The sequence below is a fragment of the Notolepis coatsorum genome (genome assembly GCF_963971535.1).
Source record: "Notolepis coatsorum genome assembly, chromosome: 8".
Taxonomy (NCBI): Eukaryota; Metazoa; Chordata; class Actinopteri; order Aulopiformes; family Paralepididae; genus Notolepis; species Notolepis coatsorum.
The window spans coordinates 85,804,908-85,876,996 of NC_140172.1; the positions used below are offsets into that span (position 1 = coordinate 85,804,908).

Genomic DNA, 72,089 nt, shown 5'->3' on the forward strand with positions numbered 1-72,089 from the left:
CAGACTACAAAGAGTGACACGTTCAGCCGAACGCACAATTGGAGGGGGGCTCCCCACCCTCCAGAACATTTACAACAAGCGGTGCAGGGGCAAGGCTAAGAGAATCATTAAAAACTCCAGTCACCCGAACAACTGCCTCTTTGAACTGCTATGGTCAGGCAAGCGATACCGGAGTCTCAAGGCGAGCACAGAAAGACTCAGAAGAAGCTTCTATCCCCAGGCCATCAGGCTGCTCAACGAACAATGAACACTACACAACAACAACCATCAAACGCACATAGCACAGACATCCACACGCACACACTCACTTTAACAAACACACTGTAGCACCCACTCCCCACACTTTATAGCACACACTCACTTTAAACAAACACACTGTAGCACCCACTCCCCGCACTTTATATTTATTGATGAAGGATTGCACTACAACTCGTACACCTTACTGTAAATTGTACCTAAATTGTACCTCATCCCATTTCTGCTTTGCACTATATAGTATTGTACATTAGTACACTGCATAGTATTGTATATTATATGGTAACTCAGTTACGTCTATTCTGCATCGAACATTGTACATATGTCTATACTGAACACTGTGACCTCATTTTCTACTTCTAATTTACATGCTATACTATGTTATTTGATACAATCTTGTCTAGCACAGTCTCTGGAGCGTAACAGTAAGAAGCATTTTGTATGAAAGTATTCTGTACTTCTGTATGACAAGTTTGTCCCTATGCCATACATGTCATGTATGTTGTGTATGTCATAAATGTCTATATGAATTGAAAATGTGGGACCCTGATGGAAACAAGACAAACGTCTTTCTCAGGTCTGCATCCCCTTAACAATTGTGTGTATTGAGCCGTACTGTATTGTACCCAGTGGTGCAGTGCTGGGCAACCGCGGTCAAACGGCGTTTGGGCTTCGATGTGCGCGCATCCTATTATTATGCAAAGTCTAGGTGATAAGTGCCTAGACTTTGCATAATAATAGGATACCGTTTGGCCTCCGCCCATATTACGACTGCACCCCTGATTGTACCCATTCTGCAATCTGTTAAATAAAGTTTTCATTCATTCATTCATAGAAACAGGCGTCGGCCAATCAGAGAGCGTCTCCGAGAAATGCGGCTAGGTTTCGAAATCACGCGACGCAGCCGCAAGTAACCTCACCAACTCTCGCGGGATCGCGGCCAAACACGTCACCGCGTCAGTTTCCCCATCCCGGAAGTAAACAACAAGTTCGTTCCCAGTTTTATCTCCGTAAGCAACCAACCAAAGCAAACCTCGCGAGTGAAAAAAAGCGTCCAAATATACAAATATAAACGTCAGATTGTTATGCTTGATGTCACCAGGAGACACACTACACTTTAAACCTTTAAAGGAAACCGCACGTTTATTGTTTGTTGTTGGAGTTTTTGACGTAAGAAAGTGGCGACAATGGAGGACACGTTTGTCAAACCAGGTACGATTTTAGTGATTAATAACCATTCAGTGATTAAATAGACGGTTTGGGTTTTAGTGGAATAGATACAAGTGATTGATTGATTGATTGATTGAAAACTTTATTAACAGATTGCAGAATGGGTACAATACAGTACAGCTCAATACACACAATTGTTAAGGGGGATGCAGACCAGAGAAAGACTTTCGTCTTGTTTACATCAGGGTCCCCCATTTTCAATTCATCAGGACATATATGACATACATGACATACAGATAGTCAGTACTGCTACATCTATACATTTATGACATACCAGATTTGCAAATACAGTACTGTTTGTGATACAGAAGGAGTCAAGAAAAGGGAGTATATACATTTGACGTAGAAACTGTACATTGGAGGAGGTTGGGTGGGGGGGGTTGGGTACGTTGGGATATTGACAACCATACTGGGTAATTTACATTGGAGGTGGTTGGGGGGGGTGGCACACTGTATAAACAAGCAAAACTGTACATTGAGGGGGGGGGGGGACACTGTACAAACAAACAAAATTGTACATTGGACTATTGACAACCATACTAGGTAAATGACTGTACATTGGAGGGGGTTGGGTTAGGATATTTACAGTGTGTCCCTAGAGACTAATACCAGAGTCTGGACTTTATTAGATTGAGTTACTATAGACGGGAAGAGAAAAAGACCATCATTGATTGATTGAAAAGTTTACTGTACACTGTACATTGGAATACTGACAAAGCATTTACTGTACAACTGGGTTAGGACATTTGTAGGGGCCAGTGGTGCGTTATTGAAATCATCTGGGGTGACATGCACCACGTGCACGCGCGCTCCCGCGAATGCGCATTTAATGTCCCCTCGCTAGGGCACAGACTAAAGACAGTGCCTAATTGCCTCTACGAATGGAATGTAACACATCTTCACAACAAGTTAGGTGTGAATGTGTCTGAGAACGTATTTAACACACCTGACGACCGGCGCTATTGATATGCAAATAGCGAGTACTTATCATGGGGTGGCACACCGTGCTACCCCGTCCCATGAACAACGCATGCCTGGTAGGGGCCAGTTTCGAATTGCAGTCTCTCGTAGGTGTTTTTTGAGAGTGTTTTTGAAAGTGGGTAGTGATTCACATTCCTTTACAGCTTTGGGTAGGGCGTTTCACATTGATGTGGCATAATTGCGAAACGTGTTTAGTCCCTTGTTTGAGCCGAATCTGGGTTTAACATGATTTGTGGAGCTCCCTCTGGTGTTGTGATCGTGGTATTCACTGACCTTTGGGAAGTATTTTGACATGTACATGGGTACCTTGGTCGCGTAGTGTATCTTGTAGACCAGGCCCATTGCAAGTTGCTGTACTCTGTCGTCTACTCGCCATCCTAGGTTGTCAAAGTGGGCAGGGGTGGGGTGGGTTCTAGGAGTCAGGTCAAGCAGTAGTCTTTTAGTGCCTTTGAGGTGCTTTGGTACCATGAGGTGCAACAAGCATAGTCGTAGTACCCTTGAATGAGTGCTCCTGCTAGAGTCTTCAGGGTATTCTTGTTTACCAGAGAGGAGATCCGGTACAAGAATCTAGTTAGTTGGTTGACTTTTTTTATTACATTGGATGCCATTTTGTCACAGGAAAGATTAGCCTCTAGGATGGAACCCAGGTAGGTAATTTCATCTTTCCTTGTGACAATATTGTCACCCACTGTAACCAAGAAGCCGTCGGTCTTGCTGAGTTTGTTATTTGAACCGAAGAGAATGGACTCTGTTTTGCCCATGTGTAATGATACTTTGTTGTCGGCGAGCCATATGCAGATTTTGCCTAGTTCCGAGCTGAGGGCTTTTTCAACCTGTAACTTGTTCTTGTCAGAGACCAGCAGGGCTGAGTCGTCCGCAAACAGGAACAAGTTGCAGTCGCAAGCTGACGACATGTCATTTGCATAAATTAGGAATAGTAGCGGTTAATAAACTTTAACAAGATAGAACGGTCCATCAATTAATAAACATTAACAAGATAGACATGTCCAAACTAACAAGGCAATAGGTCTGTCCTCCAGTAAAGACACTCTTAGTCCACTAATTGTTATGGATTCTGACTAATAGTCATGTATTTTGACTAATAGTCATGGGTAACTTTTGAATAGTATTTTCTTTTTATAATGTCGATTCACACCATTTAGGCTACTCTTGGTTTGGATAGAATGAATGTGATTGGTTCCAAGATTATCTGTCTGATTATCTGATGGTTTACGCTAGGGCTGGGCGATATAACGATAACGATAAATATCGCGATATATTTTAATAATCGATATCGAATATCGAAATACAAAAAAAAAATCGAAAAATCGTTTATTTTTAATTTTTTTTGTGACCTGCAACAGGGCAGTTTTAAAACCAGAGACAGTGGACAGACTTGTCTTTCTTGCCTGCAACTTAAAGTAATGGCTTTGCTTGTCCAAATGACAATACTGACCAAATTGAGATTTATTTTTCTCTTGTCCATTTATTTTGTTTGCTTTCTAATTTAAAATACAGTTTGAAACCGTCTGTACACAGTAGGCTATGTGTGCTAGCAGAACTAGACTCCAGTCACGGTGCACATGTGCGGTGGTTTGTCCACCAAAAAAGCGCCAAAAGATCGAAAATAAACTAGCAGAGCCAGAACTGTTCAACTCCCCTGGAGCCACAGCCAGCAGAGAAGCCGGTTTACTTTAGCTTTTAAACCAGCTGCAGCCTGAGAACTGGAGTGTGAGGGGATGTAACACTAAAGATGGCGGCAATGACAAAGAATTGCTGCAAAATAAACATACATCTGTTGTTTATATACTTATAACAATTTAGATAATTATCGATATCGAGAAATATGATAACATTATCATATCGTTATCGCGATATGATTTTTTTTCCATATCGCCCAGCCCTAGTTTACGCATATCTACCATGGTAAGTGGTTCTAGCATTGAGAGAGTCACTGAATATGAATATCTTGGTGTGTTGCTCGATGATACATTTATATTTAAATTCCATGTGGACAACCTTGCCTCCAAGTTGCAACATAAAATTGGCTTCCTATACAGAAACAGAATCAGCTTTCCTTTGATTAGTAGGAAGAGAGTTGTCAAAGCAGTTTACTTATCAGTCTTGGACTATGGTGATGTAATTTATAGGCATACTGTGGCCTCAACCCTTAAATCCTTGGACCACTCTGCCCTTCAGATTCATCACTAATGATAGATACGGTTAGTTTGTGTTCACTGCTGGAGAGGTGCAACCACTGGTATTTGTAAATTTTAAGGCCCTTTATTGGTAAGCTACCTCCTTATACTACATCATTATTGGATTGGAATTTTGGAACCTAGTGGAACCCATTCTAGTGATGTGCTGGTCCTTAACTGGCTGATGAACTAACTAACAAGTCAGAACAAGACATCTCTGCTAGCATGCCCTCTAGTGGCAGTAGATGGTATAACTGTACATTATAAAATGTATGTACAAAATTAGGCCTGCCACGATAACACATTTTGCTGGGCGATTAATTGCCCCCGAAAATATCGCGATAAGCGATATTATTGCGACCGGTTAGAGAATTTTTTTTGAGAAATTTATTTCCCAAAACCTTTATTTTGAAGCCCACCGCTCCGTCTTTTCCGGTGTTTTAGACTTTTATTTTGAAGCCCACCGACCAGACCGGAAGTATTGTTGTGATTATCCTAAGCAGAACCTATGAGCCGACAACTTGTCTCGTCCGGTTCTGTTTTTGAGCTAATGATAAAACAAATTGTTGGTGAACAACTAACTTTAGGTTAGTTTTAACGTTAGCTACTAACGTTAGATGCAGCTACTACAGGCAATCAACGATGAGGAGGAAGCGTCAAAGCAGTATATAATAGAATAGCTGTGGTGCGTAAGCACTGCAGCACGACTCGAAACTACCGGAGTGTTATAATAAATTAATTCATGTTTAACTTGTCCCCGTGTCCAGTCCTTTGACTAGCCCCACCCGTTCATTGTAAACAATGATGCATGTAATTGTATTAACGTTATTCTGTGTTGTACTTGTAGCTATGCTATACGTTGTATTTCGTTTGTTAGCTATTTAGCTAATGTTAGCATGGAATGAGAATCAAAGCTCTATCTTTCATCTTTATTTAGCAGTCCAGTTTCTCCGGGCAGTAGCGAGTAACTACTTGGGTCTAAAAATAGCTAACGTTACACTACAAATAATGCTACTTGGTTAAAAGGAGCAACACTAGGCGGTTAGGTGGCCGAGCGGAGATTGCGTTCGTCACCAGCCCCGGAGCTGTGAGCTGGATTCGCCTGTTCGAATCCAGCTCACAGCTCCGGGGTTGTCACCAGCTTGGCTGGCCGTCTGCACTAATACAATTGGCTGTATTAGAGGGTGGGAGAAGCTGGCGGGGTGGGTCCGGGTCGTTGTAAACAGCGACTCCTACAGTTCGGTCGGGGCGCCTGCTAAGCGCGGATTGGACTTGAGGGGGATAGTGTGGTCCTCCCACACGCTACGCCCTCTCAATGCGAATCCGCGCTGCCAGGTGAAAAGAAGCGGTGATTGGCTGGACCGTGTGTCGGAGGAAGCACGTGGTAGCCTCCACTCTCCCAGATGATCTGACTGTGGGGGGTAAGTGCGCAGCGACCAGGAAGGGGCTGGGAATTGGCATACGACTAACATTGGGATGGGAGAAAATCGGAGGAAAAATGGAGGGGGAAAAAGACCAATAATAAAAAAAAAAAAAAAAAAAAAAAAAAAAGGAGCAACACTATTGAGAAATGTAGTTAAGCTATGTGGCGTTGCCCCACGGAGCTCCCGTGCTGTACTCTAGTAACGTCAGCGGCCCGCCTCCCAACACGGACAGTGACTGACAAGGGGCACTGGTTCCGCCTCATTAAAACAAACGCGCAAATAGCAATTAATCGCGCCCGTCAAAATCATTGCATTAATTTTAATTATCGCAGCAATTAATCTATTTATTGCTTATCGCGGCAGGCCTATACAAAATAAAACATTTGAGTGGGTTATCTTATTCTCATATCTAACTCTAGTTCTCCACATATTGTCTAATTTGCGTGAAATTTGAAACTTTCGCATCAATTTGAAATGACTGACTGAGTGTCCAGGCACCCCACTAACACCACTGCATATGTTGGTAACCAGGAGCAAGGGTGGACTGACCCACTGTTACTGCTACTTCTACTACTATTACTACTAGCACTATAATACTACTGCTTTTGTTGCCTAGGAAACCAGGAACGAGGATGGAACGACCCGCCACAGTTCTCATATGGCCTCCAGGCGTCTCACAGCAACAAGAAAAACCTCAGCAAGAGAGTACCAGTACCTCAATATACTACAGGTAGTAATACTACTACTGTTATTACTGTACCAGTATCTCAATATACTACAGGTAGTAATACTACTATTGTTATTACTGTACCAGTACCAAAATATACTACAGGTAGTAATACTACTACTGTTATTACTGTACCAGTACCTCAATATACTACAGTTAGTAATACTACTACTGTTATTACTGTACCAGTACCTCAATATACTACAGGTAGTAATACTACTACTGTTATTACTGTACCAGTACCTCAATATACTACAGGTAGTAATATTATTACTGTTATTACTGTACCAGTACCTCAATATACTACAGGTAGTACTATTACTACTACTATCACTACTACTACTACTACTACTACTACTACTACTACTACTACTACTACTACTACTACTACTACTACTACTACTACTACTACTACTACTACTACTAGTAGTACTACTACTACTATTGTTACTGCTGTTAACATTGTTGATACTATTACTGCTAGTAATTTTTCTTTTATAAATCGACTATACTTTGACTACTGTTATTACTACTACTGCTAATACTAGTGTGAATACTGCATATGTATGTATCTTTCAAGTGATTTACTGCCATCACTGCTATTAATACTTAATGTACTTTTGCAGTACTAGTTACTACAAATCAACACAAGGTTCTGTGGGGGTGTACTTCCACTAATAATAATAATAATATAATACCAAGCCAATATATATACCGTACTGTGGGAAGTTGAAGGAAGAGGCGATACAATAATGCGCGTGACAGGTCCTTCAGTGACTTCCTACTTTATTCATTCACAGAATCAACACCGTACACACACCTCCACTCCCCTATATCTCCTCCCCTGTGACGCGTCAACTTTGGCGTGAGAGACTCCCTTAATGTGACACCACACAGGCCCCCCCCGAACACCCAGAGTAGACATACCCTGCAACCCCAACCCATACCAAAAAAAAACCCAAAGTACTCAGCCCCTCGTAGGAGGCCTGACTACCCGACCATAACGACTGCGCTTAACAGTCAGGGGGGAAGGGCACGAGCCGGTGGCCGTCCGCGCCGGCGGCGAGGCTGGACTGGGGGAGAGTCCGGGGCTGCTGCTGGGGTAGAGGCAGACACGGGCCGCGAAATTGCGGCAGGAGTGGGGTTGGGTGGACGGCCGCGCCGTCGGGGCTGAGCCAGCTCCACCGGCCCGTCCGGGGCCACGTGTGCAGGCTTCAAACGGTCCACCGATATCCGCTCCTGAAGCCCCCCTCTGTCCACCATAAAGCTCTTGGGTCCCGCTTCCAGGACCCGGAAGGGCCCATCGTACGGAGCCTGGAGTGGAGATCGGTGGGCATCGCGGCGGATGAACACGTACGGGGCTGACATCAAGTCCTTGGGGATGTAGGACAGGGGAAAACAGTGATGTGCGGGCACGGGAGCGAAAGTGCTGGCGGCGTCTCGGATGGCCAAGCGATGAGTCGCAGCTGACCAGGGGGCTGTGGCACCTGGGAGGAACTCCCCAGGGACTCTCAGCGGCTGACCCAACACGAGCTCAGCCGAAGATGACTGCAGATCCTCCTTTGGGGCCGAGCGCAGGCCTAGCATGACCCACGGCAAACGGTCAACCCAATTACTGTCCGTAAGAGCCGCCCGGAGAGCCGCCTTCATAGTGCGGTGGAAACGCTCACAGAGACCATTTGCCTGCGGGTTGTATGCCACGGTGCGGTGGAGTTTCACCCCCAAACTCTCCGCCACGGCGCTCCACAGCTCTGACGTGAACTGGGGCCCTCTGTCCGAAGTTAGATCTGCAGGGGTACCGAAACGGGCCAGCCAGGTGGAGATGAACGCCCGAGCCACGTCCGCCGATGTAGTGGACGACAGGGGCACAGCCTCCGGCCACCTGGTGGTCCTGTCCACCATGGTCAGCAGGTGAGTGAACCCCTGGGAGGGGGGCAGCGGGCCCACCAGGTCCACGTTAACGTGATCAAAACGTCTCTCCGGGATGAGAAATGGCCCCAGCGGGGCCTTAGTGTGCCGATGCACCTTGGCGCGCTGGCACGCTACACAAGAGGCAGCCCACCCCTTGACGTCCTTCCTGAGGCCCGGCCAGACGAACCTAGCCCCCACCAGCTTAACTGATGCCTTCACCCCCGGGTGCGACAAAGCATGTATAGCATCGTAAATGCGGCGGCGCCAGCCAGCGGGGACCATCGGGCGAGGTCGGCCTGTGGAGACATCGCAGAGGAGCGTGGCCTTACTGTCCTGGAACACCACATCCTCCAGTCTCAGTCCTGTCGTGGCCGTCCTGAATGCCTGGATGTCCATGTCCGTGCACTGGTCAACTGCCATGGCTGCTTAGTCCACACCCAGGTGCACAGTGTTGACCCGCACTCTGGAGAGGCAGTCAGCCACCAGGTTGTCCTTGCCCGCCACATGCTACAGGTCCGTGGTGAATTCCGAAATGGCGGACAGTTGGCGCTGCTGCCGTGCCGACCATGGTTCCGTGGTCTTAGCCATGGCAAAGGTCAGAGGCTTGTGGTCCACGAAAGCGGTGAACTCCCGGCCCTCCAACAGGAACCTAAAATGACGTGTGGCGAGGAAAAGGGCCAGCAGCTCCCTGTCAAACGTGCTGTATTTCCTCTCGTTGTCCCGCATTGTCCTGCTGAAAAAGGCCAGAGGCTGCCAGGCGCCGGCCACCCACTGATCACACACCGCCCCCACAGCATAGTCCGAGGCATCGGTCGTGAGGGCTATTGGAGCGGCCGGGTACGGGTGTGCCAGCATAGTAGCGTTAGCGAGAGCAGCCTTAGCACTATCAAACGCCTGGACCCTCTCAGGGGACCAGTCCACCTCCTGATTGTCCTTCTTGCCCCTTAGTGCCTCGTACAGGGGGTGCATCAAGAGAGCCGCTCCTGGTATGAATCGGTTATAAAAATGTACCATACCGAGGAACTCCTGTAGGGGCTTGATGGTGCGAGGATGTGGGAAGGCAGTGATCGCCTCCACCTTGGTGGGCAGAGGCACAGCTCCCTGTGAAGAGATGTGATGGCCCAGGAAGTCTATGTCTGGCCGGCCGAACTGACACTTGGCTGGGTTAACAATCAGCCCATGTTCATTCAGCCGCTGAAACAGCTGTCAGAGGTGCAAACAATGCTCCTCAGCAGATGTGCTGGCCACCAGGATGTCGTCTAAATACACAAACAAAAATGACAACCCTCGCAGCACAGAGTCCATTAACCGCTGGAAGGTCTGCGCTGCCCCCTTGAGTCCGAAAGGCATCCTTAAAAACTCAAAGTCCAAACGGGGTAATAACGGCGGTCTTGGGCACGTCTCTGGGATGGACTGGCACCTGGTGGTAGCCCCGCACCAAATCCACCTTGGAGAAAATGGTGGTCCCGGCCAGGTGAACAGAAAAGTCCTGGATGTGCGGGACAGGGTAGCGGTCATGATCCGTGGCACTATTGAGGCGCCGGAAATCTCCACACGGGCGCCACTTCCCATCAGCCTTCGGAACCATATGCAAAGGCGAGGCCCACAGGCTGTCGGAGCGCCGCACAATGCCGAGCTGCTCCATTGTGTCAAACTCCCCTTTAGCGATGGCCAGTTTAGCGGCGTCAAGGCGGCGTGCACGCGCGAAAACTGGCGGACTGGCCGTGGGCATATAATGCTCCACCCCATGTTTTGCGACCATAGCCGAAAACGTGGGCACAGTCAGAGCGGGGAAATCAGCGAGGAGCCGCCCCCCCCCCCCCCCCCCCCCCCCCCCCCCCCCAGAGTGCAGGGGTAAGTGGCAAATGACACAGCGTCAATTAAGCGACGGTTCGCCACATCCACGAAGTCTATGAGCACATAAAAAATCCGCGCCCAGTATAGGCATTGACACAGAAGCAAATACAAAATCCCAATTAAAAGCATGTCCATTGAAACAAACAGTCACTGACCTGGTGCAGAAGGTGCGAATCGGAGTTCCATTGGCGGCGTCCAGCGGGGGGCCGTGACTGCCACTCAAGCCGTCCGCAGCTGAAGCTGGCAGGATACTCCGCTGGGCTCCCGAATCCACCAGCAAGTGCCTACTGGACAACGTGTCCTCAATGAACAGCAGCCTCGTTGTGTTGCCAGCACTCACAGCTGTTAATGAGCGCCGGCTCTGGCATTTCCCTGGCCGGAAAAAGAGCAAGGCTGCTCACATCGCCTGGCTTTGGCACCATAACGCCGATGAAAAAAGTTCATTCTCCCTCCGGCGATCTGATACCGCAGCTCCTGTCATCTCCCCCGCCGGCAGCGCAGCGTTAACGTTAACACTGTAGTGGCGGGTTGCCAGCAATATTCTGTCAGCCTCTTCTGCCATCCCCCGATAATCCTTGGCTCTCACGAGCCGCGAGCTAGCCAAGGCAGTGCGTACTGGAGGTGGAAGCTGACGCAGAAATAACTGTATAAACAAAAATGATGCGTCACCTGAGCCGAGCAACGCCAACATGTTCTCCATGAGCTCGGTTGGTTTACTGTCACCTAAACCGTTCAGTGACAACAGGCGCTCCGCCCGCTCCGTATCTGACAGCTGAAACAGCCGTAACAGCTGTTGTTTGAGAGCGGCGTATTTCCCCATGGCTGGCGGCTCTTGTAAAAATCCCATGACGCGACGGGTGGTTTGTGCATCCAATGCAGCGACGACATGATAGTATTTTGTGTCGTCCACTGTGACACCTTGCAGATGGAATTGAGCCTCGACATGTTGGAACCATGGGTCCGGGTCGTGCTGCCAAAACTCTGGCAACTTGACAGACACCGCAGCTGCCACAGCCGCGGGCCGAACAGCGTTTTCTTCGTTATCACTCATAATAATAATAACAATAATAATAATAATCCAACGATCAGGGTCACCAATGTGGGAAGTTGAAGGAAGAGGCGATACAATAATGCGCGTGACAGGTCCTTCAGTGACTTCCTACTTTATTCATTCACAGAATCAACACCGTACACACACCTCCACTCCCCTATATCTCCTCCCCTGTGACGCGTCAACTTTGGCGTGAGAGACTACCTTAATGTGACACCACAGTACTTTATTTGTATAGCACTTTTCATACAGAAGTTGCAGTTCAAAGTGCTTCACAACAGTAAAAAATATAGGCATAAGCGAGCATGAGCAAGGTAAGGTAAATCACAGTGTTTCACATTAGGACCTAGTATCCCAATAGGTTCTCTGTTTACAGTTTCATTCAGTACAAAAATAGTTTAAAATGATTCGGTTTAGAAATAGACTAAGAATTATAAAATGGAACAGACATACAACAGGGTATTTAACATAGAACAGTGATAAAATAGTTCAATTTTGGATTACAACAGAGCAGTGCTCTTCAATATTCAAGGGGCTTTCACAATTATTACATTTGGTAGTAATAATGGCACAGTCTTAAATTCATCAGCAGGTATACTAAGGTGTCCTCCATCTGATTGGTCTACAGGTTCTGGAGCTCCGCCCCCTGGTGCCTCTCGTCCCCCTTCTTCAGCCCCACCCACACTTCCTCTCTCTGGCTTAACTCCGCCCCCTCGTACCACAAACCTGCTTCCTCCTCCAGGCATAGCCACGCCCCCACAACGTCAGCCAATGATTGGTCAGGAAGTTGTGGAGGCCGGTGGCCAGCAGGAGGGCGAGCCAGAGTTTGAGAATGTGGGCTCTGCTCTGAGAGAAGCCTTGAGCATCTGCAGGAAGTCTGTTAAAGTAAGTAAGTAATAATAATAATAGTTATTGACTATTTTACTACCTTGAGCACCTGCAGGCAGTCTGTTAACACTTTCACGGCCAACCATGTATATATATATATACGTGTTTGCTCGCCAACCGTTCAGGGCCAAAAAACATATATACGTTTTTGGATCGTTTTTGCTTTTTTCTATTTTAATATTCTATTCAATGTCACGGACCTGTATGTTGCTGTTAACACATCCAGTGCCAGCCATTAGACTGGGCCCGCTGTTAGGCCAGCTTTCCATTACAAACGTTCACTGTGCGTCACGTTGTTTGTAGAGCTAATCCTATATTTTATATTATAGCTATGGATCCAATATCATTGTCAATTGACAGTAAGAACCTTCCGTTCAATATGCCATAAAGAAATAATTTTTCCATCGATACTGTTAGATCCTGATCAATCTGGCCAGTATCACGTCTTCGTCTGTTTGGCTCTCCATCCAATTCCTCTGCGTTGTGTCGTTTTAATGGTCCTGACATCTCCGACACTGGCTGATAAGATCCTTATCTCTCCCCGTTAGTACAATCCGCAAACCATAATAATTCTCCACCTTCGTAAGAATTCGACACCTTGACACGTGACAGCGTAATACCTTATAAGGAGAAGCGTTGTTTATTCAATAAACAGAATGTTATGGTTTGTAACCGACCCCAATCGCACAACACAAGACAGGTATGAGAGTAAGCCAAGAACTGGGCATTTATTGAAACACACAGAAAACGGCACTGTCCCTTTAAGGGAGAACACAAATTACTGGAAAACAAGAAATGGGAAAAAGGCACAGTGCCTTTAGGAGGCGAGCTGGCTAAGGGGAAGGCTAAGGGAACAGGACCAGGGCAAGGGACAAGGGCAGGAACAGGGAGGACTAGGAGGACTGGACGGGATGACTAGGAGGACTAGGAGGACTGGACGGACTGGACAGGGAGGACTAGAGAGGGGAAACAGGGACAGAGGCCCGCGGAGGCGGGCTGGGGACAGGGAGGGCTAGAAGGACTGGACAGGGAGGACTAGGAGGACTAGAGAGTGGAAAACAGACAAAGACTGGGATACAAGCATTAGAAGAATGTTGCTGCTCTGCAGCTTCTCCCGGGAAGGTTCGTCTGAGGAATCAGACAGTGACGTCAGAGCCGCTCTGCAGAATCCTCTCGGCAGCTCTCCGAGGTGGTAACGGGACAGAGAGGGAGAGAGAGAGCGGGTTAGCTCAGAGTACAGTTGGGAACAGAGCAGGTGACAGGAGAAGTGACTTGTCCCAAAACAGAGTAATCCAAGTGACTGAATCTTCGGTGTAAATACACACTGTGAGTAATGTCCCAACAACAATCCACGTGATTGAATCTTCGGTGCAAATACACACAGTGAGCGAAGTCCCAATAATAATCCAGGTGATAATATCTTCGGTGTGAATACACACAGTAAGCGATGTCCCAATAATAATCCAGGTGATAATATCTTCGGTGTGAATACACACAGTGAGCAAAGTTCAAGCAAATATTATCCCAAATGAACAATCCAAAAAGCAGGCACAGGGTGAGTGACAGTCTGAACAAAAAGCAGGATCTCTTCAGTCTTTAACACACACGAAAAATGATAGGGTCAAAAGACAGTCTTGCAAACTCACCCAGGCGCTGTGCGTAAAGAGAGCAGGATCAAACAGGGCGAGCGCGTCGCTACGGGGAACGGGTTGTCCAAGCGGAGGTCTGGGTGGTGCGCGTCTGTTTGGAGTACGCGCCGGTACGGAGAGCGCATCTGGCGCGGAGGTCTGAGTGGTGCGCGTCTAGAGTGCGTCAGGATGCGCGTCTGGATGCGCGTCTGGAGTGAAGAGCGCGTCAGGCTCGGAGGTCTGGATGAGCGTCTGGAGTGCGTCTGGATGCGCGTCTGGAGTGAAGAGCGCGTCAGGCTCGGAGGTCTGGATGAGCGTCTGGAGTGCGTCTGGATGCGCGTCTGGAGTGAAGAGCGCGTCAGGCTCGGAGGTCTGGATGGTGCGTCTGGAGTGCTTCTGGATGCGCGTCTGGATGCGCGTCTGGAGTGAAGAGCGCGTCAGGCTCGGAGGTCTGGATGGTGCGCGTCAGCTTGGAGTACGCGCCGGTACGGAGAGCGCATCTGCTGCGCGGAGGTCTGGAGTGGAACACCGGAATACCTCCCGTAGAGGTTTAGAGAGCGCAGTACGGTGTCTCCTTCCAGGCAAACGGCGACAGGTGGCGAAGGCTTGAGCGCATCTGGCGCGGAGGTCTGGGGTGGAACACTGGAATACCTCCCGTAGAGAATTAGGGAGCGCAGTACAATCTCTCCCTCCAGGCAACGGCGACAGGTGGCCAAAGCTTGCACCTCGTCTCACGCCGGAGATAAAACAGCATACAGGCAGAAACAGAACTCCCGTAGGAGCCTATAGACAGAGTACCTCCCGAAGTAGTTAGGTGATAGAGATATGATACGGAACGACCCGACAAGGCCAGAGGGGAAGAGCGAGGTACTTAAAGGATAACTCCACTATTTGGGGAAATTAGCTTATTTAACATCTTCCCTGGAGTTAGACAAGAAGATGCATACCTTTTTTGTCTCTGTGCGTGCATTTTAGCTTTGGGAATAGATGCTCCGTTAGCATAGCTTAGCTTCATCACTGGAAGTGAGGCAGGACAGTAGCCTTACAGTGTATTGCAAGGTCTGACATTGACCAAACTTGATATGCATGACCTTGGTGGGCTCTAGGTCAACTCCTGAAAAGGGGGTCAATGTCAGACTTTGCAATCAAAAGTTAGGGGGCTAATAACCCTTGCCATAATTTCAGTGCGCCCCTAACTTTTGATTGCAAGGTCTGACATTGACCCCCTTTTCAGGAGTTGACCTAGAGCCCACCAAGGTCATGCATATCAAGTTTGGTCAATGTCAGACCTTGCAATACACTGTAAGGCACTGTAAGGCTACTGTCCTGCCTCACTTCCAGTGATGAAGCTAAGCTATGCTAACGGAGCATCTATTCCCAAAGCTAAAATGCACGCACAGAGACAAAAAAGGTATGCATCTTCTTGTCTAACTCCAGGGAAGATGTTAAATAAGCTAATTTCCCAAAATAGTGGAGTTATCCTTTAAAGCCCAAAGGGGTGCTAATTAGGATACACATCAGGTGCGTGAAGGTAATTGATACTTTAACTAGAAGTGTGTGTTCGGCACCAGACCAATCAAACACATCATGACAGGTAGTCCAAGGGTGTGGCTGCTGAAGAGCAAACGAGAGTAAAACGAACGCGAGGGTGGGGGCTAGTGAGGTGAGGAGAACAGGGAATTAAAGGTCAAGGGAAAGGCGAACCTCACAGTACTCCCCCCTCCACGGGAGCCACCGGGCGACCCAAAAACACAGACAGAGGGGCAGGGGAAAAAAAAAACAAGGCAACAAACAAAAAGTACTGGGCCATGCCAGCAGGGGAAGCTACCACAAAAGTGGGGCTAGCAAAGGAACAGGGTAGCTGAGGGGTAACCAGGGTAGCAGAAGGGTAACTAGAGGAGCTGAGGGGTAACTAGAGGAGCTGAGGGGTAACAAGAGGAGCTGAGGGGTAACTAGAGGAGCTGAGGGGTAACTATGAGGAGCACCGGGAAGGGGCTAGCAGAGGAAAAGGGTAGCTGCCAGGGCACAGATAGCTACAGGGCCTATGCTAGCTGTACTGCTACATTAACAAAGAGGCTGCGCTAGCTGCCGGAGCTAGGCTAGCAGACAGGGCTGGAACAGGGGCACTGGAGAGGGGAACAGGGAAGGGGCTAGCAGAGGGAAAGGGTAGCTGCCAGGGCACTGATAGCTACAGGGCCTATGCTAGCTGTACTGCTACATTAACATAGAGGCTGCGCTAGCTGCCGGAGCTAGGCTAGCAGACAGGGCTGGAACAGGGGCACTGGAGAGGGGAACAGGGAAGGGGCTAGCAGAGGGAAAGGGTAGCTGCCAGGGCACTGATAGCTACAGGGCCTATGCTAGCTGTACTGCTACATTAACATAGAGGCTGCGCTAGCTGCCGGAGCTAGGCTGGCAGACAGGGCTGGACCAGCATGAGAGAACAAGCTAGCTGGAAGGACAGTCCTAGCTGTGGGGAACTGACCTTGCTAGCTGAAGGGGCAGTCCTAGCAGTGAGAGAAAACTGACCTTGCTAGCTGAAGGGGCAGTCCTAGCAGTGGGAGCAAACTGACCTTGCTAGCTGAAGGGGCAGTCCTAGCAGTGGGAGAAAACTGACCTTGCTAGCTGAAGGGGCAGTCCTAGCAGTGGGAGAAAACTGACCTTGCTAGCTGAAGGGGCAGTCCTAGCAGTGGGGCAAACTGACCTTGCTAGCTGAAGCGGCAGTCCTAGCAGTGGGAGAAAACTGACCTTGCTAGCTGAAAGGGCAGTCCTAGCAGTGGGAAAACTGACCTTGCTAGCTGAAAGGGCAGTCCTAGCAGTGGGAAAACTGACCTTGCTAGCTGAAAGGGCAGTCCTAGCAGTGGGAGAAAACTGACCTTGCTAGCTGAAAGGGCAGTCCTAGCAGTGGGAAAAACTGACCTTGCTAGCTGAAAGGGCAGTCCTAGCAGTGGGAAAACTGGCCTTGCTAGCTGAAAGGGCAGTCCTAGCAGTGGGAGAAAACTGACCTTGCTAGCTGAAAGGGCAGTCCTAGCAGTGGGAAAAACTGACCTTGCTAGCTGAAAGGGCAGTCCTAGCAGTGGGAAAAAACTGACCTTGCTAGCTGAAAGGGCAGTCCTAGCAGTGGGAGAAAACTGACCTTGCTAGCTGAAAGGGCAGTCCTAGCAGTGGGAGAAAACTGACCTTGCTAGCTGAAAGGGCAGTCCTAGCAGTGGGAAAAACTGACCTTGCTAGCTGAAAGGGCAGTCCTAGCAGTGGGAAAACTGCACAAAAAGTGGAGGCCATGCAGAGGGACCGGGTTAGCTGCCTGGGCATGGCTAGCTACAGGGCCTATGCTAGTTGCAAGGGCTGCATTAACATAGAGGCTGTGCTAACAGCCGGGGCTAAGCTAGCAGACTGGGGCCATGCAGAGGGACTGGGTTAGCTGCCTGGGCATGGCTAGCTACAGGGCCTATGCCAGCAGCAAGGGCTGCATTAACATAGAGGCTGTGCTAGCAGCCGGGGCAAAGCTAGCAGACTGGGGCCATGCTGGTAGTAGAGGCCTAACAAGCTGCAGGGGAGCTAACGAGGCTAACAGGGAAGCAAACAGGGGAGTCAACAGGCTAACAGGGGAGCTAACAGGGCTAACAAAAAAAAAGGCAAACTCAACATACACCGTCTGTGCTGGCTGGGGTCGTCGATTGGTCGGGTCGTACTGTTATGGTTTGTAACCGACCCCAATCGCACAACACAAGACAGGTATGAGAGTAAGCCAAGAACTGGGCATTTATTGAAACACACAGAAAACGGCACTGTCCCTTTAAGGGAGAACACAAATTACTGGAAAACAAGAAATGGGAAAAAGGCACAGTGCCTTTAGGAGGCGAGCTGGCTAAGGGGAAGGCTAAGGGAACAGGACCAGGGCAAGGGACAAGGGCAGGAACAGGGAGGACTAGGAGGACTGGACGGGATGACTAGGAGGACTAGGAGGACTGGACAGGGAGGGCTAGGAGGATTAGAGATGGGAAAACAGGGACAGAGGCTCGCGGAGGCGGGCTGGGGAGAGGGAGGACTGGAAGGACTAGACAGGGAGGACTAGGATGACTAGGAGGACTGGAAGGACTGGACAGGGAGGACTAGGAGGACTGGACGGACTGGACAGGGAGGACTAGAGAGGGGAAACAGGGACAGAGGCCCGCGGAGGCGGGCTGGGGACAGGGAGGACTAGGAGGGCTAGAAGGACTGGACAGGGAGGACTAGGAGGACTAGAGAGTGGAAAACAGACAAAGACTGGGATACAAGCATTAGAAGAATGTTGCTGCTCTGCAGCTTCTCCCGGGAAGGTTCGTCTGAGGAATCAGACAGTGACGTCAGAGCCGCTCTGCAGAATCCTCTCGGCAGCTCTCCGAGGTGGTAACGGGACAGAGAGGGAGAGAGAGAGCGGGTTAGCTCAGAGTACAGTTGGGAACAGAGCAGGTGACAGGAGAAGTGACTTGTCCCAAAACAGAGTAATCCAAGTGACTGAATCTTCGGTGTAAATACACACTGTGAGTAATGTCCCAACAACAATCCACGTGATTGAATCTTCGGTGCAAATACACACAGTGAGCGAAGTCCCAATAATAATCCAGGTGATAATATCTTCGGTGTGAATACACACAGTAAGCGATGTCCCAATAATAATCCAGGTGATAATATCTTCGGTGTGAATACACACAGTGAGCAAAGTTCAAGCAAATATTATCCCAAATGAACAATCCAAAAAGCAGGCACAGGGTGAGTGACAGTCTGAACAAAAAGCAGGATCTCTTCAGTGTTTAACACACACGAAAAATGATAGGGTCAAAAGACAGTCTTGCAAACTCACCCAGGCGCTGTGCGTAAAGAGAGCAGGATCAAACAGGGCGAGCGCGTCGCTACGGGGAACGGGTTGTCCAAGCGGAGGTCTGGGTGGTGCGCGTCTGTTTGGAGTACGCGCCGGTACGGAGAGCGCATCTGGCGCGGAGGTCTGAGTGGTGCGCGTCTAGAGTGCGTCAGGATGCGCATCTGGATGCGCGTCTGGAGTGAAGAGCGCGTCAGGCTCGGAGGTCTGGATGAGCGTCTGGATGCGCGTCTGGATGCGCGTCTGGAGTGAAGAGCGAGTCAGGCTCGGAGGTCTGGATGAGCGTCTGGAGTGCGTCTGGATGCGCGTCTGGATGCGCGTCTGGAGTGAAGAGCGCGTCAGGCTCTGAGGTCTGGATGGTGCGTCTGGAGTGCGTCTGGATGCGCGTCTGGATGCGCGTCTGGAGTGAAGAGCGCGTCAGGCTCGGAGGTCTGGATGGTGCGCGTCAGCTTGGAGTACGCGCCGGTACGGAGAGCGCATCTGCTGCGCGGAGGTCTGGAGTGGAACACCGGAATACCTCCCGTAGAGGTTTAGAGAGCGCAGTACGGTGTCTCCTTCCAGGCAAACGGCGACAGGTGGCGAAGGCTTGAGCGCATCTGGCGCGGAGGTCTGGGGTGGAACACTGGAATACCTCCCGTAGAGAATTAGGGAGCGCAGTACAATCTCTCCCTCCAGGCAACGGCGACAGGTGGCCAAAGCTTGCACCTCGTCTCACGCCGGAGATAAAACAGCATACAGGCAGAAACAGAACTCCCGTAGGAGCCTATAGACAGAGTACCTCCCGAAGGAGTTAGGTGATAGAGATATGATACGGAACGACCCGACAAGGCCAGAGGGGAAGAGCGAGGTACTTAAAGCCCAAAGGGGTGCTAATTAGGATACACATCAGGTGCGTGAAGGTAATTGATACTTTAACTAGAAGTGTGTGTTCGGCACCAGACCAATCAAACACATCATGACAGGTAGTCCAAGGGTGTGGCTGCTGAAGAGCAAACGAGAGTAAAACGAACGCGAGGGTGGGGGCTAGTGAGGTGAGGAGAACAGGGAATTAAAGGTCAAGGGAAAGGCGAACCTCACACAGAACCTCATAATCAGATGTTATCAAATGTATCAAATTGTATCGTCCTTGCTATTCAGTCCAATGGTGATCAGGCCTGGTCGTTAGCCAAGACCATCCTCGTGGTAGCCGAAGCTAATGATGATGTGGCATCCTTCCTCCCCCCCCCCCCCCCCCCCCTCTGTGATGAGAGGAGAGAGTCTCTTGGTCTCTTCCCTCCTGTGGGATTTGTTTCTTTGGTCTGCCTTACACGCGGAAACACCGTTCGACTTATAGATCTTCGTCGTAGCAACGACGGCCCACCCCTTTCTGGTTGTCATTTGCCGCGCTGTCATGACAACTGCTAAATGCGAATGAAAGAGGATATCCCTATTGAGTACAATGCCACAACCCGCAAGTCGCTATGACAAACGGTTCAAGAGATACACAAAGGGGGTGTGGCCTAAGGGGGTGTGGTCTAAGGATCGGGTGAGTGGTCAACATTGACCAATGAAAGAGGATATCCCTACTGAGTACAATGCCACAACCCGCAAGTCTCTACGACTCAGAGGGAGCTGTCAATCAACTCAGTACTGCTACACAGAGGGGCCATGAAGGGTTAACTCCCTGAGAGGTCATTGCCAGGTCAGCTGTACTGAGTTGATTGACAGCTCCCTCTGAGTCATGCACACCTGCTTACCACTAATTAGGCTGATGCAATGACATGCACTTTGGTGGCAATGTATTTCAATGAGGGCTGACGCATTCCTTCAGTCTCACGATGATTAAAAGAAAACTATAAGAGATTAAGCTTATTCCTTTTAACACTTTCAGTGCCAGCCATAACGTTGATTAATGTCCTTGAGTGCAGTGCCATCATCCACTTCAATGATAGCGTTAAAAACGCATAATCTATGTTTGAAATTATGGCTGTGTCTAATCTGCCCGTCGCTTATCAATGACTTGTTTGCAGTCAACATTGTCGAAACGGATTGTTTTTTAATTGGTTCATATCCTTTTTATAGCATTTCGAAAAGCTATCATTTTCTCAAAAATTTCCGGAAAATAGAAAGATTCCCTCATAAACGGCATTTATTGGAATATTCTCGAATACACTAGACACGTTGTCATTTGTCGGCCTATTTATGAATCGTTTTCAAATAAATGCTAGATTATCGATAGTATATGTGTACTTATGCACGCTATAGAAGCGAGCTGAGAAATCGATTCTCATTTCCTCAACAGCACACACACATACACATACGGGACACGCTGTTATCTCAGTGAATACAGCTCTGATTATCCTAAAACTGGTAACATAGACTCCTTACCTTAGATCAGATGTTCTCCAAAAAGATTATTCCAATTCCTGATCGCCATTCCAAATATCGATCGCGTTTATTGATTGATTATTGTCTGCTGTAAATATATATTCCAGGCTGCTTTCCATCTCGCGATCACTTCCATGTTCATCAGATCCCTCGCTAGCATAGTGGAGCGAGGAGGCTCCCCCTCCACAGATCCACCAGTATAATCGAATGGCCTGCAGTTACACAGGGATAGACGATAGGGGGGCGATATTTTCCCATCGGAGCTCCTAGAGGGGCTGCTGTACCAACGGGAGACTCGGTTGATGAAATATGAATTCAGATCGCTAATAAAAAAATCAAACGACAATTCGCGTCATCGGCACTCAACAGGGGGCATGAAAAGACGACATAACACGTTGCTGGCACTCAAAGTGTTAATGTGAGCGCGAACCCCAATGAAGGGTTCTGTGCGATATTGTGTAATTCCGTCGACAATTGTGGCCTGGGTGGCGATCGGGAAACAAGGGGGGAAACGCAAGAGTGAAGAACCCATTGGTGTCTATGTGGAGCATAACTTTCAAACAAATGGTCATAAGTTGAGATAGAAATGTCCAATTCCATTTATTTTTCTTTTGTGAGCGAGGGGACAGGCATGTCATCGTCTTGATATGTTGTTTTTATATCTACGTCCAAAATTGAGATCACTGTCGCAATTTACCCAAGGTGATGGTAAAAAAATAAATGCAGCTCCTACACTCTTAATTCGCCATTCATTCCCTGTATGTGGTGCAAAAGCTCTGGGAGGAGTTTGCGGACAAAAATCGGCGGAATAAAGAATAATAGTAAAGAATAGTATTCGATACATAAAAAAATCCCCCATTGAACAAAACTTATTACAGTGCACAATAAGCTTTTCTGTAAGTGTTATTTATGAATGTGTGAATACTGTCTGTATTACACACAGAGGGAACTGTCTGACCACTTTAAAACTAAGTACAGAATATAAAATACTTCCAAATAAACTTTCATGATTATGAATATGTAGGCTACATGTCAAAAGGGCATTTTCCTAATGTAATCTACTTGCAAAGATGTGTTATAATATAGCCTAGTACTATTCTTACTATATTAAACTTTGGATTCATCTTTTGTGGTGGCTCAACATTATTCACACACGGAACTATGTGTTGGGGATAAGGGTTCCGCACAATGTTTGTTACATTGCTGTCGGCAAACTAGCTCAGAGTGTCAACAGAGTGTTGACGTTAAGTTGATGTTAGCTGCTAGCTGGCTACCCGAATCCACAACAGCCAGGCAGCCAACAGTACAAAATACAGTCTCAGCCAATCACATCGATTTGTACAGTTAGTTAGCTCCACTCCATTGCGAATTAAAATATAGCCACTAGCCAGCCAGCACAGCCCGTATTAGCAAGCTACAGTTGCTAGGTAGCTAACGTTAGCCAGCCGAAGATCGGTAGCTAGCTAACGTTAGCCACAGCTGCAAAAACTAATTTCAATTATGTTATGAGCTATCAGTAGCTAGCCAGCTAGATAACATTAGACACCGCCTCGTGTATTAAACTAAAGTGAATAGTTTACTGGGCCATTGTTTAATGCTTCAGTGGTGTTAAAAGAGGAGCTGCGCGCTTGCTATCTTCGGTGCAAATGAGACGGGTCTGTGACAAAACGGGTCTGTGAGGGGGAGGGCACTGCGAGCAGCGTGTGTGTGCGTCAAAATCGGTCGCAATTTCTAGCCCTGTTACATAATTTCATGGTGCTGTAAAAACATACGGATTCAATGTCCCTGATGACATCACTGGTGGCCATATTCAAACTCATTTACTTTAAATCAGTGGTTCCCAAAGTGGGGGTCGCAAGCCGCCGTGGGGGGGTCGCCAGATTTCCCAACCCCCCCACCCAAATTAGCCTAGCCTGTAATAATCCCCCCCAGAAAAATCTACTTTGCATTTGATATATTGCAAATATATGCCATCACACACACTGGCATTTAAAGGGTTAGAATTATAAAATGAATGTGGTGTTATGATCAGGGCTGAAGTTGAATAAAAGATTGTATTATTTTCAATCTGACATTACAAAAAAATAGAAAATCCATCAAAATCAGTGTTGTTGCTAATCATACAGCTAGCCTGTTTTTTAACAATAATTTGTGATGCCATCACAAACACTGGCATTTAAAGGGTACAAAAAAAAATCCTGCACCAGAATGCAGGAAATTAAGTCTTTGTAACAAAAAATGTCATTGTGGGGGACCCCCAGTCAGACCCCCGCTTAAAAAGTGGCCTGACTGGGGCTATATTTCGCACTATATTTCCTGGCCTGAATGATTTCCCCAGTCCGGCCCTGGTTAAAAGCCTCCAATGCTTATTAGTGTGTGTGCGTTTGAACGTTTGCATGTTTCAACCATACATTTCCATAATATTTTTTTATAATAATTAAATTATCTTTATAATTATTAAATTTTTTTTACCTCCTATAAAAGTGCACCTTTAACACATTGAGTGCCACGCCCCTTCCGGGAAGTGACCCCTTCCTTGCTGTCCATTAACCCCATGTAAACGTAGTTGTAGTTTGTAGAGCTAAATCTATATTTTATAGTATAGCTATGGGTCTAATAACGCTGTCGAGTCTCAGTGAGTTGCTTCTGGTCAACGTGCAAAAAAACAGATTATTTTTTCATCCGTACATTTCCGTTTTGAATATGAATATAGTTTGGTTGCTTCTGAGTAATTCCAGGGAAAATACGCGAAAACAGCGTTTTTGTGTAATTCAATAAACACGTCATTTTTCGCCTGATCATCGGATCGTCCTGAAATCAACGCTAGATTATCATTATTATCCTTCCTCGTGAATACATGAAATGTGCCCTGGAGCGCGGCGCTCCCCCCCCTCCCCTCCTGCAACCCAACGGCAAACAGCCATACACATAAAACACAGATAGCTTCAATCGCGGTAGAAATAAATATCAGATCAACGCAAGCTTTCATATATAGTGTCCTTACCTGGTCTCTGATGTAATGCAAAAAAAAGAATCCAATAATCTCATCGCCATTCCAGTCATCCACAGCAATCCTTTCTCCAACATTGTTGGGCATTGCACTTTAACGGGCGGGCGGGGTCAGTAGTCCAAACCATCCCTACAAGCGTGTGTTTTGCCGGAGTGTTTAGGACCCGCCCCCATGCCGTAGCTCGGTAGAGAAAAGAAACAAACCCGTTTCTAACGGGGTGCAATAATGGCCGAAGGCGTTAGAGGGCGGTATATGCCAGCTCAGACACACTCAGAACAGTATGCACAAGGTGCCCCGCTGAATTATGAATGGCAATGGCGAATAAAAGAAATACCGTGAGAAAAACGTAGATCTACGTTTCCGGCACTCAACGATCGGTCAACAGAAACGTAGTTATTTTTCGGCAACCAAATGGTTAAGACTTGTGTAGCTCCCATGATGAACTGCAGGAAGTGAGAAGGACTTGGCTAGTCTCCTTTTTGAAGGGAGGTCTCTGACCTAACTCACCCTGTGACCTTTGACTTCTTTGCAGAAGCAAGTGTGTGATGATGTGGAAAAGCGCCTTCGTCTATTGGAGGAGAGCTGGAGGGCGGGGCGACTCTCGCTGGTTGTACGGCGACTCATGGATACCCTGAGCCAAGGTCACTCTCTGTTGGCCTGTCAATCATTCTGTCTGTCCATCAATCATTCTGTCTGTCCGTCTATCATTATGTCTGTCCGTCTATCATTCTGTCTGTCCATCTATCATTCTGTCTGTTCATCCATCATTCTGTCTTTCCGTCTATCATTCTGTCTGTCCGTCTATTATTCTTTCTGTTCGTCTATCATTCTTTCTGTTCGTCTATCATTCTTTCTGTCCGTCTATCATTCTGTCTGTCTGTCTATCATTATGTCTGTCCGTCTATCATTCTGTCTGTCTGTCTATCATTCTGTCTGTCTGTCCATCTATCATTCTGTATGTCCATGTATCATTCTGTCTGTCTGTCTATCATTCTGTCTGTCTAGATTAGATTAGATTAAAATGTAAAGTACAGTACAACGAAAATAAGTTGGCATCTAACCGGAGTGTAACAGTAAAGTGCATTAACAATATACAATGTAAATGTAAAAAAATGCTAAACTGATGTATGTACAGTATATTTATGTACAGTGATAGATAGGGTTTGGTACCGCTCACATTTGAACCGATACCGGTACCTAATGGTAAATTTGTTCGATACTTTACTCCCTCTGTAATAACAAAAATGTTATTTCAGTTGTAAGTCTAAACTTCAGAATTTCAACATTGTTATCACACAACACACCACACAAACTAAAACCCCTCCCTACCTCCCTCTCCCAAACCGTTCCTTCAAAAAAAAATTTTATGTTGCATGATCATGTATACATTTATTATGTATTATTTATGTTTAAATATCAGTCCTTGTCCTGAGTGTACATATCTGTTTAATTGACTATGTCCGAAACAGTATCTATATTTATTTTGTGGTGTACTCGCTGTAGTTTATATATTCAACAGACCTACACTTTGACTACTTATACGTAGCTTTGTGCAATATGTATATTATTTACATTCAACAAACTTATATTTTGTCTATTTATACATAGCTTTGTGCAATAGGTATATTGTTTATATTCAACAGACCTATATTTTGACTAATTAGCTTTGTGCAATATGTATATTGTTTACATTCAACAGACCTATATTTTGACTACTTATATGTATATATGTGCAATACGTCTGGCATATATGTGTACAGTTTGACCTTGTGCTCATCTCATATTGCAACGAAAAACTCCAATAAACAAAGTTTTGAATTTTTTTTTATATATATCAACATTATCTAGCCATCCTCAGTAAATACTATCAAACTCCTCTGACCTCATCTGGTCTTTCCAAAGACCCATTGCTCACAGAGTTTTCAGTGCACATAGAAACAGCGCGACCCGCGAGAGGAGTTGTCACAGGGCTGTCGAACGCAGGGCTGAAAAGCTTGATATCATAGCTTCTACAATTGAAGGTCTGTACTGAAATGTGGCACCGATTGATCTAACGTGAATCGGTACTCGGTAGTACCCACCTAATTCAGTCAGTACCCTTAAAAGTAAATAGTTATTAACTGTTATACTACCTTGAGTGCCAGAAGGCAGTCTATTAAAGTAAGTAATGATAATAATAATGTAATTATAATAATAATAATAACAAGGAGATTGTTATTGATTGTTTTATTACTTTGAGCACCTGCAGGTGGTCTATACAAGTAAGTAATACAAATAATAATAATAATTGCTTGCAGAGTTTTCAGTGCACATAGAAACAGCGTGACTCGCGAGAGGAGTTGTCACAGGGCTATCAAACGCAGGGCTGAATAGCTTGATGTCATAGCTTCTAAAATTGAAGGTCCGTGCTGGTCTGTGTCTATTATGAAATGACAATAGCTAGTTATTGAAGGTCCGTGCTGGTCTGTGTCTATGACAATTGCACTTCATTCGAATTCGGTTTATTTTCTAACTGGGTCTTCAGCTCTCAAGGTACCGAAACGTAGCACCGATTGATCTAACGTGAATCGGTACTCGGTAGTACCCATCTAATTCGATCGGTACCCTTAAAAGTAGAGAGTTCGGTACCCAACCCTAGTGATACAGGTATACTATGGTAGTAAGCTATACTGGCCAGTGGTATTGGCATAAAAATGTGATATCGGAAAATATCGGTTTTCAATTTTTTTTTCTTTTCTTTTTTTTACATTTATTTAACCTTTATTTACCCAGGCAAGCAAGTAAGAACAAATTATTATTTTATTTATTGTCAAAGTATGCATAATGTTGTGTTAATTACACGACAAGAGATATGTAATGTTAATTACCTGAAATTATTCTGTTTTTTTGGGGGGGGGGAACCCTGCATATATCGGTATCGGTTGATATATGATATATATATATATATGATATATCGGTTGATTGATATCGGTATCGGAAATTAAGAGTTGGACAATATCGGTATATTGGTATCGGTAAAAAAGCCAATATCGAGCATCCCTAATATATGCAGATAGTGGTTTCAAGTCCTGTGATCAATAGATCACTAAAGCAACAAATATTGGTTTCAAGTCCTGTGATCAATAGATCACATGGGCGGCTGAGTGGTGCAGTGGGCAAGGCGCTCGGCACTAACGCAGGATATGCTGGTATCTAGCCCAGCTCTCTGCGTTGCTACCGGCTTGGCCGGTCGTTCATACTAACACAATTGGCAGTGTTAGAGGGTGGGAAAGCCGGTGGGTGGGGATTGGACGTTGTGGACAGCGACTCCTACAGGTCGGTTGGTGCGCCTGTACAGCAGAATCAGGAAGTATCGGGGGCAGCGTGAGCCTCCCACGCGTTACTCCTCGCCACTGAGAGATCGCGCTGTTCAGGTGAAAAGATGCGACAGCTGCCTCCTCGTGTACCGGAGGGGACACGTGATGCAAGGCTTGGTCCTCACTGCAGCCGACCAGTGGGAGGCATAGTCTAGCAACGTTCGAGACAGGGGAGGGGATAATTGGCGAGGCGAAATTGGGATGGGAGAAAAAATTGAAAATAAGGAGAAAAAGTGGATAAAAAAAAAATAGATCACTAAAGCAACAAATATTGGTTTCAAGTCCCGTGATCAATAATCACTAAAGCAACACATAGTGGTTTCAAGTCCTGTGATCAACAGATCACTAAAGCAACATAATAGGGTTCAAGGCCCTGTGGGTTCAAGTCCCTGTGATTGGTAAATCACTAAAGCTAAATTGGATATGCATATGCTTCATGTGTTAATTTGTGACTACCGGTACTCTTTTTAATTGGGATGTGGGTGAGTTAAAGTTTTAAACTGTGTGGATGTCAAACAGGGAAGAAAGTGGGTAAAACGGTTTTAAACTGTTAAACAGTAATTCAGCATTATTTTATTCTGTTTAGAGCAATACGTTGCTCTGTTGAGCCATCTAGACTAATTATATAAGCACTGTGAATATTGTACTGTACATGAGGGCTAATTTATTTTATTGAACTATTTTATTGCAATACACTATTGCATCATTTTACTCTGTCTATTCTATTTTACTAACTATTTTATTGCACTACACTATTGCACTATTTTACTCTGTCTATTCTATTTAGTCTATTCTATTTTACTCTTTTTATTATTGTCTATTTTAAAACTGCCATAGAATCAAATAGGGGTGGGAATCACCAGAGGCCTCACGATACGATACTATCACGATACTTGAGTCACGATACGATAGTATTGCGATACTAAATATATTGCGATATGCTGAGTATTGCGATATTAATATTGCGATGTATTACCTTTTTTCAACTGCAAAGTAAAACTGTGTCAACATGTTTTATCTAATAAAATAAAGTTCAGTCTGTTCATCTCACTTCAATAATTTTTATTGCAGAACATGGTATTTTCTCAAGCAGACAGATGTAAACATTGTAATCTGTGTTGCATGTACCTGACAAACTGTTTGTATTACAGTCATATTCCAACTTAACTGAATGCACATGTGTGCGTGTGTGGACTACTGTACTATTACAGGTATTGAAATGAACAATGCAACTTCCTTATACAAAAAAAAAGAAATACAATTAAAAAAAAAAAAATTATGAATAATTAAATATCGATACTTGCCGTCCCTGTATCGATACAGTATCGCCACGCAAAGTATCGCGATACTACTACGTATCGATTTTTTCCCCCACCCCTAGAATCAAACCATAAACAAGGTGGCTTATTGGGATGTTGGAGCCTAATGTGAAAAACAATGTGATTTTTACGTCTGTACTTTATGTGCAATTTTTTTTTCTTCAACTTTATGAAAATGGTTGTCTTTTTTGCTGCTGTGAAGCACTTTGAGCTGCAATTCTTGTATGAAAGGTGCTATACGGACTTCCGGTTTAGACACAGACAGGATGGCGGTGTGAGGTGAGAGCTCCCGTTCCAAAATAGAAAAAAAGCCCCTCAACGGCTAAATTTACCCCCCAAAATAAAGTAAACAAACGAAATAAAGAGGGCAGAAATTACCGCTAGGAAAAGAGGAAAGAAACGAACACAGCAAAACTTGCGAAATGAAAATCTGCGAAGTCGAAGCTGTTCCCCAGCTAAAGATAGCTACGATGACGACGAGGATGACGCAGCAGACTGGGCCATGATACTCAGAGAAATAAGAGAATTTAGAAGAGATAACAAGAAACAGCTCGACGATATCAAGGAGGAATTGAAGAAAACAAACAAGAGTGGACGTGGTTGAGGGGCGAATTATGCAAACAGAAGAGAGTATGGCAAAAGAAAGGTTTGACCTTGCGGGGGATGCGAGTAAACCTAGACAACGACTACACGCCACGTATTCTCCAAAAATGAAAAGAATACACAGAGGTGAGGAGGATCCTGAAGGCCCAAGACATTTACTTCCAAACGTTATTCCTAGCCCGCCTGAGAGTGAGGTACGACGAAGAAACTGTGATCTACGAGACGGCGAGGGAGGCTGCATAAGACATGGCTAAGAGGGACCTCCCCATCAGTCCAGTCAAGGCACCGGAGACACTGATGGAACAGCTGAAGCAGACGACATGGCAGACAACGGGAAGGCGAACAAGGTGAAACGGCCCAACATCCAGAAACGAAGCAAGTTACAAAAAGAAATTGCAAAGCTACAAGAGGGACACACCTGCAAACGAAGAATCAGAGCAGAAGAATCAGTAAGACAAAGAGAGGTGGTCAGCCTATTAACACATTGAGTGCCACGCCCCTTCCGGGAAGTGACCCCTTCCTTGTCGTCCATTAACCCAATGTAAACGTAGTTGTAGTTTGTAGAGCTAAACCTATATTTTATAGCAGTGGTCACCAACCTTTTTAAGCCCAAGATCACTTATATTTTTTTTGGTGAAGGCAAGATCTACCTATTGAAGCGTTGAGAGAGAAAGACAGCCAAGATTGTACTTTAAACTAAATTACTTTTATCTGCCTGTATTCTAATTACATGCAATGCTTTGGTCCAACATTAAAACGTCAACGTAGAACTGTAATATGTACTTTCTCAGTCAGTGCTAAGTGCAGTCATCTTATGCAGCATCACTTTTCACATCAAAACAAAAGTAGAACTGTAATGTGGACTCTCATATTATTAACATTAGAAAATGCTAATTGTAAATATGCTTGTCAAAGTAGAACTGTCATATGTACTTTCTCAGTCAGTGCTAAGTGCAGTAATCTTATGCAGCATCACTTTTCACATCAAAACAAAAGTAGAACTGTAATGTGGACTCTCAGGGAAAGATACAAAAAAAATTAAAAATCTTTTTCAGGGAAAGATCTACAGGGAAGGTCTCAAAGATCAAGATCGACGGGTTGGTGACCACTGTTTTATAGTATAGCTATGGGTCTAATAACGCCGTCGAGTCTCAGTGAGTTGCTTCTGGTCAACGTGCAAAAAACTGATTATTTTTTCATCCGTACATTTCCGTTTTGAATATGAATATAGTTTGGTTGCTTCTGAGTAATTCCAGGGAAGATACGCAAAAACAGCGTCTTTGTGTAATTCAATAAACACGTCATTTTTCGCCTGATCATCGGATCTTTCTGAAATCAACGTTAGATCATAATTATTATCCTTCCTCGTGCAAGCATGCAATGTGGTTTCGACCGGCACGCCCCCCCCCCCCCCCCCCTCCTGCAACCCAACGGCAAACAGCCATACACATAAAACGCAGATAGCTTCAATCGCCGTAGAAATAAATATCAGATCAACGCAAGCTTTCATATATAGTTTCCTTACCTGGTCTCTGATGTAATGCAAAAAAAAGAATCCAAATATCTGATCGCCATTCCAGTTATCCACAGCGATCCTGTCTCCGATGTTTTTGGGCATTGCACTTCAACGGGCGGGCAGGGTCAGTAGTCCAAACCATCCCTACAAGCGTGTGTTTTGCCTGAGTGTTTAGGACCCGCCCCCATGCCGCAGCTCGGTAGAGAGAAGAAACTAACCCGTTTCTAACGGGGTGCAATAATGGCCAAAGGCGTTAGAGGGCGGTATAAGACCGTCTGCCAGCTCAGACACATTCAGTACAGCATGCACAAGGTGCCCCTCTGAATTATGAATGGCACTAGCGAATAAAATAAATACCGTCAGAAAAAACGTAGATCTACGTTTCCGGCACTCAACGATCGGGCGACAGAAACATAGTTCTACGTTTTCGGCAACCAAGTGGTTAACATAATGAAAATGATATAACATGACACGAAAATTATACGATTTGAAATGATATGAATATGATAGTATAAATGTTATTCCATAGCTATGATAATGATTGGATTAAGGGTAAGGAAGTAAATACATAATTGGGTACAAAAGAAATAAACAGGATCATAGTAGAAGAATAAGTAAAGATAAGATTAAGAATAATAGGAGGATAATTAAGGGGTAAAGGGCAAGCTAAGCGGGTATGTACTTCACATTTTAGAAATGACCGAGAACTGAGAAGAAATGAAACCCCTAGCGGTCTAAATAAGATACAAATAAGAACAGGGAAATGAACGGACTATGGATCTCCCTGACATTGTTTTCCTCAAGGGTTCCCTCTATCGACAGCGAGAAGAGGGATTCCCCTTGGAGCCTCTTATAGGCTCGTGGAGGGTCACATAAGTGACCTACCTTGCTAGTCACAAAAGTTGACTTTACTAAATTTACTTTATTTACTTCTCTCTCCTTTTATTTTGGGTTCAGTGTAAAGTTTTTTCTTTTTTTTTGGCATGCTAGCGTCGAGGTAGGCTCCTATGTACATAACGGGATAATCACATGTCATAACCTGTAACCGGTAAAAATAGTATCCTTTAACGTCAACGGTATACTTAACCCGATAAAAAGGAAGAAGATATTATCAAAACTAAAAAAAGAGAGGATACAAATAGCATACCTACAGGAATCCCACCTTACCGAAATCGATCATGCTAAACTGAACAAACTGGGGTATAAACATGTATATTCGTCCTCATACGGCAAGGGACATAGAAGGGGGTAGCCATTTTCATTTGAAAGGCTGTGACATACGAACACATATTAGAACAAACGGATAAAGAAGGCAGATTTATAATGATAATAGGCAAAATAGACGTCACCCTAGTAAGTTTATTAATCTATACGCTCCCCCAGGGAGTGACTGGACGTTTTACAAACAGATACTCGACCTAATGGCCACAAAGACCCAGGAAATACCGATATGCGGGGGTATTTTAATATACGCTTGAACCCAAGATTGGATGCCTCCAGCGGTAACACAGAGTCAAGACTAGGGCTGCAACTAATGACTAATTTGGTAGTCGACTAATCTGTTGATTATTTTTTCGATTAGTCGACTAATCGAAAACCAATTATGTAAAAAAAAAAAAAAAAAAGGATTTTTTATCTTTTTTTTATAAACTACCTATCTTTCTGAAAGTGACTTCTCAGCTCTGGTCCAGCTGAAGACAGAGCAGAGGAACAGATTGGACATTGAGCATGACCTCAGAGTTGCTTGTCTACCATCACCCCAGACTTTGAGACTCTTGTCAGGACCAAACAACAACATCATAACATGATGATCCCATAGCAAATTAAAATAATGACTCATGAAACATTTGAATTTGGATCTTAAGCCACTTTAAATGAAAATGTATTTGAAGAACAATACAGCAATCACTCATAACAAGATAAATAAATTAAATAATACAAATTAAAGTGGAAGTGTACTTTAAATAACTAAAAAAATAATAATAAAAAAGAAAAATAACTAGCAGCATCTGCCCCCAGCACCGCGGCTGATGGGGCTGTAACTTGGTCCAGGACCAGGAGGGTGACGTGGAACAGCTGTAAGGGGAGAGGGGGATGAGTCAGATCAGACAGACTTCTAGGTCTCTTGTTTGCTGTGTGTGAGAGGAGTCCGTGTGTTTATGTGTGTATGTGTGTGTGTCTTACTCTGATCGCTGTGTGAGTGAGAGGAGTGTGTGTACTGTGTAATTTGTGTGTGTGTGTCTTACTCTGATCGCTGTGTGAGTGAGAGGTGTGTACTGTGTAATTTGTGTATGTGTGTGTGTCTTACTCTGATCGCTGTGTGTGAGTGAGAGGAGTGTGAATGTGTGTGTGTCTTACTCTGATTGCTGTGTGTGAGAGAGAGGAGTGTGAATGTGTGTGTGTCTTACTCTGATCGCTGTGTGTGAGTGAGAGGAGTGTGTATGTGTGTGTCTTACTCTGATCGCTGTGTGTGAGTGAGAGGAGTGTGTATGTGTGTGTCTTACTCTGATCGCTGTGTGTGAGTGAGAGGAGTGTGTGTGTAATGTATTGTGTGTCTAGTCTGATCATCATCTCCTGCAGGGGAACAATGTTTTCAATGTCCAAAATTTGCTATGGGATCATCATGTTATGATGTTGTCTGGAACCCTGAGAAGCCACTCTCACAAAGATAGGTAGTGCACAAAAAATAAAAATAATTTTATTATTATTTTTTTTTATGACTAATCGACGCAACAATTTCTCGTCGACGATTTTTTATAATCGACGTCGTCGATTATGTCGACTAATCGTTGCAGCCCTAGTCAAGACCCACGATAAGGAAGAACGGATTAGAACTAAATGATTTCTTTAGGTACCTGCAGGTACGACACTATTTTAATCAAAATCTAGATGGATAATTAGATATGGGAGAATCAGTAATTATGGAAGAATTTACATCAGCGTGCAGATCATCAAAGTGTAAGAAGGTCGTCTCTCGAATATATGGTGGACTCTGTTAGGCCAAATAGAATTCAACCAACACAATGTATATAAAGGAGAAATGGGAGAAGGACAAGTGCTGACCGTGACCGGAAACAAGATGGCGCCGCCCACGGCTGCCTTGGCGCTACAGTGTGTTGCGTTTTGTTTGTTCAGTGTTGTATCTGTGTCCTGTTTAACGTCCTACACTAAAGAAGAACTTCTGCTCATCGGGTGTTCAAACCCATCGGACACTTTCCCAACACTACTCACCCGTTCCACGGATTTATTGGATGTACTGGATCAGATGGCAACAGGGAAGGAGAGGTGGCTGTCTGGCTGGCGTCCACCACTTCCCGGTATATTTCTCGGAAACGTGAACTCTATCCCAAATCAAATGGACGAACTCTGGTGGCTGGTTGCGGGAAACAGGGACTTCCACTCCACAGCTGTCTTTGCGTTCGTGGAGACTCATCTGAAGCCATCAGTCCCAGATGGGGCTGTACAGCTTGAGGGCTTTTCCGTGTTTTGTGCCGACAGGGACTTCGAGGCGGTGGGCAAGTCGTGTGTAAACAATCGCTGGTGTTCCGATGTGACAGTGATTCACCAACACTGTTCCTCTGCTATTGAATCCCTCTTCATCCGCTGTCGTCCATTCTATTCCCCCTGTGAGTTCAACTCTTACATCCTCGTCTGTGTTTACATTCCTCCTGACGCTGACGTCACTGCAGCGGTAAACACGCTGGCCGAACAGCTGACGAACGTTGAACGAAATCACCCGGACAGTTTTGTTGTATTAGGTGATTTTAACCAGGCTAATCTGAGCCGGTCTCTCCCCAAATACAGGCAGCAAGTCACTTGCCCAACTCGGGGAGCGAACATTCTTGATCATTGTTATTGTACAATTCGGCAGGCCTAACATTCTGTCCCCTGTGCTGCGCTGGGCAACAGTGATCACCATCTTATCCACCTCATCCCTCGCTACAGGGAGAGATTAAAACGATCAAAACCTGTAGTGCGGAGCTTCAGAGTGTGGTCCAGTGAGGCATGCGAGTGTCTCCGCGCCTGGCTGGAGATGGCAGGCTGTGACCAGGACTTTGTTGAGTGGGCGGGGCCTGAGGCTGGAAACAACCTGGATGAATATACAGACACTGACATCATTCATCAGCCTCGGTGAGGAGGTGTGTGTCCCCCTCCGTTCAAGGAAGATATTCAACAACAACAAGCCCTGGTTTTCAGCCCAACTCAGGCGGCTGAGGTCGGAGAAGGAGGTGGCCAGGCTCAGTGGTGATGCACATCGGTTCAGGCCAAGTACAAGTTCGCCAAACAGGTGAGGGAAGCGAAACTTCGCTTCTCAGAGAAACTGCGGCAGCAGCCCTCTGAGGGGAATTCCTCCTCCGTATGGAAAGGCCTCAAGACCATTACAAACTATAAGCCGAAGTCACCACAGGCGCCTGATAGCCTCCCCCTTGCGAATGAGCTAAATTAATTTTATTGTAGGTTTGAGAAAGAGGTTCCCCCCGCCCTCTTCCTTCACCCACTCGGCCACAACCTCCATCCCTCCACCCCAGTGGGCCACCCCCACACCCCCCTCCCCTCTCTCTGTCAGTGTGAGAGAGGTGAAACGGCTGTTTTCTAGTCAGAATCCCCGGAAGGTGGCCGGCCCGGACTCTGTCTCCCCCTCTGCCCTGAAGCACTGCACTGACCAGCTCGCACCGGTGTTTACCGCCATTTTTAATGCCTCGCTGGAGCTGTGTCACGTCCCAGCATGCTTCAAGGCCTCAACCATCATCCCCGTCCCCAAGAAGGCCAAGGTCATGGGCCTTAATGACTACAGACCTGTCGCCCTGACCTCTGTGGTCATGAAGGTCCTGGAGCGCTTTGTCCTGGCCCACCTGAAGCTCATTACAGATCCTGTGCTGGACCTGCTGCAGTTCGCGTACAGAGCCAATAGATCCACAGAGGATGCTGTGAACATGGCTCTGCACTATACGCTGGAACATCTGGACTGCGCGGTCAACTATGTCAGGATCTTGTATGTGGACTTCAGCTCGGCCTTCAACACTATCCTTCCATCCATCCTGGAGCACCAGCTATCCCTGCTGCAGGTGCCGGCCTCCACTCGCAGGTGGATTACCAACTTCCTGTCCAACAGGTCTCAGCGGGTGAAGCTGGGGAAGAGCATTTCCAGCTCTAGGTCCACCAGCACCGGTTCCTCGCAGAGCTGCGTCCTGTCCCCACTACTGTTCTCCCTGTACACCAACAGCTGTGCCTCTCTCCACCCCTCGGTCAAACTCCTGAAATTAGCTGACGACACCACCCTGGTGGGTCTCATCTCCCGGCGGGACGAGTCGGCCTACAGGAGGGAGATCGAGAGGCTGCAGAGCTGGTGCAGCTGCAACAACCTGGAGCTCAATGCTCAAAAGACAGTGGAGATGGTAGTGGACTTCAGGAGGAAAGCAGCCCTGCCCCCTCCCATCATACTGGGAGGCACCCAGGTGGCCTCCGTGGAGTCATGCCGATTCCATGGCATGACCATCTCCCAGGACTTGAAATGGGAGCTTAACATCACAGGCCTGCTTAAAAAGGCCCAGGGGAGGATGTTCTTCCTCCGGCAGTTAAATAAATACAAACTGCCGAGGAACATGATGGCCCAATTTTACACGGCCATCATTGAGTCCATCCTCACCCACTCATCATCTCCTGGTTCCCCGCTGCAGCGGCAAAAGATCTCGCCAAGCTGCAGCGGGTGATTTGCTCCGCGGAGAGGGTGATCGGCTGTCCCCTGCCCTCCCTCAGGTCCCTGCAGGACTCCAGGGCGCTGAAGAGGGCAAGGAAGATCATGGCCGACCCCTCCCACCCCGGACACATCCTCTTCACCCTGCTCCCCTCTGGGAGAAGGCTGAGGATCCCAAAGGCAGTGAAAGCTCGTCACAGACTGAGTTTCTTCCCCTCAGCCGCCAGGCTGATCAATGCCTCAGGCCCCCCCTCCGCCCCCAAGTGACACTGGCACAATGACACTGCACTGCACTGGTCTTTACTGGAACTCTGCACTTTACACTTTATATATATATATGTATTTAAATTATTAATCCTCCACTGCACTGTTTTTTGTCCTGTGTCTGTGTTGGTGTTGTTGTTACTGTGAAAAAAATAAATGAAAAAATGCATACACTGTAATGCCGCAACAATTACAGTTTTTACACAAAATGGCTTAATAAAGGAATCTTAATCTGAATGTAATATGTCAATCTCAGATGATTCATGGGATCGTTTATGTATACAACAATGGGATACAACATGCTCCAATAACTGGAGAGAATTTGGTTGGAAGAACCTAGTAAGGTTCTTTATCACTCCACAGCAGAAAAGACACCAGGGAATCGGGGCAGATTGCTGGAGAGCCTGTGGATCTACATATATTTTGGGAATGCCAGACTTTGGCACCATACTGGCTAGAGATACACAGGAATCTAGAAGCCATTTTTGAGATTGACATCCCCTTTGATTTCGACACCTTGTACATAGGGAACATCTCCTTCAAAAAATGGGATTTCAATGATAAGAAATTGATCAAGATGCTTTTGATAACAAGTAGAAAGCTATCACGAGAAGATGGTTAAAACCAGAGACACCCACAATTGAAGACTGGATAGATGTAATTCATGATATATATGTAATGGAAAAATTTTCATTCTCAATTAGAATCCAACTGGAAAAATTCTATCAGATTTGCACGAAATGGACAGAATATGTCAAACATGAAAGGTCAGACTTTAGCTGAAAGGTTAAGGGGATAAGAGGAGAAATGTACTTAATGTGTGAATACCTAAAAACTATACACATCGTTGTGAAACAGGAGATGAGAGCCTCACCTCTGTACAGACGCTAGCATGCTCACTTTATTTCATTTCATTTTATCTTATTTTTATTTATGTTTATTTTATTCTTTTTTTATCCCTCTTCTTCCCAACCCCCCCAAAAAGATGAACTTGGGACAAAGGAAAAGAACCAATGAACACTCTATATTTCTAAAGAAGAGCCGATGAACACTCCCATTCTTCACAAAGAATGAAAGAAAGTAAAGGAGAAAAGGAAGGACTTTGAAAATGCTGTTCAAACCATATTCCTGTTCAATGTTGGAAAATGATTGTAAAAAAATAAAAATTTAATTATTTTAGTGACCATTGTCCCCTGGAATTTTTTTTAAATTTCAAAAAAGAAAGGTGCTTTAATAATAAATAAAGTTTATTATTATATTATTATATATCTAACAGTTGTAGATAACAATATATACAGTATATACAGTAATCTTATTATTGTACATGGCTATCATACAGGTCACTCTGTCTGTTTACTGTGTCTGTCTGTTGATCCAGCAATGGTATGATATGCTATGATACATTTATTTATATTGCACCCCTCAAACAATAGTTACATCGGCCTGTGGCGCAGCCCGGGAAAAAAGATAACCAGAAAGACGGGAACAATACGAAAACAGAAAAAAATACATGCAGGCCAACCAAGCAGATAGAGAACGGACGGACATAATACACCAGTCATACTACAATACAAAACTAGCTCATGGTCTTTTTATGGCAAAAAGGTGGGTTTTGAGCATGGCCTTAAAGGAAAACTCCAACATTTTGGGAAATTAGCTTATTTGCCATCTACCCTGGAGTTAGACAAGAAGATACATACCTTTTTTCTTCTCTGTGCATGCAGTAGGAGTAGGAAGACGTGCACCGTTAGCCTAGCTTAGCGTCAGTCACTGGAAGTAGGTTCCTCCATTAGCCTAGTTCCCAACGTCTTCCTACTCCTACTGCATGCACAGAGAAGAAAAAGGTATGTATCTTGTCTAACTCCAGGGTAGATGGCAAATAAGCTAATTTCCCAAAATGTTGCAGTTTTCCTTTAAAAGTCGGTAGAGTGCTTGCAGATTAGTGGGAGCTTGTTCCAGAGTGTCGGTGCTGCGACTGCGAAGCCCGGTTTCCCTTCGTCACCAGTCTTGTGTGTGGGATTTTACATAATAATGACCTCACACTCCAGGGTTCGCACAAGGTCCTTGAAGTGCTTAAAGTGCTTGATGTTTGAAAAATAAAAGTCAAGGCCTGGAATTCCTTGAAAACAGCCAATTTTTAGCAAGGTGCTTAAAAAGTAATTGGAATTCAAATCAACCATTCACATTGAAAGTTTTGTTCATCCATGACAAAATTGTTCTGAATCAATAAATATTTTTTTTATCTAAAGTGTAACTGATTGAAAGTCATTGAATAAAATTTTGCAATGTCTGGAAACCCTCACACTCTCTTGGTCTTTTCCATTCTCAGAAATGAGACGCGGTCGCTGGGAGGCGGCTGACGAGATCCACCGCACCCTGATGGTGGACCACGTGGCTGAGGTCAGCCAATGGATGGTCGGCGTCAAGCGGCTCATCGCCGAGACGCGGAACATCGGCGTCGCCGGTCTGCAGGAGCCTCTGGAGAGCTCTGGAGAACCTCAGAGCAACGTCGAAGAAGAACCATTGGACGAGAACACCGATCCCAGGATTCCAGAACCTCTGGAAAGTTCTGGGGAACTTCAGAGAAACGCAGAAGAACCTTTGGAGAAGAACGTCGATGAAAAGCAAGAAGATCAGGATGCCATGGGAGCATTGCCTTCCGCAGACAGATGACATTGTTTCATTGGTTCATAAAATGTAATGATTGATTGGTTGGCAGATTGATGAAATTCACAACTGTTTGATTTTGAAGTCAGTGAAGTTAGCAAAACTGAGGTTTATCTATGCTTACTTTATTCTACAAGAAGGTTCTGGAGAACATGTAGAGGGTCACTAGGGTGAGTTTATATTCATGATATGTTTTTAAATCAGCTATATGATATTTCATCTGGTAAAATAATTGATCAAGGATTACTTCTGGATAACTTCAAAGCAACACTCAAAGAACCTTCAGGCAACACCTTTGATCCCAGGAGAAGATCAAGATGCTGTCAAAACCGACGGTGTATGATGGAAAAGTTATTATGGTGTTATGTACTGTACAGTATCTGCGTTGGCTATCAACAGATGGGCTAATGTGCATTTTAATATTCAATATATATTATAGGTCCATTGTGTGATTTATCTGACCCTTTACATTTAGTCTGTAAGCAGAATCTTGAGTTTGACATATTGATCGAAATTAAGACTTTTCTAATTCATCCAAATTCAAAATACACATTGTTGCCGACTTTTTATATAAACATTACAAACTGCATCAAAATCCATTAAAACAGCTTTAATTGTTCACATTTAGTATATCCTTGTATCAACCGACCACACCCAGTCTATCCTTGTATCAACAGATCACATTTAGTCTATCTGTATCAATAGATCACATCCAGTCTATCATTGTATCAACAGATCATATCTAGTCTATCCTTTTATCAACAGATCACCTGTCAACAGTCCCGTTTTTCCCGGGATTGTACTGTATTTCAACCTTCTTCACGCCCTGTTCATGTTTTTTTTTTATTTCTTTTTTTATATAATTTTTTTTTAAACTCATAAAATATATTGGGTCACACCTAAATCGGCAGGGTCGGTCGGCAACCGGAAACAAACCATTATTTTTTTTAGGCCTAAGTGGTTGCCTAGTGGAGATTTAGGATTCACTGACTGTACACTGTAAGAAAAAAAGCTGCAAGAAAACTAAATGTCTGGCATCAATGGTTTCCAAATACTGTCAAATTACAGTAAAATCAAATACATTTACAGATTACAACCTTTATTTAATGGTTAATATTTTGATAAAAGGTCATTTACTGTATTTTTATAGCATTTACACTTAAAGTAGGAAAACAAAAGTAATCTGTAAAATAATACAGTGAATTTCCTTAATACATGTTTTGACCAGCAGATGGCAGAGATGAGGCAGCTCCATTGGGAGGGGGCGGGGCTAAAATGTGCATGTTTTTTCTCCTGTCAATGTTGACAGCTATCCATGTATTAATAGATCACACCCAGTCTATCCTTTTATCAACAGATCACACCAAGTCTATCCTTGTATCAACAGATCACACCTAGTCTATCCTTGTATCAACAGATCACATCTAGTCTACCCTTGTATCAACAGCTCCTATAGTAGGTAGCTGCAGCCTCTGAGACTACAGTTTCAGGACCATAGTTTTTTCGACAGTGGAATCTAGCAAAGTGGATGACTGCTTTTATATATAAACATTCATGCTGCTTTTAACACTTTCCGTGCCCGAGCTCGGTGCCCCGGAACCTCCTTGAATGCCGCCACCCACTTCAATGTTAGCGTTAAAAACGCCTAATCTATGTTTTAAATTATGGCTATGTGTCTAATCTGCCCGTCGCTTATCAATGACTCGTTTGCAGTCAACATTGTCGAAACGGATTGTTTTTTTATCGGTTCATTTTCGTTTTATAGCATTTTGAAAAGCCCTCGTTTTCAAGGAAAATATAAATATTCTGTGATAAAAGACATTTACTGGAATATTCTAGAATACACAAAAACGTAATTTTTTGGCCTATTTATGAATAGTTTTCAAATAAACGCTAGATTATCGATAGTATATGTGTACGTATGCACGCTATAGACGCGAGCTGAAAAATCGATTCTCTTATTTCCTCATCAGCGATCACAGCCAAACGGCCACATCACACATAGGAGACACGCTGTTATCTCAGCGAATACAGCTTTGATTACCCCAAGACTGGTAACATAGACTCCTTACCTTAGATCAGATGTTCTCCAAAAAGATTATTCCAATTCCTGATCGCCATTCCAAATATCGATCACACTTATTGATTGATTATTGGCTGCTGTAAATATATATTCCAGGCTGATTTCCGTCCCGCGATCAGATCCCTCTTGAGCAGACTGCTCGCCAGCACAAGGAGCCAGTTGGCTCCACCTCTACAGATCCCAGGTCAGTCTAAGCGACTGACCTGCAGTTACACAGGGATAGACGATAGGGGGCGCTTTTTTCCTGTAGGGGCTGGTGTACCAACGGGAGACTCGGTTGATGAAATATGAATTCAGATCGCTAATAAAAAAATAAAACGATATTTGTCATCGTGGGCACTCAATGGGGGGGCTGATAAAATGAGATATGTCATCCGTGGCACTGAAAGGGTTAATGCATATACACATTGTACCTTCCATTTACATTTACAGAGATAATGTTTGCAAACTTCATGAACAACTGTCCAGTTGAAATGGCTTTCCAAATAGGTTTACACCTTGCTCAGTTCTGTTGGGCAGAAAAGAGCTGAGTGACAGAACAAGCAGTGGAAATCTTTGCAGCATGCACTGTATCTTTTCAATGCGGGCAAGGAGGAGACTAGTTGGTCAAATTGAATGTTTTTAAATAATTTCACAGACATAAATTAGGCCTAAACCTAGTACTGGATTAAAAGACATTTAGAATATTCTGCCCTGGATTGAGCTTAATCTGTGTTCATGAAATCAATTCATATAAATTAGGCTCTACAACAGTACCACATGACAGAAACTAAGGGATGGTGTAGGTCCGCAGAATAGCCCTACAAAATAACTGCTTATTGAAAATGTCAATGCCAAATGTCTCATCCAACATTCCAAAACAATCAAAAAATGGCTGATAACACATATTGTGGGGTAAACAGACAGTTATTAAGATTATTATCAACTTAATTAAAATGGTAAAACAATGAGTATTAATACTTTCAGCGCCATAAACTGTCCTCATCTCTGCCGCTAGAAGGCCATCTTAAAATTGTCATTTCTGCGATGTTTCACAATGTTTGCAGAGCTGTGTGTGTGTTCTGTATTATAGCTGTGGAGACAATGGTGTGGCTCATATGACAGACACTACTTGTAGTCCAACATGGAAAAAATTGTTTGTTACTACACACTGTGGTTTGTAGTTTATTACACGCTAAACATCGCACATTTCCAAGATAATCCAGTCTTTTCCCATAGATCGTGAGATAAAACACGTTATGCATGTGCAATACGCCTGAATCGTTCTGGTTGATTCCCTGAAACCCCAAATACTTCCAAATCAAAGGTATATAACATGTACATATGTACCTTCAAAAAATCATCAAGGGGGGGTAGTCTTACCCCGAAAATCTGATCGTTAGAAAAAGCCTTGTTTATGACCGGTAAAGTAAACCACTGTGATCGTTACATAAACATGTTTCACGTTCGGTAAAATAGACATAGGGGGTCCTTACCTTAGCCAGAAGGTAATCCAAAAAGAATAATTCCAATGATCCAATCGGCGATCGCGATTACTCGTTTATATGTAATTACACGTGTTTATGGGACACTATAGGTTTTGAGGCGAGCAGATCTGCTATAGCGATTGCTTTGGAAGAGCTCATCCCCCACAGAGCGAGCCTCGATAGTCCGGTGCATTCATTGACTCTCCTGTTGCCTTTCTATCCGAGTTCCAAAGATAGGCGATACTGTCACCTGAGAGAGAGAGAGAGAGAGAGAGAGGTAAAATGCTGCTTCTGTCAGACCATATATGGAAAGTTTGATGAGTTAATTGCCCCTAAGCCCCGCCCCCTTGTAATTGTTCTAAAATAAGCCCTGCCCCCTTTATCTGATCTACCAGTCACTCTGAAGCCCCGCCCCTTTTGTTTGAAGTAGGATCCCCCTAGAGCATAGGTGTCAAACTCACGGCCCGCGGGCCAAATCCGGCCCGCCACGTCATTTGATGTGGCCCCCCAAGAGCTCAGGTAAAATATTGGGTTAAAAAATAGCAGTGTTAAAATAATTGTGGGTTAATGCGTTAATAAAGCTTTAACTTTGACAGCCTTAGTTATTACACATTCTTACACATACATGTATGTTGAACATCTGAGGTAACAAAGGAAAAAAACCAAAAGCACTTACTCCTCAGACATTCTTTGACAATTTTACAGCCCAAAATACAAAAAAGATCCAGGCGGAATAGGTAACAAAGGGTTGAAGAAATATTGTCTGAACTGTCAGATGCAAACTGGCTGTGTGACATAACCGAGCATCTCGCTCAATTGAATAAGAAGCTGTAGGGACGCAAACAAGTCCCACCCAAAACTTGACCAATATAGTTGTGAACTGAGACAACCCTTATTTTGTTATTTTTGAGTACAGTTACAGTTGTGTGTTCATGCAGACACATAATAGCAATTTCATTACGAATTGAAAATGGGGGACCCTGATGTAAACAAGTCGAAAGTCTTTCTCTGGTCTGCATCCCCTTAAAAATTGTGTGTATTGAGCTGTACTGTACTGTACCCATTCTGCAATCTGTTAATTAAAGTTAATTAAACTATCTTCCATTAGTTGGATGTATGGCCTCTGCAAGGTTGTGTGCAGCCATTTGTTTTTGTAACATCTGCTACATCTGTCCCACGTGTTCTTTGCAGCTCACAGTTGTTAGTTCTGCCCCTCTTGACTGTGACAAAAAGGTTTTGAACAAACTTAATGTCATAGCTTGTATTTGATGATATCCTTCTTTGTTATTTACTTGAATGGTTTGATCATTGATTGGTGGAGTAATATGGGGTTCTGATAAACTAAAATTATTTGTTAAAATAACATAAGCTAACATATATTTTTACATTTATGCAAATGAATATGCAATATGTATAACTTGAATAAGTAATAAATACAGAAACACCATGTTTAACAATATGTAAATGTGTAGCTACATTTATTTTACATTACATTAACATTTATACGGTCTTTGGCCCTTTGAGGGTGTTACATCCCAATGTATATATTCCCCAGTGTGTGTCTCCATGTGTGTGTGTTCTCCATTTTGTTTCCTCCCTCCAGCCATTGTTCCCTTCACCATTGGTCCCTGCCAGGCCAATCCTTCCATTATAGCAACACAGCAACGATTGGTGGATGGTTTTCCAGACTCCAACACTCAATCAACACCACCCAATCATGGATCACCCCACACCTGTTAAAACATGGCTTCTCACTTCAGTCTTTCTCTCTCTCTGGCATGAGGCTAGGCCTAGTGTGATTTTGTAACCTGTAACTTTGACAATATTGCATTTCGTTTATTGGCCTTTGGTGCTTAGTGGAAATTGCCTTGTGTGTGTATGGCCACAGAGAGAGCATTGTTAGTTATAGTTTGTTTTTGTATATATTCTGCCTTTGTTTTCTGTATCATTAATGTGTTTTTCTCTCTTTCTCAGGAAGCACGGATGGGGTGAGCTGCCATTTCCTTTGGATATTGTTTTCTCCTGTTTTGGTTAGGTAAGAGTAGTTTAGGTAATGTAATCTCTTTTACCATAGATTAGATTTGGGTTTATTTGGAGTATAGTGGTGTTTGTTTGTTGTTTTGGCCTGGGCTCACCCCTGGGCCCTGTTTCTTGTACCTGGTTCAACTAAGTCGATCAAGATGTCATTATCCAGCTTCAGTTAACCCGATGTTCGAAGCCGGGATTTTCCTGTTCCTCGAAGGTGGATTCAGTCTCGTTAACTCAAGCCAGACTTGCGACTCAGGCTAAATGCGCGCGGCCGCTTCAGGCGAAAAGCCAGCACGTATCGATGGCAGAGATCCTGATTCTCTAACGGCATTGATTGATTAATTGATTTAAAACTTTATTGACAGATTGCAATACGGCTCAATCGCCTCGCCGACAAGTTAAATGCGTTATCTATAGGCTAATTTTAAGTCCCTCATTACCTCAATCAATCAGATTATATTTCTTTAAACTTGCCTGCTGGATTGAATAATCAAATGAGATCTTGCTAGCGAAAATAATTAGTTAAACTTATACAGAATTACGATACGGCTCTCTTACCCATTGATTGATGTATAGTCGATCTTTAACTTATCTCCAATGTGGTCTAACGGGTTGTTGTTTTGACTATCACGCAGACGACCGGGGTTCGAGACCCTAGTCTTTTCCTTCTTTTTGCAATATAGGAATAATTCAATTTGGTGCACGTTGAGAGCTATATAAAGAATGACATCCTCAATGCATGTAGATTTATAATATTTTAACTTAAAACCAGGCTACTTTGGCGTATAATCATTAATATTATATTCAAAAAAATCATATTGGAAACACCGGGTTTTGAACCCCGGTCACTGGGTTGGCAGGCTTGCGCACTACCACTGCACCACTGTGCCAGATGGGATAAATTCATTGTTTATACATTAATGAACGAGAGACCCGTGTTTAGAATATCCTTTGTTTTGAATGAAGTTTATCTCTTTATCCTCATTCATTAATGTGACGTCAACGGCTCATTCAATTTCTCAAATCCGTCAAACAGCGCATCTCATCAGACATCTTAATCCCAGTTACAATTAAAATAACCACATAATGTGTACATCGCACGAGCGAGCGCCACGGTATATATAACGTGCATTATTTAGGACAAAGTGAATTTAGTATCAGCATTTTGGGTCTATTTTACATTTCAAAAGCCCCCTCTGGAAGAATGGAGCACAAAAACGTAATTCAGAATGGTATAATGCAGATCGTAGACTGTGGGAATAGTTTCAGGAAACGGGCTGTCACTTCTTTGCGGGGGCGTGGCGATGGTTCAGGCTAACTTGAACTTAAACTCTGCTTTCGACCAGGCTCAAACTTTTGGATCTGTTGTCATGGTGATTTGGAAAATCCACGTACGGGGAACCGGAAAGTCCGGCTAACTCAGTTATCCAGTTAAAGTTATCCGGCTAACTCAGTTATCCAGGTACAAGGAACGGGGCCCTGAGCTACATGTGCTTCCTTTGCATCATTCAATAAATATCATTGTTGTTTACAAACGTGGTCCATCTTTTCTGTCAACCAACTGTTATGTTACAGCTACCCTTAGACTCACAGGGGTCGTAACATAAATGGGGGCTCGTCCGGGATTTTGTAACCTGTGTTCAATTGTTGGTTGATGGATTTGGTGAACTGTGTTTGTTTACACTTGTATAGTAATTAATTAATCTGTGTAAAAATGGCATTTGTGTAAAAAAATAATAATGGCAGTTAGTACTTTTGATCTGGGGAAATTCTTGAGCAATCCTACTTGGGAAGCGCTGGATAGCTGCCGCAAGGCAGACTTAGTGGAGATTGCCACACATTTTAAACTCTCGGTTCAACAAAAGCATCTTAAACAGGATATCAGGTGTCTTGTGGTAGATAAGCTGTTGGAGCAGGGGACGCTTGTTTTACCTGTGGTCTCTGATGAACATGCAAGTCCTCCTGGTGAACCTACGGAAGCACAGCCTTGTGAGGAGCAAGCCCATGGTGCTGAAAAGGCAGGTGTGAGAGTCACATTGCCACATTTTCACTTGGCCTCTCCTGTGTCATCTGGGTCTTGAGAAGGGGCCCAGGTCAAGGTTAGAATAGCCCGTCTCCAGATGGAGGCTCAGGAGAAGGCACAAGCACGTGAGGCGGAGTATCGGCTCCGTAAAATGGAGCTTGAGGCGGAAAATGAAAGGGCTGTTAACATCCGTAGGTTGGAGCTTGAGGTGTAAAAAGAGCTCAGACTGCGGGAGTTGGAGCTGGGAGACCAAAGGAGTGGATCCAACTCTGCTACACTGACTCCTCCACAAGGCCCGGGTATGTCCTCCTCCACAGCTTATTCATCACACACTTTTGATATAAGTAAACACATTGCTTTGGTGCCTCCGTTCCGAGAGACAGAAGTTGATACTTATTTTAATGTGTTTGAGCGTATTGCTGCTTCATTGCGCTGGCCAAGAGCGGTCTGGCCTTTGTTGCTTCAATGCAAATTGACTGGTAAAGCCCAAGAGGTTTGTTCAACACTTTCCCTAGAAGATAGTTTACTGTATGATACTGTGAAGGCTGCCATCCTTCGTGCATATGAGCTTGTGCCCGAAGCTTATAGGCAGAGGTTTCGCAGTCACAAGAGAGCTGTCAACCAGACCTTTGTAGAGTTTGCTAGAGAGAAGGGAACTCTCTTTGATAAATGGTGTGCAGCAAGCAAGGCCTCAGATCTTAACTCTCTCAGAGAACTCATTCTATTAGAAGAGTTTAAGAATCGTTTGCCAGAGCGTATTGTAATTTACCTGAGTGAGCAGAAAGTGTCCACTCTGCAGCAAGCTGCTGTATTAGCTGATGAGTTTGCGCTAACCCATAAAACTGTGTTTGTAGATAGGCGTGACTCGTTTCTCCCCCATGATTTCTCTCAGAAACATTCTGTCCCCAACCATTCAGAATTCACACACCCCCGACCAAAAATGTCACCTCCACGCTCAAAAGAGGAGCGGACATGTTACTACTGTCATAAGCCTGGTCATGTTATTTCTGACTGTTTAACATTGAAACGTAAGCAGCAACCGTCCTCTCAGAACTTTAGACAACCCAAAGGGGTTGGTCTGATTAAAATGGCACCTGATTCCGATCAACAGATGCACAATGATCAGGATGTTCTCGATCCTTGTTTCAGGCCATTTACTTCCAAGGGTTTAGTTTCCTTGACAGGGGATCCAAAAGATCAGTGTACAGTTCAGATCTTACGAGATACTGGAGCCTCACAATCCTTTATCCTCTCTGATGTACTACCTCTGTCTGAGAAATCTTCCTGTGGTTCTAGTGTCCTAGTTCAAGGTATTGAGATGGGTTTCGTGCCAGCCCCGTTACACTGTATTCATGTACAATCTGATTTGGTCACTGTTTTCTTTAAAATAGGGGTGAGACCTTCCTTGCCAGTTAAAGGCATTTCCTTTATCATGGGAAATGATTTAGCTGGAGGACAGGTGAACGCTGTGCTGGAAGTGTTGGATCACCCAGACACAGATTCTCTGCCTGATGACTTGTCACAGAACTTCCCTGAAGTTTTTTCTGCAAGTGTTGTCACTCGGGCTCAATTGAAAAAGAGAGGTGATGAAATTAATTTGTCTGACTCTGTTTTTGCTTCAGCCTTTGTCAGGGAGGAGTTGCTGGCTCCAACTTCTGATACCGCTGACAAACCACCGACTCATAGTAAGGTACCCCCACAGACAACTGTAACTAGTTCCGACGCATTGAAGTTACCCGTTACTCGTGAAATGCTAATTACTGCCCAGAAGGCTGACCCTTCTCTTGCAAAATGTTTCTCTTCTCTTGAAACAGAACAGAGGAGAGAGTTGCATTCTTATTTTGTGGATGAAGGAGTTTTGATGCGTACATGGAGGTCCCATGGTACTAGACTGGCAGAGCATGCACAATCGGAGATAGGGCTACCAGATCAGGTACCAGACTGGAGCACTGTTTATCAGATTGTTGTCCCTGCAGTTTATCGTCAGCATGTACTGTTCTTGGCCCATGACCACCCTTGGTCTGGACACTTGGGAGTCACTAAAACATACAACAGAATACTTCAACATTTCTTTTGGCCCGGTTTGAAGTCCGATGTAGCACAGTACTGTCGTACCTGTAGTACTTGTCAGATCACCGGAAAGCCAAACCAGGTAATTCCACCTGCTCCCCTCTGTCCTATACCAGCGGTCGGTGAACCATTTGAACATGTCATAGTTGACTGTGTTGGTCCGTTGCCAAGGACCAAAGCCGGCAATCAGTTTTTGTTGACAATAATGTGTACCGCCACCCGTTTCCCTGAGGCTATCCCTCTTCGCAGAATTACAGCGCCTGTAATAATTAAGGCTTTGACGAAGTTCTTCTCCACGTTTGGACTGCCTAAGGTAGTACAAACGGACCAAGGCACCAACTTCCTGTCTAGGTTATTTGAGCAAGTGTTACAGTCCCTGGGTATCCGACATATAGTGTCCAGTGCCTACCACCCTGAAACTCAGGGGGCTCTAGAACATTGGCATCAGACCTTAAAGTCCATGCTGCGTAAATATTGCTTAGACACAGAGAAAGATTGGGATGAGGGTGTCCCCCTTGTTCTATTTGCTGCGCGAGAGACCATACAGGAGTCTCTTGGTTTCAGTCCTGCTGAGCTCGTTTTTGGGCACACTGTTAGAGGGCCTCTGAAAGTTCTTAAAGAACGGTCCATGTCAAAGGGTGCCAGCACACCCACTAATGTTCTAGATTTTGTTAGCCAGTTTCGAGAGCGACTGCATCAGGCGTGTTCTCTCGCAAAAGAAGCGCTCTCTTCTTCCCAGAGAACTATGAAACGGCACTATGACGAGAAAACTGTTTCTCGATCTTTCCAGCCAGGTGATAAGGTTCTAGTCCTGTTACCTATCCTTGGTTCTGCTCTTTCCGCTCGTTTTTCCGGACCGTATGCAATAGACAAGAAGATAAGTGATACAGACTATGTGGTTCGCACCCCTGATCGTAAACGTCACTCTAGTGTTTGCCACATCAATATGCTTAAACCATATTTTTCCAGAGATAGTGTGCAGGTGAAGACCTCAGACCAGACAGCCGGACTGGCCGTCTCTGCTGTTGCCTCAACTCCAATAGTTCCGGACTCTCCTGACGTTAGTGGTGAGGATGTAGATGGCTTGGAGTTGCGCAATGCAGCCCATCAGGGTGCTAGATTGTCCAACACTGAGATGTTATTGAACCTGCCCACTCACTTAGCACACTTACCTGAGGAGCAGCGAGAGGACATCACAAATTTGATTCAGGCCTACATGGCTCTGTTTGGTGATGTTCCCTCCTGTACTTCTGTATTGGCCCATGATATTAATGTTAACAATGCTGTGCCTATCAAGCAACATGCATACCGTGTTAACATCACCAAGAGGGCCATGATGCAACAGGAGGTTGACTATTTGTTAAAACATGGTTTAGCCAAGCCAAGTTGCAGTCCCTGGAGTTCACCTTGCTTGTTAGCTCCCAAATCGGATGGAACTCCTAGATTTTGTACTGATTTCCGAAAGGTAAATGCTGTCACTGTGCCTGATTCCTTCCCACTGCCCCGCATGGAAGATTGTATTGACAACCTTGGATCTGCCACCTATGTTAGCAAACTAGATTTGTTAAAGGGTTACTGGCAGGTCCCTTTGACCCCCCGTGCCTCGGAAATCTCGGCGTTTGTTACTCCTGACATTTTTTTGCAATATACTGTAATGCCTTTTGGAATGCGTAATGCCCCGGCCACTTTCCAGCGACTGGTGACCCTAGTCCTGGCTGGTGTTCCAAATTGTAATGCCTATCTCGATGACCTGGTTGTCTATTCGACCAACTGGCGTGACCACATGACAACCTTACAAACTGTCTTTGACCGCTTAGCTGGAGCCTCCCTGACCCTTAACCTTGCCATGTGTGAGTTCGGCAAGGCTACGGTTACCTATCTTGGTAAGCAGGTAGGACAAGGCCAAGTGCGTCCGGTGGATGCAAAAATATCTGCAATCACAACTTTTCCAGTGCCTACTACTAGGCGGGAATTGCGTAGATTCCTTAGGATGGCTGGGTATTACCGTGGTTTTTGCCGAAACTTTTCTTCTGTCGTCACTTCTCTCACTAGCCTGTGTAGCCCGTCCAAACCATTCATTTGGACAGCTGATTGTCAAAATGCATTTGATAGTGTTAAAGCTCTCTTATGCAGTTCCCCTGTTCTCTCTGCTCCAGATTTCTCCCTGCCGTTCCAGCTGGAGGTGGATGCCAGCGGGGTGGGAGCTGGAGGGGTGTTATTACAGGAAGATCACGATGGTGTCAGTCACCCGGTTTGTTATTTTTCCCGGAAATTTAACAAACATCAACTAAACTATTCCACTATTGAAAAGGAGACTTTGGCTATGTTGTATGCGTTGCAACATTTTGAGGTGTATGTCGGTTCGAGCGTATTACCAGTGGTAGTATACACCGACCACAACCCATTGGTTTTTCTGTCGCGGATGTACAACCACAATCAGCGCCTCATGCGTTGGGCGCTCATAGTGCAAAATTATAACCTCAGCATAAAGCATAAGAAGGGGTCTGAGAATGTGTTGGCGGATGCTCTATCTCGGAGTTAAATCTCTGTTGCTGTTGTCTGTTGCTGTCGACTCGTTCTACTGTATATTGCTGTCGACTTGTTCTATTTTGCTGTCTACTCGGTCTATGTTGCTGTGGACTCGTTTTATGTTGCTGTCGACTCAGTCTCTCTTGCCGTCAACTAGTTCTGTCATTGTTGACCCGAGTGGTTGTTGTACCAACTGCTAGTTTTTTTTTATAGCTCTTTGTTTTGAAGTGCATGTTATCTCAGAGATGTTATCTCGTTGTTAAAAAAAAAAAAAAAAAACATGTTTAGTTGGTGTTAAGTGTCAAACATGTTTTTGTCTTATGTATGGGGGTGTTACATCCCAATGTATATATTCCCCAGTGTGTGTCTCCATGTGTGTGTGTTCTCCATTTTGTTTCCTCCCTCCAGCCATTGTTCCCTTCACCATTGGTCCCTGCCAGGCCAATCCTTCCATTATAGCAACACAGCACCGATTGGTGGATGGTTTTCCAGACTCCAACACTCAATCAACACCACCCAATCATGGATCACCCCACACCTGTTAAAACATGGCTTCTCACTTCAGTCTTTCTCTCTCTCTGGCATAAGGCTAGGCCTAGTGTGATTTTGTAACCTGTAACTTTGACAATATTGCATTTCGTTTATTGGCCTTTGGTGCTTAGTGGAAATTGCCTTGTGTGTGTATGGCCACAGAGAGAGCATTGTTAGTTATAGTTTGTTTTTGTATATATTCTGCCTTTGTTTTCTGTATCATTAATGTGTTTTTCTCTCTTTCTCAGGAAGCACAGATGGGGTGAGCTGCCATTTCCTTTGGATATTGTTTTCTCCTGTTTTGGTTAGGTAAGACTAGTTTAGGTAATGTAATCTCTTTTACCATAGATTAGATTTGGGTTTATTTGGAGTATAGTGGTGTTTGTTTGTTGTTTTGGCCTGGGCTCACCCCTGAGCTACATGTGCTTCCTTTGCATCATTCAATAAATATCATTGTTGTTTACAAACGTGGTCCATCTTTTCTGTCAACCAACTGTTATGTTACAGCCCTTTACCCTTAGACTCACAGGGGTCGTAACAGAGGGCAACCATAATGCTGATGTGGCCCTCTGTGAAAATGAGTTTGACACCCCTGCCCTAGAGCAGTGGTTCCCAAAGTCGGGGTCGCGACCCAAAGGTGGGCGGCGAGCAGCCACGGGTGGGCCGCGAGATGATTTAAAAAAATAAAAATAAAAAAAATAAAAAATTTATATTTTTTTTATTTTTTTATTTTTTATTTAAAAAAAATTTGGTCAGGCCACTGAACTTAGAAGCAGGCCAGGACAGTGTTTCTAGTTGTATTCTAAAATTCTATTCTATTGTATTCTAAAATGTGACTATATGGTTTTATATTAACTTAATAAATAAACAAAAACGAAAAATCTACTTATTTCAACGAACATTTCAAACTAAATAACAGATTATGCACATAAAACCCTGAAAACTACCGAAGCAACAATAGTATTTTAATGAGGCTATTATTATTATCATTATTATTTTGCAACAAGTTAGCCCTCTCATAAATAGCACATATAAATGAATAACTAACTTGAACTAACTTAATAGGATTGAAGTGATATTTGGCTTAAAAAATCAGTCGTCTGGCAAAAAAAAAAAAAAAAAAGCCAGACGATGTGCATTGGGCCGCGGCTCTCTGATGCCTTATTTTCTGGGTCCTGGCCTGAAAAGTTTGGGAACCCCTGCCCTAGAGCATACAGTGATAAAAATCTCAAACAGTATTGTTCTAAGAATAATTAGAAGATAGTGATAAAAAGGTGAGAATGAAGTTGTATGATTAGACATGTCGCCATCACAAGATCGGGAGGAGGCCCCCCTTTCGTTCTCCGGTGAGGAGGGTGTGTCTATAGAACTCAATGAGTCTGATCATGGTAGTATTATGTCACAATACAAAAAAGCGGTAGAAAGGGTGGGAGTTGTGGGGGTGTGTGTTTTTATGTGTGTGGGGCTTGTGTGACGCCTTAGAAGGATGTGTATGACGTTATAGGGGGTGTGTATATGGGCGTGTGTATGTGTAGAAAAAACATCTATAGAAAGCTCCTGACGTTCCATATAATAAACATAGGTTAGTTATCTTAAACACAGTTTGCTGAATGGAGAGAAGATGATAGAATACCCTCCTTGATTGAGTACACCCATTTGCCTCCCACTGACTGTCTACCCTCTGGTAACTTTGTTAAAAGTATGATTGTCTTCTAGGGACCTCATCTCCTCATCCATCGCTATCTCCCATTTTCCTGACTCACGGGATATCATGGCCTCTTTAAAGGTCTGAGGTACACCACTCACTACTCTGTAGCAGTAATCTATGCTGGTAAGTGTACTGTCATCCTTGTCACTTTCTCTCTGGACATAGTCTTTCAGATACTTTGGGGGTTTATGTTCACGGGGGGATATCTCCCACTGCATGAGGCACGTGACGTCACCCTAGGGTGCTTCTCGTCATCATCCTCTGGGGGCTGTTGACCGTCTGTCTGCATGTCTGTGCTCAGTACACTAGGCTGTGGTGTCTCTCTTTCCTCACACCCTACTCTGGAGTCCAGCTCTGGCTCCTGTGTCTGTGTCTCGTTCTCACATGTTGTCTTTGTGACAAACTTTACTAACCTGTGATTTTGCACTTTCCCCTTACCGCGATAATAGACTAGAAAAGCGGGGCTGCCCTTGTCATGCCCTACAAAAAGTCCCTTTTCACACCTGGATTCGAGTTCACACCTGTCCTGTTGGTAAGCATAACACACTGACCCAAACTTGTGCATCCTGGCTAGATCACACCTTTTTCCTGTCAGTGCTGTATATGGGGTGGTGCCCGTGTGCTTGTTAAAACACAGATTTCTGGTGTAAGCGGCTTCTTTTACCGCATAATGCCATAGACTCTTAGGTAAGTTACCATCTATTAGCTTACACCTAGCCATTTCGAAAAGAGTGCGTCCTTCCCTCTCTGCTATCCCGTTCTGGTGCGGGGAGTAAGGACAGGACGTCTCGTGTCTGATCTTGTTCCTTCTCAGCAGTGACTGAAACTCTCTATTTGTGAACTCTGTTCCATTATCGGACCTTAAGCATTTTACGCTGCCATACGGAGCTACATCTGCAAGGAATCTTTCTGTGGCCTGGAGTGTGTCACTCTTTGCTCTGAGAAAGTAAACAAACACTGCGCCTGTACACACATCTGTGAAAGACTGCACATATTTAAAGCCACCTATGGACTCATTATTTACTGGACCGGCTAGATCTGTGTTAACTAGCTCAAGTGGTGTCTTTACCTTTTCCGTGGGACCTCTGTTCCTTGTTTGAGTGAACTTTCCCTTTATACAGACATCACTTTCTTTGTTAGGTCTATGCTTTTCACCGTTAATGTGCATGCCCACTGTCACCGCCTGCAGCTTCAGTATATCCTCGCAATTACAATGACCCATGATCTCATGCCATGTCTGAATATCATGACTGACATTACACATATCATTTTCATTACATTCTCTTGTACACCTCAATGTTAAATCTCGTACCGTCAGGCTCCACAAGAACATCGTTACCTTCATTGAAGAACACTTTGGCACCATTTGCAGTAGCAGATTTTACAGAGAATAGTTATTGTGGGAACGAGGGTATGTAGAGGGCGCTCTTCAACGTCACTGTACACCGGCGCCCCTCACTGTCTATGAGGCATACCTGTGCGTCTCCTCTCCCCTGCGCCAACCCGAAAGTGCGCTTCCCATCTGCCAGCTCCATGCTGTGTCTCTCCGGCTCGAAGGTGCTGTCAAAGTTCTTGAATCGGTTCTTGTCGTTGATAATGTGGGACGACGCACCTGTGTACACGATCAGTCCCTTCCTTTGGACCTGCTGCTGCTGCGTTGACTGGCTGGCGTATGCGGTCTGCGCCCCGAAGGTGAAGTCCTCTCTTCCCGTTGCTCTCCGGGCGTCGTCTCGACTCGCCTCACGTCCACCGCTGCCGCCATCTTGCACACAGCCGCCATCTTGCACACAGCCGCCATCTTGCACGTGCGCGTACCGAGCGCTCTGTTCGCGCTTCTTTCTACACACTCTGTCTGTGTGTCCCGAAGTTTTACAGAAACTACACCAAACAGTTTTTATGCACTTATCTTTTCTGTGACCCTTTTCTCCACATCGCCAACACGCCATCTCAGTCAGGGGTCTGGCCTTTTTCTTTGGCGCTGCTCGGGCCTTCATTACCCTTTCTCCCGCCTCTTCGGCGACCGGGTCTGAGTCTTCTGAAGCCTCGAAGTTCCGCAGCTTGGCCTTGAACTCCCCCAGCGGCATGTCCGCTGAACTGTGTGTCACCAACAGTGTGAATGGTTTATACATCTCCGGTAGTCCCCTCATAACCATCGCCATCATTAGTCCATCGCTCGGTGCTTCTCCTGCACTCTTGAGCACCGTGATGATCTGTTCCGCCCTGATGACGTATTCAGTCACAGTCTCTGTGTTAGCTTTCTTCAGCGTGGTCAAAGTTATATACAGGGATACAATCCGGGGCCTACCTCTGCCTACCTCTTCTCTTAACACTCTTAGACTCTCTCTCTGCCTTTGTCCTTTGTGTCCCGGAATATCAGCCCCAAGCTCGTGTTGTCTAGGAGTGGTGCTAGCTCGCAGTATGCGTCGGCATTCAGCTTAGTATCCAGGGCTCGCGCGGCCTCCGTAATTTCTCCTGTGAGGCCCGTCAAAATTGTCTTTTTCAGCCCCACTCCGTGCATACAGCACAACATCCGCTCTTCCCAGAGCTCGTATTCTTCTGCCCTTCCGTTAAACGTGGGCCACTTGCTTCTGCCTCTGGTCGCCATCTTAGCTTTAGCATCCCACGGTTCTCCCGCTGCTAAACTAGCCTAAACTTTTCAGCTAACTAGCTATTGTTATTTTGCTTTTCCGTGATCTGGGCCCATAACCTGTTGACAGTCACCTGGGGAACAAAATAACGGTCATGACGACGAGGTCTTCTTTAGCCTTAACTGGCGTGGTTTATTTCATATGTACATTTCCACCACGAGACCTGCTCTCCGTGAGAGCTAGAGAGAGAGTAAGAGATAGAAGGGGAGGGAACATTCCCTTATATGTGATACATGACGTCAGCTGCTCTAGCTGCATCTCCTTACGCCTATAGCACCCTCTTGTGGAACAGTTAAAGTGCAGTTACATACAATCATATTATTACTTACACTTAACAGGGGTCAACCATCAGTCTGTCTCTAGAGAACAACCATGGCTTTTTATCTGCAAAACCTCTACACCAACTCAAAATACGGCGTGGACACACAAGGACCCAGCTCACCACTACTCTATGCCCCGCTACCCTCCTCAGCATTGCCGGGTGCTATTATACCAGCCTGCCTATATGGAGCCATGGATCCATCATCATCTCCAGGAGCGTCACCCTCTATTGCTTGGAGCGGGGAGACATTGCCTTCTGTGATGTGGACACCGGTATCACCAACACCAGCATCACCTGGCTTGTCTTCTCAGGAGACCTTCATACCGGCACCCGGATCACAGTCGCTGTTCACCCCTCCTGGTAGCCCTTGGAGATCTCACACCCCGGAGTCTGCTCTATACATCCCTGAACCAGAAGAAATGCCGGCCCTCCCCTCTGAAACTCTCGAGGATGGGGAGGTCAACTCGCCGCAATCTACACCCCTATAAAACCTGGCATTGCTACCAGTGGTGTTGGAAGAACAACCAGGTTTCATGAACGAGCTGATGGGGGCTAGCATAAAACTTGCTCTGGCAGAGATACTGGACACAGTAATCGAGAGGCATCTGTCAGACCATTGTTATGGGTGTTCAGTGCAACATGGGTCTCAACGTCAACAACCTACACTACTATCAAATCCATGAAGAGGCTCTTCTGACTATGCTGTGGAGCAGACAACTGATACCGACTCTGATGGGGCTGATGGCTAGTCTCCAGCTTCCAATCCCTAGCCCGCTGCGCCTCCAGGGGATATGCGAGGGACTGCTACATCAAGTCCGTACTGTCAAGAATAGCAGCTGATGATTGCTGTTTTTTACATAGAATACTCTGAATTCCTAGTATAGGAAGAAAATAAACGACATCACAGGAGAGTGAAAAGGAGACAAGAAGAGAAATCGAAATGAAAATAAACTATGAAGGTACCAAAGAACCCATGTCACTTTATTTATTAAATTTTTTTTGTATCTCTTTTCTTTGTTTTTTGTTTTGTTTTCCCTTTTTCAAGTTCAAGTTTCTTTAATAGTTGTCATACAGAAGTACAGAATACTTTCATACAAAATGCTTCTTACTGTTACGCTCCAGAGACTGTGCTAGACAAGATAGTATCAAATAACATAGTATAGCATGTAATTTAGAAGAAGAAAATGAGGTCACAGTGTTCGGTATAGACATATGTACAATGTTCTGAGTTACCATATAATATACAATACTATGCAGTGTACTAATGTACAGTACTATATAGTGCAAAGCAGAAATGGGATGAGGTACAATTTAGGTACAATTTACAGTAAGGTGTACGAGTTGTAGTGCAATCCTTCATCAATAAATATAAAGTGTGTGGAGTGGGTGCTACAGTGTGTTTGTTTAAAGTGAGTGTGTGCGTGTGGATGTGTGTGCTATGTGCGTTTGGTGGTTGTTGTTGTGTAGTGTTCATTGTTTGTTTAGCAGCCTGATGGCCTGGGGATAGAAGCTTCTTCTGAGTCTTTCTGTGCTCGCCTTGAGACTCCGGTATCGCTTGCCTGACCGCAGCAGTTCAAAGAGGCAGTTGTTCGGGTGACTGGAGTCTTTAATGATTCTCTTAGCCTTGCCCTTGCAACGCTTGTTGTAAATGTTCTGGAGGGTGGGGAGCCCCCCTCCAATTGTGCGTTCGGCTGAACGTGTCACTCTTTGTAGTCTGCTTCGGTCTTGTGCAGTGCTATTCCCAAACCAGGAGGTGATGTTGCCGGTCAAGATGCTCTCTATTGTACATGAGTAGAAGTTCTTAAGGATCTTCTGACTGACTTGGAACTTCCTTAGGCGCCTGAGGAAGTAGAGGCGTTGTCGTGCCTTCTTCACAACACTGTCAATGTGTGTGGTCCATGTCAAGTCCTCGGATATGTAGGCTCCGAGGTACTTAAAGCTGTTGACTCTCTCAACCGGTGCCCCGTCGATGCTGAGGGGGCTGTAGTCCTTGACCCCCGACCTCCTGAAGTCCACAATCATCTCCTTTGTTTTGCTGACGTTCAGGGAGAGGCTGTTTTCCTGGCACCATCCCGCCAGGACCTTGACCTCTTCCAGGTAGGCCCTCTCGTCGTTGGCAGAGATCAGGCCCACCACCACTGTGTCGTCAGCAAATTTGATGATTGTATTGCTACTCCGCTGAGCCACACAGTCGTGTGTGTACAGGGAGTAGAGGAGGGGACTCAGAACACAGCCCTGGGGGGCCCCTATGTTGAGGGTGATGGATGAGGAGGTGCAGTTGCCTGCTCTCACCACCTGGGGTCTGCCAGTCAGGAAGTCCAAGACCCACTGGCAGAGGTCATAGTTCAAGCCCAGGTCCCTGAGCTTGGCTATGAGTATGGAGGGGACTATGGTATTGAATGCCGAGCTGTAGTTGATGAATAGCATTCTCACATAGTTCCCCTGCCTCTTGTCCAGGTGTGATGCTGCTGTGTGCAGCACATGGGCTATGGCGTCCTCCGTGGACCTGTTGGGGCGGTATGCAAATTGCAGGCGGTCCATGTTGATGGGGAGGGAGGAGCAGATGTAGCCCTTTACTAGCTTCTCAAAGCACTTCATGGCTATGGAGGTGAGAGCTACAGGGCGGTAGTCGTTGAGGCAAGCAGGCTTGGATTTTTTGGGTACAGGGATAATAGTGGACTTCTTCAGGCAGGTGGGGATGACAGCCTGTTCTAAGGACAGGTTAAATATGTCAGTGAATACTGGGGCCAGTTGGTCGGCACAGACTTTTAGGACGCGGCCGGGGATGCCGTCCGGACCTGCTGCCTTCCTGATATTCACTTTTCAAGTTCAAGTTTCTTTATTAGTTGACATGCAAAGATACAGAATACCTTCACATGGAATGCTTTGTCCGCCTCACCTCATGCTCTGTTACCCTGAACACTGCGCCTCCATCAGCAGCCGACCCCCCCCCCCCCCCCCATTGCCGTGGCTTGTGAGCTGGTGTTGTTATTACCAGCATCAAACCTCGCATAGAAGGTATTGAGGTCATTTGCTAAGGAGATGTCACTGTTCAGTTTGAGGGAGGCGCCTTTGTAGTCTGTCATCGTTTTGAGCCCCTGCCTTTTCCCTTTAGTGAATTTATTTTAGGTCAACTCTTCATACGATTTTGATATTATTTTCTACCATCAGCTATATCTTTTAGTTCTTATCTGTCGAATTGTATTGTACTGTTGTTTATAATTTTGACCGCCAATTGTATTGTTGTATGTGGATGTTTGTTTGTAAATCAAGAAACTGAAAATAAAAATGTAAGTATAAAAAAAGAAAAATAGCAGCTGATGATTGCTGTTTTTTTACATAGAATACTCTGAAATTGAACGTGATGAAGTCACAAATGCTGTCTGTACATTTATGTCTACTGTGCTAAAATGTTTTATACTTTTATCTAAAATCATTAAAATTATGTTTTTTTTTAAAGATACAGTGTCTCTTCTTTTTTAGAGAAATGTTTACTATGATCATATTCAGTCCTGTATAGTAATCCTCAGGAAGAGGTGGTAGAAAGATGGAACGTATAATGAACAAGATATATTATGATCTTCTCAATCCGGGGTCCTTTGGGGGTATAGCACGGCTCAAAGGTGCTGTGGAGAGCGAAACAGGTGGCAGGATTGCTAAGGAGGTAGTTAAGTCATGGCTTGCAAAACAAGACAGTTACACAATGCATAAGCCAGCTAGAATTAAGTTTATCAGAAATAGAGTATTTGTTCCAAGACCTCTTTATCAATTTAAAATTGATTTATGTGACATGCTAAGTTTATCTAAACATAACGATGGGTTTAAATATCTGATAACTGTAATTGATGTATTCTCTAAAATGGTTTAGTTCTAGAAGAGAGTCAGATACATTTAAAAATACAAACCGATGAAGGTAAAGAGTTCTTCAACTGTCATTTTAAACAGCTGTTAAAAAAGCATAACATAATACATTTTGCAACTGGAAGCGGGTTAAAAGCTAGTTGCATAGAGCGTTTAAATAGGACTTTAAAGGAGAGGATGTGGCGCTTTGTCATGGCTAGAAACACATTCCGCTATATTGATATACTGCAAGATATGGTCAAGAGTTACAATAACTCATATCATCGTAGTATTAAAATGAAGCCTTCAGAAGTATCTACGGATAACATAATATAGGTATTTCAGAATTTATATGGAACATATCCCCGGCTTCATAAGAAAGCCCTAAGGTTTAATTACACAGAGGGGGATGTTGTACGTATTTCAAAATACCGTGGTGTGTTTGATAAGAGATATGAACAAACGTATACATATGAAACATTTATTATCGAGAAACGTATCCCCCGTATTCCTGTAGTCTACATACTGAAAGACCAAGATGGCGAGACTCTAACCGGAACATTCTATGAAGCCGAGTTACATAAAATAGTAGAGGTTACGAACAAGAGATATATGATTGAAATGTGTTTAGATGATGTAAAAAATTTAGGAACAATTAGATCTGAAATTAGTTTCAAAATGGTTGCACTGTGGGGAAAATAAAAAAGTACAGTAGATTACAGTAGATTTCATTATCTGTTCTTATACATGCCTGGTGATACTAAATCCAAATTGAACTCAGGCATTTGAAAGATAATATATGTATATATATATATATATAAATGTGTGAATTGGCTATAATAAGGTAATTTATAAGCCTCCTATTCAAGCCTCCACTGTGCAACTGTACAAGCAAAACTGTACATTGGAATATTGACAACCATACTAGGTAATTTACTGTACATTGGAGGGGGTTGGGGGGGGGGGACACTGTACAAACAAGCAAAACTGTACATTGGAATATTGACAAAACCATACTAGGTAATTTACTGTACATTGGAGGGGGTTGGGTTAGGACATTTACAGGGGCCAGTTTCGAATTGCAGTCTCCCGTAGGTGTTCTTTGAGAGTGGTTTTGAAAGTGGGTAGTGATTCACATTCCTTTACAGCTTTAGGTAGGGCGTTCCACATTGATGTGGCATAATTGCGAAACGTGTTTAGTCCCTAGTTTGAACCGAATCTGGGTTTAACATGATTTGTGGAGCTCCCTCTGGTGTTGTGATCGTGGTATTCACTGACCTTTGGGAAGTATTTTGACATGTACATGGGTACCTTGGTCGTGTAGTGTATCTTGTAGACCAGGCCCCGAGGCATCCATCACCTTGGTCAGCACTACGAGACAGGCACTTAGAGAGATGGGGGGGGGGGGGGGGGGGGGGGGTTAGAGAGTTCCCATGTTTGTAGTGCTGCAGAAAAGCAGACATGGGGGAAAATAGACATCCTAACTAAACTAGCCAGATTAATCTAAAGGTCAGTCCCCGACCAGGTGAGATCAGGGTAGGTTGAAGGAGAGAGAGAAAAGATGGGTCTTAAGCAGGGATTTAAAAGCTTCGACAGAGCAGGCGCCCCTGACGACGGCAGGTAATTTGTTCCACAGGTAGGGAGCGCGGTAGACAAAGGCTCTGTGGTCGGCGGATTTCTTTTTAACCCTAGGAATCTATAGAAGCCCCGCATTTTGTGAGCGCAGAGCACGAGCGGGCGAGTATCGGGAGATGAGATCGGATAGATAGAGCGGTGCAAGCCCATTTAAAATGTTGTAGGTGAGGAGTAGCACTTTAAAGTCAGATCGGGCTTGCATAGGAAGCCAGTGTAGGGCGGACAAAACTGGTGTGATGTGATAACATTTTCTAGTTCTAGTTAGTATCCGTGCAGCCGCGTTTTGCACAAGTTGAAGATTTTTGATGCTTGAATTAGGTAGGCCTGACAAAAGTTCATTACAGTAGTCCAGACGTGATGAGACAAAAGCATGAATCAGGATTTCAGCATCAGCCAGAGTTAAAATGGGGCGAATTTTTTCGATATTACGAAGATGGAAGAATGCAATTTTGGTGAAACTTTTTATATGTGCATTAAATGAGAGGGAGGAATACAAAATTACTCTGAGTTTTTTTATGGTGGAGCTCTGGTATACATGACAAGTATCAAAGTTGAGGGATTCTATATATATATATTCTATATTCTATAATAATATTTCAAATTGCATTGGTCCGGATGGGAGAATTCAGTACTGTATCTACAGAACCTTCTGTTTAATCATCTTCCCTTTATTAATTTCCTTAGATTTTTTGTACACATATCTCAAGAAGGTACTGAACGAGATCAGTGGCAGTTTTTAATGTTTGGTCATTATTAGCATGGTGTTATTCACTGTCAAAGATGCAAAGAAAAATCATAATTCATATTCTCCTTTGTTTCATCACAATTTAAGCAAGCCTAGTAATAGACACAATATTTCTGACACTGTGAATACATTCCCTGAGGTCAGTAGATGTCCCTAGATACCAAGAATATGCAAATGGACCTTGTAGAAGTGGATCAATATTCCATTTACCTAGGTATATATTTTAGGCGGATTTTCAGAAAATAGGCTCCGGGTGGAAGAGGTTAAAGAGTAGTCTCTCAGATGTATGACGCATGTCCATACATATCCTGAAACATTAGAAGGAAGGGGGTCATTCTAGCCTCTTTTTTTTCACATAAGGATATCATTATGGAGGGGTTCTATCTGATTCTGCCATCCAATGCAAGCATGAGTGTATTCCCCTCGAATAGTAACTCTAGTTTTACTATCAATCTGGGAAAACCTTTACATCTAAGGGGTGAATGGTTAATGTGTTTAGCAGAAATAACCTACCCTCATATGTGGTACAATATTCCCTCAAAATCAGCTTATTATGAGTATAAACCTATAAATGGAGACGACAGTCAGAAAAAGTCTTAGCGACTAGGTAGCGGTGGTTATTATAAAAGCCCTGAACAGTTAATAAACCTAATCACTGAGGGTTTGAGGAAGACGGGTGATAAGAAAGCAGGACTCCTATTTAATGACATTACAAAGACCTGTGAGTTTACGGGATGTGGTATACATAAGGTTAAATTCCCTCCCACATTATGCTACATGATAGGATTGAAATGTGATAAATGGTATGTAGTGGCAAATGTAGTGGCCCCCTACCCATCGGATTTTGGTACAGGTGTATATAACCTCTTTGTATACTCAGACATTGCAGAACACCAGTTAGTAGGTGACGTCTACGTACCGCTCTTGTCAACAGTTAAATGGCTGTTTTTTTTATATATTTTATATATAAGTATATAAGTTCAGGTGAAAGGCTCCTACAGGGACGTTATCAATGTCCGTTATGATAAAACACATTATTCAAGGGTTACTGTAACTGAGGGGTACAATTCCCTGACTGTATTGATAAGTATGGTATCATTAAACCACTACCGCTTTATGTACTTTAATTACTGGCCATACAGTACATGATATATAAATATAATGAACACTTCCCACAATGAACCGGTTCTACACAAAGTTGTCTTTAAGTATTTATTGCAGCAAAAGGTACATAATACTTCTCTATTATACTTTGAATGCACTTGTAAGGCAAAGGAATGTGCGTAGGCAAATCAACAATGAATGTCCATTCTCTGGTTACGCAGGAGGTAATTATACAACCTGAATCTTAGGGAATTATATCTATGGTACACTAGTAATATATAGCGGGAGATACTGGAAGGGTCCCCCTGGTTGTAAGCCAGCAGGGGTAGAGGATCTGTCGGTAGTAGAGAGTCTGGTCAACGATGACTAAGGAGACTCCAAGTACAGGAGACGGTGCAATAGCCTCTTGATCTACAGACGAATACAGCTGTTCTCCGTAGACTGTAGCTCCACAGTGAAGAAAGCTAGCCGGCCTCAGGCTCTCTGAGGCGCGGACTCGACTTGGCTCCTCACAGGGTAAATCCAACACGTGCAGGCGTCGGCGATTCTCCGCTCCATAAATCACAGGACCAAAACAAATATAATCCAGCCGCAAAGGGCTATGTAGTCGTCGGGTAGATTAATCCAGTGTACATGTCCACACGGTTCTCGTCTAGGTCTCCTCGGGTGAAAACGCCATGAAAGCAGCCCAGCCTGGATAAGAACTCTAGCTGGTACGAGGAAGCGTTGGTGATGCTGGTCACTGTAGAACTTTAGCCGCACGATACACTATACACAAATAGACTATTACTCACTTAATAGAAATATGTCGCACTCGACGGTATAGCGCCAAACTCTGACAATTCAGTTATTAATTCGCACGCGGTCTCAATGCTCTATTCTGGGGCCAAACAGGCCATACTTCACCGCACGGAGTATCGTGGGTGAGGCTTCAACTTATTGGGTAACTCTTAGACTAAGCGCTTCTGTATTCACCTGCGCCATATTTATATGCACAGTGAACAAACTAGTGCCAACGACATTTCTGTCTCGTATCCCTGGGCAAGGCCGGGCATGCACAGACATGTCTTGACGGTGACTTTGAACCTGACTCCGGAGGCATGGCTCTGGCGCCTGTGGACCGCTGTCCAATAGGAGAATGAAATATTATGGTCTGTAGTAGGCTAAAGGGATATTCCGTGTATATGTACAAGGAATATACAAGGGATATCAAACGATATACAAATACTATGCAATATATATCAATCAACAAATATATATATTCGGTTTAATCTGATCCTTTGTAACAGCCGCCCCCTAATTAGTCCCACCTAATTAGCTAAGCAGAGACAGATTAACCACACTGTCCACTACTCAATGTCTGTTGTGAGGGGTCGGTCAGTTCACAAAGTCATGGGGTCATGGTCGTCATCGATAGTATCGGGGAGCCTTGGCAGTTCTATTAGCCTCGCCACGGGTCGGGTGTAGATCCGTCCTTGGACGAGCACTTCGGCTGCTCGGACCTTTCCGTCGGCACCGGTGATCACTTTGCTTACGCGGCCAGCCGGCCACATAGCTCGGGGTAGTGACTGGTCGATAATCATGACGACTGTTCCTTCTGTCAAATTGTCTCTCTCTTTCACCCATTTCTGGCGGGTCTGTAGAGACGGTAGATAGTGGAGTAGGAAGCTGTTCTAAAACTTGTCAGCCAATACTTGACTGTACCTCCACATTCTTCGGCCGTTCGCTTCTTCAGGCCTGTACATTGTCTGTGGTAGCGCGGGGTCCAGCCGCCCCATCAAGAGTGTGTTGGGGGTGACTGGGTCGACATCTGCTACATCACTTGAGACGTAACCGAGGGGCTTTGAGTTCAATACTCCCTCGATCTCCGTGAGGACTGTCATTAGGACTTCTTCCGCCACGGTCTGGGCCCCAAGCACGGCGTACAGGGCTGTCTTTATTGAACGTACTTCTCGTTCCCAAGTTCCACCGAAGTGAGGTGCGTTCGGGGGATTAAACTGGAAGTCAATCTGGGATGGAGCGAGGTGGGTCTTAAGTTCTGGGCCCATAGCTTGGAAGCTCTCTCTCAGCTCTCTTTTTCCGCCTTTGAAGTTTGTCCCGTGATCAGACAATAATATAGACGGTTTGCCTTTCCGCGATGTGAATCTTCGGAAGGCCATAAGGAATGAGTCTGTGCTCATGGTTGGAAGGAGTTCTATATGCATCGCTCGGGTGGTCATGCATTTGAATACAATACCCCACCGCTTCTCGGTTCCTCTTCCTTTCTTTATATACAGCGGGCCGAAACAGTCCATACCGGTGGAGTGAAAAGGCTTGTCGCCGAGTCGGAGGCGACAGGGAGGTAGGTCAGCCATCCGGGGTATACTGGGCTGCGCTCGCCACTTACGACAGTCTAGACAGGTTCGCTGGAAGCGCCGCACTGCTTCTCTCCCTTGCAATATCCAATAACGACGTCTGATCTCCGCGAAGACTCTCTCTGCCCCGGCGTGATGCACATCCTCGTCGTATTTCTTTATGATCAGCTCTGTGACCTTGTGTCGGCTGTTTAAGACTATCGGGTACTTGACGTCATCCGGTAAGTCTGGAGCTCTCCGCAGACGACCACCCACTCTGATGAGACCATGGTCGCTCTCGGGGGCTAGGTGGAGCAGTCTGCTGTCTGATGGGACGGGCTTTGCTCCCTGTAGACAGTCTAGCTCATCGGGGAACGAGTCTCTCTGGGCTCGTTGTAGTAGAAGAAGTTCTGCTTCTTCGTAGTCAGCTGCTGTAATGTCAGTAGTGAGCTGAACCTCTGGGTGGTGCCACAGGAATGTCTTTAGCTGCGCACTCTCTAGGGTGAGGCAATCGTCTATGTCGGGGTCTGTGGAGACGAGTGTGTTCAATCCACAGAACATAGATTTCTTGTTTTCGGCCTCCTCTTTACTCGCTTCCCGTGGGGTGGGTGTAGGCCACTCTTCTTCCGGGAGCTTGAGGAACTCTGGCCCGTCACTGTATAGGTTGTGACGGGTGAGGTCATCCAGGGACATTCCCCGGGTGATGACGTCAGCTGGGTTGTGTTTTGTGTCCACATACCTCCAGCTTGCTACTTCTGTTAAATCTTGAATCTCTGTGACTCTGACTCCCACGAAGACCTTGTATCTGCACGAATCAGACCGGATCCATGTGAGTACTGTCATGGAGTCTGACCACAAGATTGTTCTTTGCACCGGAATGGTGAGTTCACGTTGGATTAACGTGGCGAGTTGCGCTCCTGCTAGGGCTGCGCAGAGCTCTAGACGCGGGATAGATTGTTGCTTTCGTGGGGCTATTCTTGAGCGAGCCAGGATGAAAGCAGTATGTATTTCTCCTCCCTCCTCTCGGGCACGCAAGTAGGCCACCGAACCGTAGGCTACTTCGGAGGCGTCGCTGAAGACGTGCAGGTCCATCTGGCACGTCTCCGGCCTCACTGTGGGTGGGAAGTAGCTGCGGCGTATGTTGACACCTGGGAGTGAGCTGAGTTCCGTCTCCCACTCTCTCCATGTGGATGCAAGGTGTTCGGGTATGGGGTCGTCCCAGCCCTGGTCCTTGTCCCATAACGCTCTTACAATCATCTTTGCCCTGGTGGTGTAAGGTAGAATACATCCCAACGGGTCATATTGTCTGGCGAGTGTTCTGTATACACTCCGTCTGGTGGTCGGTAGTGCAGTCGACCTTCCCTGCTCCTTGGTCAGGGGTGTGTGTTTATAATGGAGCGAGTCTGTTTTGAAGCGCCAGACTAGTCCTAATGTCATTTCTTGGGCTTCTCCTGGGATGGTCGCCATCCAGGTCTCGCTGCTTGCTGCCTTGTCCTCGGGGGAGAGGCTGCGCAATACTTGCGGGTCGCTGCTGGCCCACTGCCTGAGATCAAAGCCGCCTTTGATCAGGGAGGCGCGGAGCTTGAGTAGAAGGGCCTCGGCTTCTTCTGGCGTCGAGACGCTTTGCAGACAGTTGTCCACGTAGAAACTATTTCCTACACTTTGTCGGACCTCTTCATCATCTGCTGGGTCCTCTGCGACGTGTTTTTGCAGTGCAAACGTAGCACAGCATGGGCTGCATGTGGTTCCGAAAGGGAGGACTTCCCATTGATAGATGGCTGGTTGCTCATCCCCGATCCTCTCTCTCCATAGGAACCGCAGCAGGGGCTTGTCCTCCTCCACTAGTCTCACCTGCAGGAACATCCCTTTGATGTCGCCGCTGATGGCCACCTTGTCCTGGCGGAAACGTAGTAACACGCCTAGTAGAGAGGGGCCGAGTGTTGGGCCGGGCAAGAGCTCTTTATTCAGATTTTGTGATCCGATCTGGTAGCTGCAGTTGAACACAATACGATCCTTGCCGTTGTGGTGGACTTTGTGGTGCGGCACGTACCATGATTCGGTCGTCTGATCGGCCTCTTTAATGTCAATTTTCTTTATGTGTCCCGCTGTGATTAGCTTGTTAATCTCAGCGCGGTACACCGTCTCTTGAGCGGGGTCTCTGGCTAGGCGCCGCTCTGTGTTCAATAGATACCGCTCTGTCGCTTCTTTTGGGGCGTGGAAGGTAGGCATACCCTCTCGCCTCAGGAGTGGAGTTGCGTATCTCATCACTCCGTTGACTTTGACTCTCTTTGTCCCTTGCTCGAGGAGGGCTATAGCGTAAATGTCTTCCTTGGAACGAATGTCTTTCTTTTCGTTCTTAAAGGGCATTGTCTCTAGTGTCCATAGCCTCTCGACATGCTGTAGGAGGGTGGTGTCTTCTTCTGTCACTCTGGAGTGGAGGCAGTTAGTGGCTGCTGTTAGGTTAAGAGACTTAGCGAGGGGGCCTTGTAATGTCCATCCTAGGCGGGTCTCGACTGCTGCAGGACAGCCTCTGGGCCCTGTGTGGACCCGGTCAATCGGGACGATGAGGTCTGCATGGTCGGAGCCTATCAGCAGGGTCGGGGTGGCACCGTCTATGAGCGGTATAGGTAGTTGACGCAGGTGCACATATTTATCCATCAGCTTGGCGATGGGGTAGGTGTACTGCGACAGGCCTATTTCTTGGCTGGTGAAAGCGTTAGTAATCCTATACCGTCTCTCTGGCTGCCCGCTTGCTGCGATAGTGAAGGAGACATTCTCGCCCTTTATCGTCTTTAGATCTCTTCTTATTGTCCGAATCGTCATCTGGTTTTCGCTCCCCCGCAGCCCCAGCTGGGCCGCAGCGGACACGAGGAGAAGGGTCTTCTCTGACCCGTCGTCAAGGACGGCGTAAGTGTCCATGACCTTATCTTGGTAACTCAGTGCTACGCGGACCACCTTTAAGAGCACCCGGGCGCCCCCGCTGCTGGCGGGGTCAATGTACATAACACTTGCCTTTGTGCTGCTTGAGGGTGCAGGCTTTCTTCTGTTACTGTCGTGTAGGACATCTAGGTGGGCTCCGTCACACCGACTACACCTCTTCTTTAAGCGGCAATCGGCTGCCATGTGACTGCGCGCACATCGGTAACAGCGTCGGTTGGACTTTATCCATTGACTCACCTCGTCGGCGGTCATCTTCTTGAACGTGTCACATTGTGACAACCAGTGTTCCTTTTCGCAGTACGGGCACACCATCTTCCACTTCTCTTTCATCGAGGGGGTACTGTGGTTCTTGCTGCTCGGTACTGATTCTGATTGGTGCATGACGGTCACCAATCTTCGGCCATCGTTTGCTCTCCTAGGTCCCTCTCTGGAGCTTGGGGTGCTCCGCATGAACGTATCCAACCGTAGGCTGTTGACTTCTCTCGCCAGGAAGTCGGCTAGGTCTAGGAGGGATGGCTCGGGACCGTTAGGATCACGGTGGTCTTTTTGCCGCCTGAAGCGCTCTTGTCGGGCGGGCGGAAGCTTCTCTAAAATCCTCTCGACATTAGAGTTCGCGTACAGTTCGTGCATACCCTTTTCTCTTTGCGCCCCCAGCATCCCTACCAGGGATTGTACCTTGATAGACAGGTCATCTAGTGAGCGATTGTCTGTGGCTGGGGGTAGGCGGTCAATATGCCTTATCTCTTGTATTACGTAGTCCCATATGCGTCCATATCTTTGGTCGAGTGCTGCTAGAGCCGCTGTGTATGGGGTAGTAGAGGTGGCATAGGCCAGCGCTATATTGTGCGCTCGGGGCACCTTGAGGTGCTTCAGTAGGATAGCATACTTGTACGGTTCATCAGCTACCTCGGACATCATTGTCTCTAAGCACATTCGTAGCTCCGTGTACTGTGCTCTGTTCTCGTGGGTGAAGTCCGGAAACGTCGGTGTGCCAATGTATGATGCCATGGATGGCTGGCACATCGGTGAGCGTTGGAAGAGAGGCCTCCTAGGCGAGTCTCCTCTTACGCCTCTTGGTGGGCTGGTACCTGCTGGGTACCATGGCCCGCGTATCCAGGTGCTATTCCTCGTGGCTGGTCGTGCGTCAAGCTCACCCGTGAATTGAGTCGGGGGTCTGTAGCGCAGAGCCGCGGGGGTAGAGCCTGGGCTGTACTGGACCTCCTGGTCCTGTGGAGTACTGTGCTGCTGTCGGGCTTGACTCTCCTCCTCTCCCTCTTCTTCTTCCTCTGGCAGGTCCTCTAGATCCTGTAGTCGTCTATTTAGCCTCTCCGCGGTGTAGACCGTTTCTTCCTTGTAGCTGGGTCTCACTTGGACCGGTCGGGGAAGGGGTTCGGAGGGGGGTATAGGCTCTCTCTGGTGGTCGGGCTCAGGGTCGCTTGATCGGGTAGGGGAGGGTGCCCTTGACCCTTGTCTTGACGAGGCCCTGGAACCCCGTGCGGAGGGAGGGGGTGTTGCCCTGGTGATCAGCTGCTCCATTATCCGCGCTTGTAATCGGTCGCGCTCGGCTTCGCGCTTGGTGAGAGCGAGGTCGCGCTCTGCTTCTCTTTGGGCACCGGCAGCGGCGCGCTGGGCTTCGGCCCGGTCCCTTACCATATTCTCTTCCGTCTGAAGGCGTCTAATCTCTAGACGTATACGATCTTCTTCGCTCCGTTGCTGCGCCTGAAGGCGTTCTCTTTCCATGGAAGAATGTTCGCGCTCACTAAGCGTCTGTGCTTGGAGTCGATCGCGCTCTGTTGAGGCTGCTAGGCTGGCGAGGAATGCCTGTGCCAGCATCTTGTCCGCCTCGCTGGGGGAAGACGCTGGTTGAGGTGATCCGCTCCTGGCAGTACTCGTTGGAGATCTGTTCTCCTGTGGCGAGTCCTGGAGATCCATCTCCGGGGTGCTCTCCTCTTCTTGTAGCGGGTAGAGTTCCATCCCTGGAGGGCTGTCTTTATCCTGGAGCTCTCCGGGGACTACTTCTTCGGTCTTGGCGGGGGGTAAAGTCGTGTCAGGTCCCTCCTGGTCCCTACCGTGAGCTTGGTCAGTTACGTTAGAACCCACTAGGGCCTCTATTGGCGGGGTAGCCTGGGCGATAGGGTCGGACATAATTTTACTATCTACTTTTTCCGCGTTTACCGTCTGTAGAAGGCTAGGTAGTATATTGGCAACGTAATCCTCTAAGTACTGAGGTGTCTGCCGTCTACGCTGCGGGCGATCTACTTTAGGAGAACCGTTTTGTGGAG

General features: G+C 45.6%; 1 protein-coding gene across 1 annotated transcript; it reads left to right on the forward strand.

Annotated features, from left to right (window-relative positions):
• The first annotated feature begins 1,233 nt into the window (after positions 1-1,233).
• On the forward strand, positions 1,234-40,415 carry sra1 (steroid receptor RNA activator 1). The gene is made up of 5 exons (XM_084320691.1): positions 1,234-1,467; positions 6,705-6,818; positions 12,263-12,519; positions 24,915-25,023; positions 39,465-40,415. Exons 1-5 carry the CDS (start codon positions 1,443-1,445, stop codon positions 39,806-39,808), a joined length of 849 nt encoding a protein of 282 aa, XP_084176817.1. The 5' UTR covers positions 1,234-1,442; the 3' UTR covers positions 39,809-40,415.
• Positions 40,416-72,089: the final 31,674 nt, after the last annotated feature.

What these genes read in the sequence shown, in the direction of transcription:
- sra1 (XM_084320691.1), top strand. Translation starts at nt 1,443, where the DNA reads ATGGAGGACACGTTTGTCAAACCAG. An exon ending in AGTACCTCAATATACTACAG is followed by an intron (nt 6,819 to 12,262) that starts GTAGTAATACTA and finishes ATTGGTCTACAG; the next exon opens with GTTCTGGAGCTCCGCCCCCT. An exon ending in TCTGCAGGAAGTCTGTTAAA is followed by an intron (nt 12,520 to 24,914) that starts GTAAGTAAGTAA and finishes ACTTCTTTGCAG; the next exon opens with AAGCAAGTGTGTGATGATGT.